This window comes from Cryptomeria japonica, chromosome 9 (assembly GCF_030272615.1).
Source record: "Cryptomeria japonica chromosome 9, Sugi_1.0, whole genome shotgun sequence".
NCBI lineage: Eukaryota > Viridiplantae > Streptophyta > Pinopsida > Cupressales > Cupressaceae > Cryptomeria > Cryptomeria japonica.
In genome coordinates, this window is record NC_081413.1 from 660,615,744 (window position 1) to 660,687,832 (window position 72,089).

The following is a 72,089-nucleotide window of genomic DNA, read 5'->3' on the forward strand; positions in this document are numbered from 1 at the left end:
AGGTGTGTGGCTGGGACAAGCCCAACTCCATGCCATGTAACCCGAAAAAATGAATTTAATTAAAAAAAATATTGTTTAGATTTTTTTTTTTAAAACTAAAAATAGTGAACTAACTACTCATAAATTTCATTTTTTTGCAAAAATCTTTGTGACAAAATAGAGAGCATAAAATCATTTTTTTAAAAATCTTTCTTTCATAAAACCAAATTCACTAAAGACGCAAGGGATTGACAAATCCCAATTCAAATTTTGAGCAAAATATTAATGGTAATGAACAGAGAAAGAGGAAAATTTAATTCAATTTCTTCATTTTTTTTTTTTTAAACACCCTAGAAGAATTTTCTTTGGAAACACAAAGAGGGCAAATTTGGTAAAATTTTGCCAGCATAACCCCGAAATTTGCACAAATCAAAACTTGAAAACAACTATGAAAATGAATTCCATCCATACTACACAAATGGAGGAAATTATTATAAACTAAATCTTAAGCATCAAATAGAAAACATACAGCCAAAAAGGAGATTGGAGAAGCTTTGAAAAACAATTTAAAACTGAAATTTCATTGAATCCCATAGCAACTACTCCAAATCCCAAATAAACTTCCAACAATATTTCAAAATTTCAAAACAAACACATAGGAAGAAGGAGAAGAAATCTAAAAAATTTATTAAAACAAAAGAAGAGACTATCCAAACTGCAAAGCAATCCAGGAAGTAATTTGTGGAAGAGCTTCAACCTTGCAACCAAATTTCTCAATCTCGGTTCCTTCTTCCAAATGGATTTTCAAATTTGCCTTCCAAAAAAAATTCCTTCCCTTCTCGTGAACTCACAGGCCATATATTCAAAAATATTTCAACCTAAACTTTTAGGTTGAAATTGTTTTCCCAACCAATCAGAATAAAGCTCTTAAAAAAATAGAGAAAACTGATTTACCTTTTCCCCATGAATAATTATTTTTCAACAAATAAACAAAACCAAAAGATAAATAGAAACGTAAAAAGGGAAAAGCTTTTTATTTATTTTTACATTTTCTATTTTGTATGAGACTTTAACTCAACATAGCATTTGCAATTTAAATAGTAAAGAATATACTTGCTTCTTTATCCAATATTTTAATACAACTTAACACAATATATTAAGAAAATTTAACCTTTTAATTCTAGCAACTTCCTCTATTTAATTAAATCAATAACTCAAGGGCATATTAAACAACTAATTACGTCAACATGAAAAATAGCATCATTCCCTTAATTTAGAAAACATTCAAAAAAAATGAAAGCATGCAAAATGAGAAATGATCAAATGATGAGTCACAAAGCAAAAAAACTAAAGCACTATGACTCGCATACCGGTCAAACGGGAAAAATGAAGGACTGAGAACACTCACATGAATGTGACTGCAGGTCAAGTTAGGGTCCAGCTACTATCTCCTCCACTCCCATCAGACAAATAAGGAATGCTCAGACTTGTGAAATTAGGTGGAGTCGATACCGTGTACCTACCTAGTACTTGTACCTGCAATGTCCTACATCAATGAACCACACATAAATATAGAAAAATATATAATCAGACACGACACGTACACCAATGAAGGAGAATCGTAACGTTCCTTATCTCACCTAAGTGAGTGAAGGAAAATCATCCCCTCACATCACATACACTTACAAACACGTAACATATAAATAACACATCAGACATATAAGGTAAAAGTATCAGTCCATGATAGTAATCCATAAAAATAACATTAATCATAAGTACTGAAATACCATATTAAAGCATAAACCACATATCCAGTTAAAGCATAAAATAACATTGTATAAAGTCTGAATAAAATATAGTAGTAATGTATCCACTGAATAGACAAGTAAAGTCAAACATAAGTACAAAAAGAGTCTGATCAAGAAGGGGTACTACATTTTCCCCCCCAAAACTAGGGTTACTCCCAGAAGCCTAAAATAGATAAGAATAAATCTTCCTCATCTTCACTGCATCCTCCAATGTCATAGAGGTCTCATCATTTGGGTCCCATATGGCCCTTACTTGGTCAATGGTATAACCCTTGAGGGTCAAATCTTGACACTGAAGAATGTGCACAAGCTCCATGGAAAGCTTCCTGTCCTTGACCTATAAAGCATTCCAATCAAGAACTTGTGTCACATTAGGATGATAAGGTTGAAGAACAGAAACATGAAAGACATCATGGATGTGAGATAGACTCGATGGCAAGGTAAGACGGTGGGCAATAGGTCCTATCCTCTCAAGGATCTCAAAAGGGCCAAGAAAATGAGGCACCAACTGAGAACCCTTTCCATAACAGATTGGACTCTTCCGTGGCACACTCTCAAGAACACATGGTCGCCAACTGAAAACTGATGATCTACTCTATGAGCATCGGTATACTTCTTCTACCTATCCTGAGCAACAACCAAATACCCACAAATCGGCTCAACCTGTTGCTCCATCTCTCAAAGCATATCTGATACTAAACTCACCCTATCCTCTAACCAATCCCAATGTATAGGAGTACAACAAGGATGACCATACAATGCCTGGAAGGGAGACATGCCTATAGAGATGTGATATCCATGGTTATAAGAAAACTCTACAAGACAAAGATACTCCTCCTAGTGTGACTAATGATCCATAACATACATGCGAAGCATGTCCTCCAAGACTTGATTCACGCACTTAGTGTGACCGTTGGTCTCTGGGTGATGAGTTGAATTGAAGTTCAAATGGGTCCCCAAAGCATGCTGAAGTGAGGTCCACAATGCTGAAGTAAATATAAGATCTCTATCAAAAATGACCCACCTTGGAATCCCATGCAACCTCACCACATCTTCCAAGAAGACTCGTGCCACCATTGTTGTTGTGTAAGAAGATTGAATAGGAACAAAATGAGAAACTTTGGTCAATCTATAAACAATGACCATGATGGCATCATGCCAATGCGAACAAATAGGAAAACCCACTATAGAATCCATGGAAATTATATCCCATTTCCAATCCGGTACCAAATTAGGCTATAAAATCCCTTTAGGGTGCTCATGCTCCGCCTTCACCCATTGACATTCTAAACACTTCAACATAAAATCAGCAATGTCACATTTCATACCAGCCCAATGGTATATCTATCTAAGGTCTACATGCATCTTCTTGACACTAGGGTGTGCCGAATAAGGTGTATGATGGGCCTCAGTCATGATCAAAGTGTGAAGACCCTCCAAAGGAGGTACATAGATCAGTCCAAGATGTCAAAGAAGACCATCTCCCTCAAGACTATATCGAGCATGTCTACACTCTGATGGCCTTCCGGACTCCATCATGGCTATAACATCCTGATACCATTTGTCCTGAGGAAGAACTCCAAGAATTCTCTCTCTCAAGTCCACTCCAAGGGACAATGCTGCAACCTCATACCACCTATGACTCAAAGCATCTACAATTATATTCTCTTTCTCCTGAACATACTGAACCTCAAAATCATACTAGCAGAGCAATTCCATCCATCTTCCCCATCGAGCATTCAAGTTTGATTGCGTGAAAATATACTACAAACTACGGTGGTCGCTATGCAGCTCAAACCGATGCCCCAACAAAAAATGTCACCATCTAACCAATGCATGCACTACAACTACCAACTCCAAATCATTAACTAGATAGTTCAACTCATGGTCCTTGAATTTTTGAAACTCATAGGCAACCACACATCCATCATGCATAAGCACTACACCTATACCTTCTAAAGAGGCATCTGTGCATAGCATAAAATCTCTGGATGGATCAAGGACTGCCAAAATCCGAGCACTAACAAGGAGCTCCTTCAAAGTACAAAAAGCTGACTCACACTGCTCTGACCAAACAAACTTCTTCCCTTTCCTCTAAAGAGAAGTAATTGGATGACCTATCCAAGAAAATTTCTAAACAAAGCAACATTAATATCTAGCGAAACCCATAAAAATTTGAACCTTTGAAACATTGATTGATGCTGGCCAATCTACAATGGTGTGGATCTTAGAAGGATCCATGAACACACCTTCTCCCAAAACCACATGACCAAGATTGTTCACCTTTGAATAGAAGAAATCACACTTCGCCAAGTTGGCATAAAGTTGATTCTCCCTCAAGCATTGCAATACCTATTGCAAGTTGCAATCATGATCTTCCATAGATCTAGAATAAATCAATATGTCATCTAAGAACACAAGAATAAAATGATCAAGATAGGTACAAAAAAACCCATAGATGAGGCTCATTAAAACTGAAGGTGCGTTTGTCAACCCAAATGGAACCACTATGAACTCATAGTGTCCATAATGAGTACAAAATGTCATTCTATGAATGTCTCCATTATGAATGCGCAACTGATGATACCCAAATTTCATATCAATCTTAGAGAACACCTTGGATCCCTTTACCCAATCAAAAAGATCATCTATACGAGGCAATGGATATCGATTCCTGATGGTTACCCTATTCAGTTGTCGGTAATCAATGCATAACCAAAGAGAACCATCCTTCTTCTTAATGAAGATAAAAGGCATACCCCAAGGAGAAATACTAGGATGAATGAACCCCTTAGCCAACAATTCCTCCATCTACAACTTCAACTCGCTCAAATCCTGAGTAGTCATCTGATATGGAGCTCTCAAAATAGGTTCCACACCAATAACCAAGTCAATGTAAAAGTCTGTCTCGCTTCAGAGGAATATTGAGAATATCCAACAAAAACACATTTACATACTCTCAAAGAATAGGATGACCGTAAAGAGAGATTTCTTGACTCTCTTCCTCATCCACATCCTCAAGAGAAACTGCAAAAAGATGACACCCTCTACACATACACTGCTTAAGTTGCATAGCAGAAATCATACGTAAGGATATCGATCTTTGAACTCCAACGATCCTCACTTTCTTGCCGTGGTCATCTAAACACTCTACTGTCTTCTGATGATAGTCTACATGAGCACTATGAGATGATAGCCAATCCATCCCAAACACAACTCCATAAGACCCCAAAGGAATCAATCTAAGGTCAACTAAAGTAACAAAGGGTCCTACGTGCAACTCACAATTGGGAATAAAGGCATCTACAAATACATGCACACTGGTAGCCAACTCTACTTGCCACCTATCCATCTTCTTATTAGACACGAGCCCACATGGCTCCATAATGGAGAAAGAAATAAAAGAATCTAGAGCACCAAAGACAAAAAGTACAGAGATAGGGATACCACACACCACACCTGCAGCATCAATCAATGTACCCTGATGCCCACTGAAAGAAAAACTCCTGATCTGCACTCCAAACTAACTGCCATGTGCATGACCACAATTTTGCTCCACTAGCCTAGCTTTGGCCATGGCTACCTCTACTGAAGCAGGCTCAAACACTCTCACTCCTCCACTAACGCGATCATTTAGACCCCTCAAGAAGTGTTGAAATAGCATCACCTCATCATTACCAATACCAGAGTACTTATTGAGCTAATAGAACTTATTTTCAAACTGATCTACTAACATACCAAACTAGCGCAAAGCATAGAACTCGTCTGCCCGAGACTATCTCCACTAGGGTGAGAGAAATTGTGTCTTGTATCTCTCTAAAAAGATCTCCCATGATATAGTGTTAATGGTCACACCAATCCTCTCCTCCTCTAGCTGCCATGAGATAGATGAAAAACTCTCAAAATGCATGATAGTGAATCTTGCCTTGGTGTTTCTAGCATATGGATACATGGAAAAACACTAATCTGAACTAATAATCTAGGTCTCTGCCTCATGACCCATACCTTTACCATCAAATTAAGGAGGATGGGACCTTATCAAGTCCCTCGTGTGACCCATGGTAGCTGGGTCTTGTTCAGCTGGGACCTCTCTCCTTCTGGGAGACATCTCTCTCTCTCCTCTAGAATCTACTGATGCGACTCCCCAACTTGAACATGGATGGGCTGATCAACCTCAGGTCTGGGGCCTAGTCTAGCTAGAACCTCCTGAAACAATTGTCGTAACTCTTCCCTTTTGGGAACCTGCTCTCTTGAATGTTGTTCATTCTGATGAACACCCTGATCCTGATCCACACTCGCTTAAGTGGGTGGTGGCGAAGGACTATGGCGGCCCAAACTATGACCACATCCCCCACCTCTGCCTCTATTGTAGCCACCAACACAACCACCTCCCTTAGCTTTCGTAGCCTTGACCTAACACTAAAAAATAGAAAAATGTTTAGATTTATGACAAGGGTAATAACAAGAGAAACACAAACACTAAGACCTACACAAAAGGCCAAGCTGGATGGGCTCCATATAAACCAGAGTACCTAGTGTTGAAACATAGGTTTTGATACCAAATGTAATGCCCTGCCAGGAACCCCAAAGGAATAACCACACATATAGGAAACTAAGGGTGAAATAATTTCCTTTTAAAAGTATATATCACATTAAGTGAATTAATTAAAACATTGCACAATAATAATACAAGTGAAAGACTTACATCAGAATTCCTAAAGGTTTACCAATGAAGAATTAAACTAAAAGTTAAATTCCACAATTACGATTAATCCAATTAACCATCATTACTCATGAACAAAACTAACCATATATAAAAACAAGATTATACCATTTAAAGATTTAAAGAGTAACAATATAATTTTCTTTTAAATTAAGCATTTACACAAATCATATAGAAAGCTGATAAATAACATCCAAATCTCAGGATTACATTGACCATAAAAATACATTGCTTCTAATAATACAGTCAAAGTTAACATATAATCAAATACAAGGTTACATAAATTCCTTGATGCAATTGACCACATAGGTCTCCAAGAACAATAAACTCCAACATGAGATAGAGTATGAGTCATGAACCAAAGGAACACCTGTGAAGCCAATCCTTGCATGAAGGTATAGACAAGATTATATGATGGGAAGTGACACTAACAACCGACCATGTGATCCCAAAATGGAATCACTCACTGTGCTAGGAGATAGAAGAGGACCCTCAAACAAGCATAAACAAGACAAGGAATGATAGTACAATATGACTCCACAATACTCCATGTGACTCAACATCACAACACACTAGTGACCCTAAAGAGAGAGTGTCATCACATGGCTTATGATGGTTACCCTAGGTAGGCCTCCATAGGTCCTAACCCCTATCCTTGGTTATCTGGGTAACCTTTCCTGAACCCTTGGCTCCATCTAAGTCTCATGCGGACCCTACCAACCCTTCGTGAAGACAAGGTGGTCGGTTTTCCATTTCAGACCTTCCCACTATATCTTGAGCCTATACAAGAACTCAACCATGTGTGGGGTACAATATCTTAATTAATTTTAAAACTACCCACCCCCTAATCAATTATTAGGTTATCACTTATTAACTGATTTTCAAGGGGTTATGATGCCAACCACTTTGGGTGCGGCCCCCACTCGAAAGCCACTCTCTCATAGGAAACTAACAAACATGCTTACTCTACAAGAACTCTATGGAAAAATAGACAACCATAACACCACTATCCAAAAATAAGTGGCCAAAAAAAAAAATTCATACTAACCCCTAGTTAACCATAACGAATCAACCACTACATGGTTAAGATAGTGAGGTCCTAGTACATTACTTGGTAAAGAGAAAAAATAAGCCACTTCAGGCTAACTGACAAGAATGAGGGATAACAACCAATTAGACCCCTTGCAAGACAAGCTAAATTCAGTAAGTCCCAATACAGTCAATCTTTGAAAAGAACAACATTATATAAACTTGCAATTTTCATCGTTTAAATTAAACAAATCATCACCATGAAAACTATGAGAAAATCAAGTCATCATTGCACTAATAGGACTAGAAATCTAACTAATCATAATAATCAATTTAATACTTCTAATTTGAACCAGAGAAAAAATCACAATGAATAGTGAACACCCCCCATTTAAAATAAAACACATTTATTCTAACCATCATTTAATTTAAAAATTTAAACCATTTTATTAAAATATTAATAAATTAATAAAAACTACTATATATATAATATATATATATATATACTACTATATATATATATAATTATTAAAGATTAATAATTAATAAAATACTAACTTAATATTTAATATTTAATTATCTACAATATTTTTATTTTTTTTGATAAAAGTGGAGAATCCACTAAAACTTATATATTACTCATAAAAATGTTTACATCGGGTTCAAAAAAGGCATACCGATAGTAATTATCCACAAATATTACTTAATAAACAAATTTGTATTAATAATATTATTTTAGTTTTTCAATATTAAAAAAAAAACAAAAAAACTTTAATTATAAAATAATAAAAGTAAAAAGCAAGAAAACTTACCATCGCAATGGGGCCCACAGCTGCTACCATGTATATGTGGTAGTAGTAGCTCCACGTGCTACCACATATATGTGGTAGCAATGGTGAATTGCTATCACATTTATGTGGTAGCAGCAAAGCCTACTACCACATACATTTTATAGCAGCTCCAACTGCTAGTACATGTATGTGGTAATGTGCTAGCAGCTTTGACTACTGAGTGTGTAACTGGGTCGAGCCTAGCTCCTCTCCACGTGACCCAAAAAAAATTAATTTAATAACTTTTATTTTTGTTTATAATTTTTCTTTTAAAACTAAAAACAGTGAACTAACTACTAGTAAATTTCATTTTTTTGCAAAAGTCTCTGTGACAAAATAGAGAGCATAAAATCAATTTTTTTTTTTTAAATTCTTTCATAAAACCAATTTCACTGAAGACCCAAGGAATTGGCAAATCTCAATTAAAATTCTGAGCAAAATATTAATGGTAATGAATAGAGAAAGAGGAAAATTTAATTCAATTTCTTCATTCATTTTTTTTAAATCACCTAGGAAGAATTTTCTTTGGAAACACAAAGAGGGCAAATTTGGTAAAATTTTGCTAAGATAACCCCCAAATTTGGACAAATCAAAATATGAAAATAACTCAGAAAATAAATTCCATCCCTACTACACAAATGGAGAAAATCATTAGAAACTAAATCTTAAGCATAAAATAGAAAACATATAGCCAAAATGGAGATTGGAGAAGCTTTCAAAAACAATTTAAAACTGAAATTACATTAAATCCCATTACAACTATTCCAAATCCCAAATCAACTTCCAACAATATTTCAAAATTTCAAAACAAACACACATGAAGAAGGAGAAGCATTCTAAACTTTTTATTGAAACAAAAGAAGACACTATCCAACCTACAAAACAATCCAGGAAGTAATTTGTGGAAGTGCTTCAACCATGCAACCAAATTTCTCAATCCTAGTTCCTTCTTCCAAATGGATTTTCCAATTTGCCTTCCAAAAAAAATTCCTTCCCTTCCCGTGAACTCATAGGCCATATATTTAAAAATATTTCAACCTAAACTTTTAGGTTTAAAATTTTTTCCCAACCAATCAGAATAAAGCTATAAAAAAAATATAGAAATCTGATTTACTTTTTTCCCATGAATAATTCTTTTTCAACAAATAAGCAAAACCAAAAGTTAAATATAAAGGTAAAAAGGGAAAAGATTTTTTATTTATTTTTACATTTTCTATTTTCCATGAGACTTTAACTCAACATGGCATTTGTAATTTAAATAGTAATGAATATACTTGCGTCTTTCACCAATATTTTATTACAACTTAACACAATATATTAAACAAATTTAACCATTTAATTCTACCAATTTCCTCTATTTAATTAAATCAATAACTCAAGGGCATATTCAACAACTAATTACACCAACACCAAAAATAGCATCATTCCCTCAATTTAGCAACCATTCAAAAAATTGAAAGCACAGAAAATGAGGAATGATCAAATGATGACTCACAAAGCGAAAAAACTAAAGCACTATGACTCAAATACCGGTCAAATGGGAAAGACGATTGACTGACAACACTCACATGAGTATGACTGTGGGTCAAGTTAGGGTCCAACCACTATCTCCTCTAGTCCCATTGTACAAATAAGGTATGCTCAGACTTGTGAAACTAGGTGGAGTTGATACCCAGTACCTACCTGGTACTTGTACCTACAATGTCTTGCTTCAATGAACCACACATGCATATAGACAGATATATAATCAGATATGGCATGCATGCCGATGAAGGAGAATCATGACATTGCCTGTCTCAAAGGAGTGAGTGAAGGAAAATCATCCCCTCTTATCTCATACACTTTTAAACATGCAACATATAATTAACACATCACACATATAAGGTAAAAGTGTCAGTCCATGATAATAATCCATAAAAATAACATTAATCATAAGTACTAAAATACAGCATGGAAGCATAAACCACATATCCAGTTAAAGCATGAAATAACATTGCATAAAGTCTGAATAAAGTATAGTAGTAATGTATCTACTGAACAGTCAATTGAAGTCAAACATAAGTAAAAAGAGAGTGTGATCGAGAAGGGGTACTACATTTATTTTGTAACTACCTTGTCATAAAAATGAAATGAATAGAGATATTCTTGTCATAGAATTAATTCGTATCTCCCATGTCATAGTATTTGCTAAAATATAATTCATTTTGTCCAAAATAAATAAATATTATATTCTCCACTTGCCATCGAATATGCTAATAATAAATTTCCTCTTCTAGAATGCGATGTGTCTTAGCCTTGCTCTTTTCTCCTGCATCATATGTGTAAATAAAAACATATGCATTAAAATAAGGATAAGTATTTATCTACTATTTTAAGTTTTAAAATTAATTTCATGCATCTAGTTAATATTATACTGAAATAGTATTATCATTGGAAATCCGATGATCGGATCTAATGCTATGGTCAGTGGACTTTGTAGTGGCGGTGCTAGTGGTTCTTTTAGGATCCTTTTAGTTTTTATTGTTGTCTTGATGGGCCTAAGGCCTGTTCTTTGTATTTATGTGATTTCTGAATAAATCTTTATGCCTTTTAAAAAAAAATAATTTGTCTATTCAAAGATGATGCAATTACTTTCATGGAAAAAACAACGAACTGACAATCAGATAAAAAAAAAGTTTAAAAACCAAAATATAAAGCTTCTAAATAGTCATTACTTTTTTGAAGGTACTATTTCTAATCATATCTCTTTATTAAGTCTTTTAAAAGAAAAATTGTAGAATTGGAGGAAATGAATAAACCACATTCAAATTGATTTTTTTTTTATCTTATTGCTTTTCTCTTAAAATTAGATTTACTTTCTATTTCTTTTAATTTATCACTAAATATTTTATAAGGCAAAATCTTCCAACCAATAATTCATCAACTAAGTTTCTTTACTCGAACCACATAAATATTAATTATTATTTTTCCTTGATAATAAATAATTAAATTATTAAATTTACTAATTTATTAAAAAGTCAATTCAAGTAATACTAATTATTTGCATGTTCAATTTTAAACAATATATTTTAATTAAATTTGCAACCTAGAAAAAATCAACCCTTTTGTTTCTTTTATCTAAATTTGCTCTATATATCAAATAATATTAAATACTCTAATTATAAATATTTCAATTTAATTATTTTCTGTAATAAATCTAGCTTTATTATTATTTTTTTAAAGTACAATAATTATAATTTTAATATATACATATATTGAATTCAAAATATTGGGCATGCAGAATAAAACAATATTAATTATTGTTTATAATATTCATAAATGTTGATATTTAAATTATTATAGCTTAAAATATATTTATATACATATTTTTTCATTTTAAATACTAATATTTATTTGGTACTATAATATTTCATTTATTTGCTTATCTTTATATGGAACTAACCAAACTACCATTTTGATTTATGTACAATAAAATAAAATAAAATTAAATTTATAATAAATAGAATTGGAAGAATAATATAAGTTTAAATATCTTTTTGTTATGTTTTCTTGATTTTTGTATCATTTTATTTTATAAAGCATATTTTTAATTAAAAAGAAAAATAGGAAATATTATATAGCAAGATATCATTACTATTTTTATTATTATTATTGTAATGTTAGAAAAAAAAAATTTGCTCAAATAAATTTCTAATTCTTACACAAAAATATTAAAATTTAATGTCGACAGAAATTTCTACAAACAAATATACTAATAGATTTATTCAGGCACTTCAGTTTTAATTTTTTCCCAGGTTAATATTTTTTGTAACATTTAATATTCTCTTCTAGTTTCTAAATGTATTTGCATTAATTAATCCTACTCAAAATACCCGAAATAAAATTTACATACATTCATATCTAACTCAACATGTAATGGATTCAAATAATCTACTTAAAAATACCAAAGGAAACTCCATGCATTCAAAGAAAATTTAATTGCATTCATATTTTATTCAAATAAATACACATATTTATTTCAACACTTTTAACAAAATGATAATACTGGCATTTGAAAATATACAAAAGAAAGAATTTGGATTCACAAAAGAGATTAAATCCTTATCTATTGAACCATGCTCCTTCTTCCAACTCCCTTTCTTCAAATTTATTCCTACAACAATTCTGATAGCAATCTCTCCTGCTCAAACATAGCACCTATATTCTATATAAATGCCATCAAAGAATCTACATCCAATATTCAACCAATATTCCATGCTCACAAAACTTCTTCTAAACTATAACTATTCATAAAAATGAAACTCTATAACATCTCTCAGAAAGGATTCTTAAAATACACCTAACATCCTCCTAGTTTCTTCAATTAATATTTGTAAAAGAATATGCTAGAAATAAAATTGTAACTCCCTTGTTGTCAATTTATTTATTTATTCCATTTTATCAAGAATTATTTTCTAACTCCCTTGTCATAAAAATGCCATGAATAGAGATATTCTTGTCATAGATTTAATTCGTAGCTCCCATGTCATAGTATTTGCTAAAATAAAATGTATTCCCTCCAAAATAAATAAATATTATATTTTCTCTAGTTGTCATAGAATATGCTAATAATAATTTTCCTCTTCTAGCATGCCATGTGTCTTGGTCTTCCTCTTCCTACACCATGTTCTTAAATAAACATATATGCATTAAAATAAGTATAAGTATTTATCTATTTTTTTAAATTTTAAAATTAAGCACTTGCATCTAGTTAATATTATAATAGAATGGTATTATCATTGGAAATATGACAGTCGGATCTAATGCTATGGCCACTAGACTTTGTAGTGGTGGTACTAGTGGTTCTTTTAGGATCCTTTTAGTTGTCGTTATTGTCTTGGTGGGCCTAAGGCCTATTCTTTGTATTTTTGTATAAATCTTTACCACTTTTTTCAAAACAAATTAATTTGTCCATTCAAAGATGATGTAATTACTTTCATGCAAAAATCAAGCAACTAGACAATCAGATAAAAAAAAATGTTTAAAACTAAAATATAAAGTTTCTAAATAGTCATTACTTTTTTGAAGGTCCTATTTCTAATCATATTGCTTTATTAAGTCTTTTAAAAGAAAATTTTTAGATTTGTATGAAATGAATAAACCACATTCATCTTATAGCTTTTCTCTTAAAATCAGATTTACTTTCTATTTCTTTTAATTTATTAGTGGATATTTCATAAATATAACTCTTCAAACCAATATTTTATCGGCTAGGTTTTCTTTACTGGAACCACATAAATATTAATTATCATATTTAATATTTTTTTTTTTAATAAAAGTGGAGAACCACTAATTTTATTAATATTTATAATTTTTATACAACCTGGTTCAAAGAGCACAGGTAGGAAAGAACCAAGCTGTGTAGGGGAAAAAGTGAGACTAGGTTAACATGTCCTAATCCTACCTTTTGACACACATTGTGGAATACGAAAGAGCCTAGAGGTATCACACAATTCGCTACTTCTTTTTGTGAAAGAGAGAGCCACGGGCTACCTATTAGGGTTTCTACTCCTTTGTTGTAATTGAAAGATAAAATGATGCAAGTTCAATTCCTAACCTTAGAGTGCAAGTATGAACTAATAACCAAACTTGCAGAATTGAAGTTAAACAATGGAAAGCTACAAAGACAAGGACAAGACAAGAATATAGATGCATACCCAGAGTTAAAATCTGAGCAAAAATGTTTGGGATGGGGGCACGAGTACCACTATCCTGATTCTGCTCTTGAAACTGCACCTGAAACTGCTATTTTGCAACCTAGAAAACTGTCGAAAATGTTGTCTGACAGAAGGACCAAGGCGCCCAGCGCCCTTGTACTAGGGACCAGGGCACCCAGCGCCCTTGTCCCAGGGACCAAGGCACCTAGCGCCCCTATCCTGGTAGGACCAGGGTGCCCCACGCCCCTGTCCTGGTCTTTTGCTTTAAAATTTGGTGTGAAGTTCTGTCTCGGTCTGCTTCTGTCGGATCTGCAACTTACGGCATTGTCCAAATCCTGAAACCTGCACTTATATCTGAAAAGGTATGGTGGGTGGCTATATAGGGTTTTGCCTTAGTCAAACCCCCGCTTTGGTGATTTCCACCTCCATGAATAGCCAAGTTGTATTGTAAAAGTAATGTGTGTGCAGACCTTGTGTGTGTGCAAGATCCTAAAATGCAAGTAGGCAAACTAGAGCAACCTAGAAAGTAAACCCTAATTGCTTGTAAATGATAATGTAAATTCTCCAAATCAAGATGTAAAGAGATCTAAAGCATGAATACAAGTGATATAATGAGGCTTATGCAAAGACATGAAAACAACATGAAATCATACCCAACCCCAAGGGAGGGGTACAAACCAATCTTCAGTCGGTGATCCCTTATTGCTCTTCAATGCCTTCAAAGCCCTAAATGGATGAATGAGATTAATGAATGCCTGATGGATGGATGTTGAATGTTGTTGAAGTCTTCAAAGATCTTCTCTTTTGGTGCATAGAAGGTCCTCTGAAACCAAAATTTGGATCCTTTCAAATGAAGAAAGAGAGCTCTTATATATGAAACCCTAGGTCTTAATTTCAACTTTTGGCTGACCTAGAGATTGAATCTCCCTCCAATTTCTTGGGGTTAAGCTTTATTTTATGATTGGATTGTGCTCCTAAAATTTCAGGAAAAATGTTCGGGACCGTGTGCACTCCGAGCGCCATGGTCCCGATAACTTTTCACCAAATTTTCAGGGCCATCGGATATGATGATTTTAGAGAGAATCCCGAAGTTACCGGTGATTTCGAGATGTTTTGACCCTCGAAATGAAGCCCCCAAGTTCTAAATAGGACCTAATTAAGGTTTTTGATTAAATGATGTATTGGAAGAATAAAATGAAAGGGGCACACTTTAATGAAAGGGCCCGACTTTATGATGTGGAAGATGGTGAAATAGAACCTTAGACCTAATTAATTTGATTAATTAAGTGCTAAAGGGGAAATGCAATGCAAAATGCAAAATGTGCCAAGGCGGGTGCTAAGCTAGCTATGAAATTGTACTGCTTTAGCAAGTGCATACAATTTACAACGTTACATTTAGCCCCCACTTTAGTATTCATATGAGTACTACGTGCATATGCAAGCTAAAGTACAGGAAAGTAAACATTATTTGAAAAAGGATATATCCATAAGTCCGTCGAACGAAGCCCCCAGTGGTATCTGTAGTACATAGTTAGGAACCATACCCTACAAAACACACGTTAGATCACAAAATCACCTAATGCTTACTAAGGAAAGTGATGAAATTTGCAAGTAGCTATATGCCCCCCCCCCTGTTTCGGCTTTCTTATTAGGGAGGTGAAACAGGGTAGCATGTTTACTTACGATAAATTGTGTGAGAGATTATTGATGATAGATGTTCACTAAAGAGGCTTCATCAGAGCACATTTTGGAACATCAAGGGAGTAAGGGAATGAAAATATGATTCCTATGCAATAAATGGTTTGAAAATCGCATCTCCCAAACTCAAGTTATGATGAAATGAGTGATAGAGGAAAATTAGGGTTTTGAAAGTAAAGGTAAAGGAATGAAAGTATATACCTCAAAAGTGACTATTGCATTTGTCACTTTGTTGATTTCTGAGTATTGTTCATTGTAGCAGAGCCCACATAGCCATCATCATGCCTTCACGATGACCGGAGTGTCCCATGAGGATGGAGATCATGCGATAGGCCATGATCAGCGATGAGCCATTGGACGAGGTAAGTTGACTGAACTTTGACTTTGACTCTCTACATTTCTATTGACTTTGAGTTTCTGTGATCGAATGCGGGCCTGGAATCTGACCCTGGGTCCCACCCAGGGCACCATGGTCCTATCAGGTTGCCATGGTCCTGAAGGGCGCCATGGTCCTTTCAGGGCGCCATGGTCCTTGTGGGGCGCCATGGTCCTTGAAGGGTGCCATAGTCCCCTCAAGGCACCATGGTCCTCTCAGGGTGCCATGGTCCCAATCAGGACTTGGCAAGGGTTAGCTTTCGATATTCGACACTTTGCATTTTTGGCATAGATGATTTTGATGATTGAGTATTGATTACACTGATGTTTTTGTATTGTAGGGTCTCCCATACATGAGAGAGCACACGGCGGGGCAGATTCTTCATAGTTTGCGAGATCAGATTCCCTGGCTGACTAAGGTAGAGAGAGATACATTATCTATAGTAGGTTTGTGGTATATGATCCTTATGCCAGCCATTTGATTCCATCTTGTGATGCTGATGGCACTTATGGAGCGATGGGATCCTGATGCATGTACATTCCAGCTTCCAGTAGGAGAGATGATGGTTACACTTGAGGATGTGTACCACATACTTTGCCTACTGATCAGAGGAGCTACCGTGACATACGCGACCGATCGGTCAGCAAAGGATCATCAGAGGGAGCAGGTATACTGCATAGGGAGAGTCATGCCGAGTGAGACGAGAGGTCACATCATTGTCAGTTGGCTCTTACATCCTACAGGAGAGGTGCCCCTCATGAGACATCTTATGATTTCCATCATTGCACTAGCCGTCTGCCCTAATGGGTGAGGTACACACATGCATGGGGGTCTCACATGGTGCATCAAGGCTATGGAGAGACATAGGAGAGTATATGGCTGGGGTCGGAGTATTCTTGAACATCTCTATCATGACCTCGAGGAGTATGTTTTTGGATAGGGTTGTAGCTTGATGACATGCACACTTCTGCAGGTGTGGATATTTGAGCACTTTACATGCACCAGGCCTGTCAGCTATCCGATGAGTGTGGCTAGCGAGCGACCTAGGGTGTTTTCTTATCTGCGAATGCACAGATGGGATGGAATGGAGAGGTAGCTAGCATGCTTACAGAGGAACCGCCTACTGAGAGGATGATACCCACATATCATAGTCCCATTCTACCTTGACCGAGTACGGAGGTAGTTTGGGCTAGAGCAGTGTGTTCCAGCCGATGTACCCAACTACACTCGACACTCACGAGTCCTTCCCAGACCCAGAGCTATAGCGAGACCTACGATAGATGATATCGAGATCACAGATATAGAGGGGTCCAATCAGGATGTGGTCACTGATTATGCCGCAGATCCCGGAGCACAGTGCAGGTATCTCTCATGGTTTGTGAGGACATACCTGGGGCCTATCTTTCCACCAGATCACCTGATAGGCCATCCAGGTCCATGGAGACATGGAGACCGAGATGAGGATCAGGGATCTAGATCGAAGGAGCCAGAGGAGGGAGAGGGTCATGAGGAGGCAGGAGATCCTGATCCACCCATAGGAGATCAGCCTAGTGCTGAGGAGGAGGGGGAAGGAGAGGAGGATGACACAGATAGAGATGATGATGAGGAGAATGAGGATGCGGATGAGGATGAGGATGATGAGGAGGAGGAGGATAGAGATGATGAGGAGGGGTCAGATGTAGCTCCCCACCATTTAGGAGATGATACCATAGCCTTGGATCCTCCTCTTATTCCCCAAAAGGCTGAACATGAGGTGATATGGAGACCTGTACCCATCGTGCACAGATCATTCGAGCGTGGAGAGCCTAGTAGTTCTCAGTCACTGATGCTACCATATCACGATCCCTACTGGCGTGAGGGAGATCCAAGTATAGTAGTTTTATATTAATTTATTAATGTTTTGATGATATAGAATGGTACTAATACAAAATCTGTTCTACTGCTATAGCTAATGTGTAGGAGTGGCATTCCTTGATCTAGCAAGTAGTGACAGATATTTCCATGACAGCATAGATCCCTAGTTCCTCATAGGTTGCTTATAGGCCTCAAGGGAACGCGGGTCGACATGATGACTTGTTTTCCCCATTTCAAGTACAGGTGGAAATATGGAGGGAGAGAGAGAGAGTTCTATTAGAGGACCTTCAGCGGGCACATCGTGATCTAGCAGCAGCTCAGGTCGAGGCTACCTCATATCGCGTGATCCTTATGGATAGGGATTGTAGGAGTTCCTCTCAAAGTCATTCACAGTCTATATCACGCTATACACCTATGGGTCCACCTTCATGGCCGGATCCGGAGGGAGCGTCTAGTCGTCACTCTCCAGCCACTAGCCCTAGGGATAGGAGATGATCTTATGATGTAGGATAGATCACATTTTGGATGTATAGTGACCTATTTTTGTATATTGATCCACATATATATATATATATATATATATATACATGCTTCTCTTTGTCTCAAACGTGTTATCTTTAATGCCTAAAATAATGTATATTTTGATTAAAGCTAATACATTTGGTAGATGTACATGTATGTTCTGAATTTTAATTTCCATGTGATTGATTTTTCAATGCTCCATGATTAAATTGATACCAGTGTGACTTAATTAAAAAAAAATTTAATCAAGTACTACATTGATGATAGAGAAGAAATATGTGTTAAGCCTAAGAATCATATAAGTAATGTGATTTAATTTAAACACAACATGATATATTTCCACTTAACACATAAAGACATTGTATAATATGCCAACATAATGGAAATGTAGAATCTTTTGCAATTTACATAGATGAATTCAAGACAAACCATAGAGTAAAGAAACACGCTTGTCAGGAACAAAGCAATATAGATTAAACAAAACATTATTTAATTCTATTTGCTCTAACAAAGATATGCTAACATATTATCCAATTTTGAAGAAGTGATAAAAAGATAAGGAATGAGGAATTAAGTATAGTATCTACGCAAGTGCATAGCATTTATAGGGTCTTTAAGAGGCGTACCGTCTACACCTACTATTTTGTAAGCACCTGATCCATAATCTTCAATAACAATATATGGTCCAAGCCAATTAGGACTAAATTTTCCCTTTTCTTTAGGTAAGGCATTCACATTGCGCTGATTCTCATAGAAAACTAAGTCACCCACTAAGAAGGAATGTTGAATAACCTTATCATTATAGCTTCGTTGTAGAGCTTTGTGATACGCTTGAATATGCTCAAGAGCATTTATACGCTATTCATCAAGCATCTCAAGCTATTGAAGTCTTTGTTCTCTATAAGAGTCATCATCTACTATACCTTTGAGAGAAACTCTAAGTGATGGAATCTCTAACTCTAAAGGCATAATAGCATCAGCACCATAAACAAGATTATAAGGGGTGGTTCCTGTAGCAATTCGTACACTCATTCGGTAAGCCCAAAGAGCATAAATTAGCTACGTACTCCAATCTTTACCATGCTTATTCATGGTTTTGCGAAGAATTTGTTCAATTATCTTATTAGATGATTCGGCTGGACCATTTGATTGAGGATAGTATGGTGTAGAAAATCAATGTTTGATATGATATTTCTCGAGGAATTTCTTCACATCCTTATTCTTAAATGATGTCCCATTATCTGAGATTATAGTGGAAGGTATCCTGAATCGAGAAATAATGTTTTCTAGAAGAAATTGACAAATCACTTCAGCAGTAGTAGAGCGAAGGGGAACAACTTCTACCCACTTTGTAAAGTAATCTGTTGCGGTTATAATGAAAGTATGTGCTTGAGATGAAGGAGGAGAGATTTTACCGATGAGATCCAACCCCCATGTAGAGAAAGGCCAAGAAGCTACATGAGAACACAGTTCTTGGGCAGGAGCATGAATCAGATTATTGTGTTGTTGACATTGATGACATTTCTTAACAAATGAAAAAGAATCCTACTGCATAGTTTGCCAATAATATCCCATACGAAGCAACCTTTGAACCAAGGATTTGCCTCCAAAATGCCCCCCACAGGCACCTGAATGTGCCTCTTCAAGAGCAATAGGGATTTCTGATTTGTTAAGACAACAAAGGAGAAGACCGTTATAACCCCTTCGGTAAAGAACATTAGAAAGAATGATATATCTAGCAGACAACTTGCAAATTATAGCCCTAGTATTCCTATTGGCGGAATCAGGAAAGGTACCATCGGTCAGGTATCTTATAATATGCGAATACCATTCATCTGAGTCTATAAAGTCACAACATGTCACCAAGCTAGAATCATCTACAATAGCTGGAGATATAAGGTTGTGAATAACAAATTTAAGATCAACCACGGGGTCCTATAAAGATACAAGAGAAGCCACACATGCCATTGCGTCCGCATGTCGATTATCTTTTCGAGGAACAGGTTCCATGGTATAAGAATCAAATTTTTGTAACAAAGGGATAGCGAGGTCTTTATATTGTGATAATTTGCCTTGTTTTGCTTGATACAGTCCTGTTACTTGTCTTATAATCAATTGAGAATCTCCATAAATATGTATGTGCTTTACATTCAGAGCCAAGGCTACCTTTATTCCTTCTATAAGAGACTAATACTCAGCAATGTTATTGGTGCATAGGAAATTGAGACGATAAGATAAGGGAATGGATTTCTTTGTAGGAGAAATTAGAACAACACCTGCCCCCGATCCCGTACGACACTTAGAGCCATCAAAGTACAACTCCCAAGTTTCATCTTTCTCTGTACAATGAATGAAGTCATCAGGAAAAGACTCAGGGTTAGGGAAGGTGAAGGGGCCTCAACTAAGTGATCAGTCAACGCTTGCCCTTTAATTGCTCTTTGTGAAACAAATTTAAGGTCAAATTTAGTTAACATCATAACCCACTTAGCTAGGTGCCCTAATAAATCAATTTTAGAGAAAAGATGCTTCAAAGGATCAAACTTTACCATGATTTGGACTTCTGAATTTAAAAGATAATGTCTCAATTTTTGAGTCGCAAACACCAAGGCCAAGCATTGTCTTTCTATCGCAGAATATTGGGTCTCATAATCAAGTAAGGTTCAACTTATGTAATAAACTGGACACTCCTTACCATCTTTATCATGTTGTGCCAATAATGCAGCAAGAGCATGAGAGGAAGTAGCTGTATAAAGAAGAAAGGGCTTAGACGGTTCGGCAAGTTGAAGGATAGGAGGATTAGCCAAATATACTTTTAAATCTTCAAATGCTTGCTAACAATCTTCGTTCCATTGAAAAGTGATATTATTTTTGAGAAGTTGAGTAAAAGGAAAAGTATGATCCGCAAGTTGAGATACAAACCTACGAATAGCTTGAATCTTTCCTTGTAAGCTTTTGAGTTGAGACACATTTCTAGGAGGTGGCATGCTGACAATAGCATCTATTTTCTTAGTGTCCACCTCAATCCCACGATGCGAAACTATGAATCCTAATAGTTTTCCACTATCCACACCAAAAACACATTTTCGGGGATTCAAGCGCATGTGATATTTATGAATTCTTTCAAAGATTTGACGAAGGATCTTAATATGATCTATACGGAGAATGGATTTGGCTAAAATATCATCAACATAATCTTCTAAAATCTTGTGCATATAATCATGAAAGATAAGGGTCATCGCTCGTTGATAAGTTGTGCCGGTGTTTTTAAGCCCAAAAGGCATCATCACCCAATAGAACGTACCCCAAGGAGTGGTGAAAGCAGTTTTGAATTGATCTTGAGGATTAATAAAGATTTGATTGTATCCTGAAAACCCGTCCATGAAGGATAACAATGCATGTCCTGTTGTAGAATCAACTATCATGTCAATGTTTGGGAGAGGGAAATCATCTTTCAAAGAAACCTTATTTAAATCTCGAAAGTCAGTACACATTCTTATTTTATTATCTAATTTAGCCACAGTGACAATATTTGAAATCCATGGGGAATAATCAATAGGGCGGATAAATCCAGCCTCCAATAATTTTTCAATCTCAGCTTTAACAAGCAAAGCTACCTTAGGATTCATTTTTTGAATCTTTTGTTTCACAGGCTTAGCATCGGGAACTAAGACAATATTATGAGTAACAATCTTAGGATCTATAATAGGCATGTCAGAATATGTCCAAGCAAAGATCTCAGGGAATTCATGCAATAAATCTGCATATTGTTTTTGTTCCTCTTCATTAAAACATTTCCCAGTTCTAATAACTTTTTCTTCATTGCAAGGATCCATCTTAACATCAATGGTGTCACTTATAAGAAGATTACTTTGTTGAGGAGTATCCTTTAACTGAGGGAATTCTTTCACAATCTCATCATTATCAATCTCTTTTCCAAAATAAGCTTCAGTGTTCAAATAATAAGGAAATCCCCTATTGTGATGATAATGAGGAAGAGTATCATATGCTCCTAAAAACTCAGCTAAAGCATCATCCATAGGAAAGACATCCAAAGCATAGGCACACGAAGGATCCCCATCAATATACTCAGGGTGTCTCATTGGTAGAGATATAGAAATAACATTAACACTAATACATGGTCTCTTAGAAGCTTTAGTGCGCTTGCAGGGATTATACCCAAGTCCAAAGGTCACATCATAAAGATTATTCTCTAGAGGAACCTTTATTCCTTGTTCATGAGCACCACAACCATTTCCATGATACCCATTCTTAGCTAGAATATGAAAACCACGACCATAATGATCAGCCATTTCAGAAAGAGAAGGTGGTTTTTCATAAGACAAAGAATCAAATCCTTCAGAATTAGAGGTGTGAGGAGAAGAAGTTTGAGAAGCGGCCACAAAATTATTGCTCATAGGTTCAGGTAAGATTGATTGATTTTTAGCCTCCTCCTTCTTTTCAACTTTAAGCTCTCTAGAAGGGACCCTATACTCACCTACAAAGGTGGGATTAAAATCAAGAGATCCCTAATCATCTTCTATGAGAACCTTCTCAGGATCAAAAACCTTCTCATGTGTAGATTCAAGTCGAGAAGAATCTTCTTCTAGAGCTTTAGACTCATCCAAAGAATTTTGATCATCAGAGAGTGAAGATTCATCGATAGGTATCTTGTTTAAAGAGTCATCACTAGAAGAGGAAGGCCTAGAAGAACCCCCTTTGGAAGTAGATGTTTGTAAACAAGCTTGAAAATTAGTATCACCTATCAAGGTATATGTCTTATTGTTATAAATAAATTTAAGTTGTCTATGTAATGTAGAGGGGACAACTTGCATATTGTGAATCCAAGGTCTCCCTAATAACAAGTTGTACGTTATATTTCCCAACATAACATGGATAGGAGTAGGCAAAGTAATAGGCCCCACTGTGAGGGGTAAGGTGATAATACCTAATGAAGACTTAGACACATTGTCAAAGCCTTGAATGGGATGAGATTCAGGCTCAATAAGGGATGTATCCACATTCATCTTATGCAATAGATTAATGCTACACACATTAAGGCTAGAGCCATTATCTACTAGTGTTCGTCTTATAGCTGTGTCATTTATGATAACCACAATCATCAAGGGATCATATTGATATTGAATTTCACTAGTAGGCAATTCATCTTGAGTAAACACAATTTGAGCTTTAGGATTCATCACAGAGTTAACCAAAGACACTATATTACTAGATGTATTTGGTGGAGGAAAATTCAAATCTTTCAAGGCATCTTGTAACATTCCATGATGAGCAGAAGAAGTTTGAATCAAATCCCAAAGGGATATCTTAGCAGGGGTAGCTTTAAGTTGTTCTATGAGATCATATTCCTTACCAAGAACTTGTGAAATACGTGGAGCTTGCGAAAGAATTGGTTGAGGATAAGGAAGAGAAACTGGAGTAACAGGAGGAGGATTAGGCTGCCTATTATTTCTAGTATGATAAGTATGGGCAACCGCATGATAACACTCTCTAGTTAATTGCTTGGCATAACTATAAGGACTCATAGGTTTTCTTCCTTGCACAGTGATGATAGGTTTATTCGGAGTAAGAAAGGAATGATGACCACACCCTCCTTGGACAGTAAGGAGAGGTGATTTAGGAACTTGAAAGGTGGGAGAAGGATAAGCACCTTGGACTTCAAAGAGAGGCTTACTATGCTCTTTTAGGTTTATCATGTTAACTAATTTAGAAGTTTTGTTCTTGTTTAAAGATTTCGACAAAGCCACAAAGTCATCAAGAGCATCATCCAACAAAGCATGATCATATCGATTAAAAGGTTTATCTTTTGACTCAAAAGGAGACATCTCTTCATAGAGGGGATCATTGAAAACAACCATGTTACTAGATTTAGTGGAAGAGTTGATAGGAATGTACCCTTGAGAGAAACCATTCGACTTATCTTTCTCATCACAATGAAATGGCATAGTAACAAGGTTTATGAGTCTTTGGTAAAATGAAGGTTTGGCATCTTTAGGATTCAAAAACTTATCTAAAGCTTCATCTGATTCATCTTGTCTATACTCATAATCGACATAATTGCATACATCATCATAAATATGAACATATTGCAACTAAAAATCGGACATTTTGAAATTAAAAATCGCATAAAACTTAAACACACAATGCAAAGAAACAAAGAAACACACTCTTTTTTTTTTTTTCCTTTTTTTTTTTCTTCTTTTTTTTTTTTTTCCTTTTTTTTTTTCTTCTTTTTTTTTTTTATGAAAATGAAACTTAAATGAAACACACTAAATCTAGATCTAGATCCAACAAATGTAATGCAAGAGAAAGCAATAATAAGATTCACGTCGGGTTCACCAAAATGTGTAGGGGAAAAAGCGAGACTAGGTTAACATGTCCTAATCCTACCTTTTAACACACATTGTGGAATACGAAAGAGCCTAGAGGTATCACAGAATTGGCTACTTCTTTTTGTGAAAGAGAGAGCCACGGGCTACCTATTAGGGTTTCTATTCCTTTGTTGTAATTGAAAGATAAAATGATGCAAGTTCAATTCCTAACCTTAGAGTGCAAGTATGAACTAATAACCAAATTTGCAAAATTGAAGTTAAACAATGGAAAGCTGCAAAGACAAGGACAAGACAAGAATATAGATGCGTACCCGGAGTTAAAATCTAAGTGAAAATGTTTGGGACGGGGGCGCGGGCGCCACTGTCCTGATTCTGCTCCTGAAACTGCACCTGAAACTGCTATTTTGCAACCTAGAAAACTATCGGAAATGCTGTCTGATAGAAGGACCAGGGCACCCAACGCCCTTGTCCCAGGGACCAGGGCACCTAGCGCCCCTGTCCTGGCAAGACCAGGGCACCCCACACCCCTGTCCTAGTCTTTTGCTCTAAAATTTGGTGTGAAGTTCTGTCTCGGTCCGCTTCCATCAGATTTGCATCTTGCAGCGTCGTCTGAATCCCGAAACCTGCACTTATATCTGAAAAGGTATGGTGGGCGGCTATATAGGGTTTTGCCTTAGTCAAACCCCCACTTTGGTGATTTCCACCTCCATGAATAGCCAAGTTGTATTGTAAAAGTAATGTGTGTGCAGACCTTGTGTGTGTGCAAGATCCTAAAATGCAAGTAAGCAAACTAGAGCAACCTAGAAAGTAAACCCTAATTGCTTGTAAATGATAATGTAAATGCTCCAAATCAAGATGTAAAGAGATCTAAAGCATGAATACAAGTGATATAATGAGGCTTATGCAAAGACATGAAAACAACATGAAATCATACCCAACCCCAAGGGAGGGGTACAAGCCAATCTTCAGTCGGTGATCCCTTATTGCTCTTCATTGCCTTCAAAGCCCTAAATGGATGAATGAGATTAATGAATGCTTCATGGATGGATGTTGAATGTTGTTGAAGTATTCAAAGATTTGCTCTTTCGCTGCAGAGAAGGTCCCTTGAAACCAAAATTCGGATCCTTTCAAATGAAGAAAGAGAGCTCTTATATATGAAACCCTAAGTCTTAATTTCAACTTTTGGCCAACCTAGAGATTGAATCTCCCACCAATTTCTTGGGGTTAAGCTTTATTTTATGATTGGATTGCACTCCTAAAATTTTGAGAAAAATGTCCAGGACCGTGTGCACTCCGGGCGCCATGGTCCCGACAACTTTTCACCAAATTTTCAGGGCCATCGGATATGATGATTTTAGAGAGAATCCTGAAGTTACCAGTGATTTCGAGATGTTTTGACCCTCGAAATCAAGCCCCCAAGTTCAAAATAGGACCTAATTAAGGTTTTTGATTAAATGATGTATTGGAAGAATAAAATGAAAGGGGCACACTTTAATGAAAGGGCCCAACTTTATGATGTGGAAGATGGTGAAATAGAACCTTAGACCTAATTAATTTGATTAATTAAGTGCTAAAGGGGAAATGCAATGCAAAATGCAAAATGCGCCAAGGTGGGTGCTAAACTAGGTGTGAAATTGTACTGCTTTAGCAAGTGCGTACAATTTACAACGTTACACGAGCAAAGAAAACTTGTGGTCTGGATTATAAAATCCCAATGGGAAAATAGTATAGCCAGTTACAATTGAAGATGTGAAGAAAAAACCAACTAGCCCCAAAATATCCCCAATGAAACCATAAGGGCCAACAAAGTCATTTAAAAAAAATCCCAGCCCCTCACAATATGTGAAGCCAATACAAAGACTATAAGAAGGTGAGTCTAAAACATCATGAGTGCAGAAACCAAGTACTGGAACTCTCCTTAGGAGGGGACAAAGGCTGAGAAGTCCCCTTATTATGAACCTCTGGAACCACAACCTGAAGAGGCACAACTGCACTTGGGAAAGATATTACCATCTTCAACAAATTAGGAAGGAAGTAAATACCTAAAAGCACATTAACAGTTGTGGCCAAGATATATAGAGACATGATCTAAATAAGATACAAGAGAAAACATAGTGTCATAAAAAATATTAGAAATCAAAGAACCGCTTATAACTGAAAGTAACTCACAATATTTGTCACTAGATAATAAATCGTAATGAGGTATAAAACTCCCATAAGGAAAAGCACCAAGCTCAAAATGATAAAAAGATAGAGAATTATCCATATCAAAAATAGAATCAAGTGAGGGATGAATATGTGCTTCCCATAACACTCAAACCAAAGAAGTATCCAAGAGAATGTCCATGCAGATAGTAAAAAAATGAGAAGCAACTTCACCAAGAAAAGTATTTGCAATCTCCACTAACCATCGTCTGCCCACCACCTTGCAAAAAGAAAAAGAGAATTTCAAAGAACAAACTTTAAACAGTCAACCAAGTTTCTCATCATCAAAAATGTGAGGATCATAAAATATCAAACTACTTAATAGGCAATAAAACTCTATAACCAACAACCTCCATCACCAGAAAACCATGAGAGAAAATAAAGCATTGAACAGAAGGAGAAAGCTTATAAAGAATAAATAAGCCATTTAATTAAGAAGGCCATCCTCCAAACTAAAAAATATATTAGATAAAAGGTCAACATGAGCTAATTCACAACAAACCATACCAACAAGCTTCCACAGGCCGCCACCTCCTAGAATAATAGACAAAACTTCCACATTAAATCACAAGCATAACTTGCACATAATGTCTCATAATAAAAGCATGATATTCACAGAAACTAAATCCTCAGAGTCGTATTAATAAGCATACCCAAATAGCCACCTCAAATTGCAAGCAATAAATAGAATAATTAATCATATATGCGAGCCACCACTGCAAGTACGGAGGATAATCATTTAAAGATCACAAAAAAAGAGAAACTGTGTAAACAACCAATCTCAATCAATCAGAACAACATAGAGAAAAATGCAATCAAGAGCAGTACAATGACCCAAGCCACCACAATGTGTTAAATTAATAAGCAAAAATGTAGAAACTAAATGATAACGTAACATGGGAAAGAAGGCCCCTTACACCCTCATAAAATGTTGCATAAACAATCAAGATCAACATGATAACCCAAAAGATAGGCAATGGCCAGCACCATGGCTAAGATAAAAAGAAAGCATGCAGAAATAATGTTGTGATATAAACAAGACCCAGAATGCCCCATACACCATCTCACTAAGCTGCATATATGCTAGAAATCCCAAACAAGATGCGAGGTCAAGGCGAAGAAAAAGAGTTTGGAACCAAAACAGAAAAAATTAACTTTAAAGGATGAGGGGGCAGGCAACTCTCTTCAATATCAACTAAAGATTGAATATTTTCATTTAAGGCCTTATTTGCCAAGAAATCTGCAACAATATTAGCTTCTCTATAACAATGAGAAATAGAGAAAGAATTAAAAAACTAAAGCTGCAATAGAATCTTGTCCAACCAATATTTTAAATGCCAAGAGTTAGAAGAGAGATTTGTGATCGCATAAATGACAACTAATGAGTCGCCTTCTACTACCACATTTGAAACGTGTAATGAAAGAAGCAAATCAAGCCCAATAGATAGAGCATGCAACTCTGCCACATTATTTGTCCCATCGGGAATACACTGACACTGAGCTTTGATGATTCTAGACTTATCATCAGAAACCACCACTCCAATGGTAGACTTCCCTGAATTATCTCAAGAAGCCCCATCAAAGTTTAATTTATATTTCGAAAGAGGAGGAGGCAACAAGAATACTTCTTTTCTGTTAATTGGGGTAGACCTTTTCTTAGAAAAAGATGAGCAACTAACTCTAGAGACTCCCCACACATGACACATGGGAAAACAACAATGATACCAAGCCTATCCAGCCTCATGCCCATGCAAATTCTATCTTGAAAAGCTAGCCAAGCAAAAGCTCTTGCCTTTGGAAGACATGCAACATGCCAAAACAACTAATAGGGAAAAATTTCTCCCTTGTAGTCAGCAGATAAATAATTATATCTGTCCTTAATTGAATACTCCCAAGATTTAGAATGAACCCAAATAAGCTCATCGTCAGCCTCAGAGTAAAGCGATTGACACTTACTCAATTCCTCAACAAAAGAAAATTTGAGCTCTTTATCAACTGCAAGAGATTCAACTGATTTCCATCTAGCAACACGAACAAGCCCCGAGGAATCCACAAAAAAATAATCATCCACAAATAAACCCCAAGAAGATTTGAAAAGAGACATAAGAGGCGACCAATCTCTCAGACTAGTCAGAGCCGAGACAACATTCCAAACTTCCTCCTATAATCTAACTTTTTGACCATTATGAACAAGCCAAGATAAACTAGGAAGAATAATAGACCTACAACCATCCATGAAGTTCTAGATTACAGACCCCTTAGGGAGCGAGGAGGTAGTAAAAATCACTTCCCTAGGACAATTTCTTAAGTATTTTGCAAATAAAATAGATTCCCATTTAGAGGAGGGCTACTTATATAACTTCCAAACTAACTTAGCACCTAAAGACAAATTTTGTTTACTTAGGTCCCTAATCCCTACACCACCCTTGTCTTTAAAAAAAAAACCTTATCCCAAGCTAACAAAGGCATTCGAGCCCTGTTATTAACATGATCATTCCACAAGAAAGACCTCAGAATTGACTATAAGTCAGCCATTGATTTCTTGGGGGGATTTAAAACAGACTGTAAGTAAATAGGAACCACATTTAAAACATCCTTAATAAGCACAATCTTTCCTGAAAAGGAGAGCCATTTATGAGACCAAGAGAGAACACTTGAAGATATAGAAGCAAAAATTCATTCTGAAAAATTATGTTTCTCATACCCAGTGAAAAATGGAATCCCCAAATACTTACAAGGGAATTGACCAACAAAAAAACCCCAAACATGTGACAATCTAGATTGCACCAAAGGGGAAACATTAAGAGAGAAGATCTTAGATTTATCTATATTTACCTTTTGACCAGAGAAGATAGAGTAATCCCTGATGATCCTATTAATAACCTTTGCTTCCCCCATCATGGTCTGACCAAAAAATAATGTATCATTAGCAAATAAACAATGAGAATGATTAGCAGCCATATGCGGGATGCTAATACCCTTCCAAAGACTGCTCTCCTTAGCACCCAAAATAGCTCTGATAAGATATTCTCCTAGAATAATAAAAAAGAAAGGAGATAAAGGGTCCCCTTGCCTAAGACCTCTAGAAGAAGCAAAAAACCCACACGGGGAACCATTCAAAATTACCAAAAACCTAGCAGTAGAAATACATGCATAAATCCATTTCACCCACTTCACCCCAAACCCATTTATTTTAAGAACAAAAGAGAGAGCCTACCAACTAACCCTATCATATGCCTTCATCATATCCAATTTAAGAATCAAAGTAGGAATAGAAAGATGGGAGATAGAATGTAGAATCTCCTGAGCCACAATAGCAGCTTCCGCTGTTTCCCTACCTAGGACAAAACCACCCTACTCACCCGAAATGATCTTAGCAATAAGCTTGGCAAGCCATATAGAAATTACTTTAGTGATAATCTTATATAAAGTATTACATAACATAATTCAACGGAAATCAACAAAAGACTTAGGATTCTCTGACTTAGGAATGATGGCAATAAGTGTTGTATTTAACTCCTTCAAAATGGATCTATTACACTTTGCCTCCTCTAAAAGAAGATGAAGTTTTTACCCAAGAAAAGACCAACACTTTTGAAAAAAGAGAGCAGTAAAACCATCAGGCCTAGGGGCCTTATCAGGTGTTATGAAAAAGCCAACCTCATTAACTTCTTGAATAGAAAAAGGAGACATTAGCATGTTATTATTCTCATCATATATAAGTTGAGGGATAGTAGAAGCAAATCTATCATTAAAAACAAAAGACTCCTTAATTAGCAAATATTTGAAGAAATGAATAGCTTTAGAGGCAATATCTTTCTCCTCCGAAAGGAAAACACCAACATAATCTTGAATACAAGAGATCCTATTCTATTGTCATTTTAATTTATTAGATGAATTAAAAAATTAAGTATTCATATCTCCATGACTCAACCATAGATCATATCCTTCTCAGAAAAAATGTTTTTAAAATGCAATACATTCCAGGTCTTAATCTTTTCTTTAACAAAGGATAGTTTCTTGAGAAATCGAAACATTCTCGTTCTAGTGATAAAAGGGGTCGAGTTCCACGAAGATTGTAAGAGCATTAAGAAAGATGGATCTCTAAACCACATAGGCTCAAATTTAAACAAATATTTCCCAAGAGCTCTATCATCCAAAATAGACAACATAATGGGAAAATGATCAGAACCGGAATTTGACAAAAACATAGCAACAACATCCACATCTAAAGAAATCTAATTAGCAGAAATAAAAAAATGATCAAGCCTTTCAGCGATCTGTGAAAAATCTTTCCTCCTATTTGTCCAAGTGAAAGGACCATTCAAGGTTTTACAATCCATCAAACCATTCTTCTGAATGAATGTAGTAAAGTCAACCATAATATGCTTATTCGGTAGAATACCCCCAAGTTTATCATCATCAAAAGAAATGGCATTAAAATATCCACCAAAAACCATAAACTGGTCTTGCAAAGGAGAGGAGGCAATAAATAGAGAGTCCTAGAGAACATTCTTCCCCACTATAGACATTGGACCATAAGCATTAAAAATCTAGAACTTGACATTTGAAACCCGACTCTTTACCAAGACCAACATCCATAAAGGAGCAGAAACAGCTAGAGATAACTCCATAGAAACATCATTCCAAAGAAAACCCAAACCTCCCTAAGCCCCCACAGAAGGGGAAGCACAAAATTTACACAACTTTCATCTTGAAAACAAAAAATTAGAACCCTGCATACTTAACTTAGTCTCCTGCAACATTAACACATCACACTTCATTAAGTCTAATATTGACTTAATGATGCATCTTTTGTTATGGGCATTTAAGCCCCTAACATTCCAAGAAATGACCTTCATTTATCTCAAGGGGAGACAATCTCCCCCCTCTTCTCAACTGCACTGTCGGAACCAACAATGCCTGCCTCAAATGAAACTTGAAGGCTACGTTTGGAGGCAATTGACCTAGTAAAAGCACGGATAAATTTTGTTTTCCTCTTTACCGAACCAAAACCTAAGGTCAAATGCATAGACTAGATACCAGCATCTATTTCTAGCTGTGTATAAAATGCCTTCAGCTTCCTCCCTCACTTAGCAAGTGAAGGAGTAGGAGAGGAAGGAGACAATGGAATCTGTACCAATTTTTTATTAATTACAGGGTCAAAATCCATATTATTGGACACACACAAAGAATTCTCACAATCTTGAACTTTGTTTGATGAAATAATTTCAAAGGGATTACTAGTTGAGGGGATAACCAAAGAGGAATCTGACTTGACTAAATCCTGGTCAGTCGTATCTACCACCCTATCAGTAACATCAAAAATTAGAGCAATGTTATGTTTAGAAACCAACTTTTGAACTTTGGAGATTAAACCCTCATCAAGAAGAAATGAAGTGTCAAAACCATTAACCAAAGGAAGATCATCTTGCTGAGGAAGACTGGAAGAGTTTCTAGCCAACTTCCCCTCTAAGGGGGATCCTAAGGGAGATCCTAAACCTACCATCCCTTCAACATTCTGCTCATCTAGCAAAGGGATAACTACATCCCCATCAAGGACATAAGTTAGAATAGAAACGCCTTGAGGATTAGGTGATTTTGATAAACACCTGGGATGAGAATTAATAGGAACTTGATCTTCATTCCCAACATTAGAATCAAAATTTTCAAGATTTGGATTAGCCAATTTTCAAGGCTGAACCACCTTATCTCCAAATGAAAAACCCTTGAGGGAAGAAAATAAAGCAGAATCCATAACCATAGAAGACCTAACAAACCAATCAGAATCCCAAACAATGCTCTGACACCAAATCCCATCAATAGATTTTAAATTACAATTACAAGGAACCACTGAGGATGAAGGAAGAAAAACACAAATCTTAACCCTAAAAACAACATCCCTAAAAAACCGAATGCAAATGAATAGATTTCCCAAAACAATCCCCAATTTTTTGCAATATATCAGGGTCCAAAAATTCATAGGGAAGCCTAGGCAATGAGAACCAAGTGGGAATAGATTTCACAACATCTTACGAAGAAGAAAATAAAGGTTTCAAATTTTCCACAAAAGATAAATTACGACCAAGAAAAAGAATGGTTTTACCAGACCCTGTTGTTTAGCATCCACAAAATCAAAGATAACAATGAAGGAACTTGAAGAAAAAACCTGAAAGTAAAGTGTGCCATACCAAAGAGAATGAATCTTAAGATGAAGCTTGGAAAGAAAATTTTTGTCACCCCAAACCTAAATTAATACCGCCAAAGAGTGCAGATCCCTATCTTTTTTATCAAACGATGCTTCAACCACAAAAATGCAAGGTATCAACGGCCAAATCTTATCTTTCAAAGGCTCCTTACCCAAGGCCTTGGCCTTGTTCATAACGGGAGGCAAAGTAATATTTGGCCATGAAACCCCTGCAGGATAATGTATCGCTACCATAGCAAAACTAGACTTGCCTGTAGGGTCACTTCCAGACCCGCCAATTCTTCAAGACTTAACAGGAACAACCCGAGAGGGCAAGGGCATCCTCTCCCAATCTCACATTGCATTGCGAAAGCCTAACTTGAAAAATTTGCCCATTGCGACTCACTAATAGATCCTTTTTAAAAAAATATATTAATTATTATGATACACTTAATTTTTCTATATCATATTTAATATTTTCATAACTAATTAAATTATTAAATTTATTAATTTATTAAAAAGTAAATTAAATTAATACTAATCATTTGTATGTTCAATTTTAAACAATATGTTTTAATTAAATTCTCAACTTATAAAAAATCAACCCTTTTCTTTCTTTCATCTAAATACTGCTATATATATCAAATAATATTAAATACTTGAATTATAAATATTTCTATTTAATTATTTTTTGTATTAAATCTAGCTTTATTATTATTTTAATAATTATAATTTTAATATATACATATATTGAATTGAAAATATTGGGCATGTGAAATAAAATAATATTAATTATTATTTATAATATCAATAAATGTTGATATTTTATGTATATTTTAGAAAATATAGCAAAAAAGAAGCGAGAGAGCCAAGAAAATTTTTCATCAGGATTTCCTTCATGAAAATTTTTGGAGCTTGATCAATAGAGGTGGTTCATTGACCAAACCAAATATGCATCCTTGGCCTACAACCCAGGGAATAGGGCTCCCCTACCTCAGGCTAATTCGAAATGGCAAGTGGTGAAACCCAAGACATTTCGCAAGGGAGTTGTGAATAACCCTTTGTTTGCTAAAATTGGCGAGCAGAGTAAAATGAACTATCGCTGCCAACAAGGCATTAAGTGGGTCATCTCCAATAGGTTTAACCATTTGCAAAATCTTGAGGAAGGTTTCATAAAATCAGCTCCCCAGGTTAGGCCTCACTCTGATAATGTTAGAGGTAGTGAAAATTAGGTTTACAGGAGGTTGGTTGGTACTCACACTAGACCTAGGGCTTCCGAGGATAAGGGCAAGAAATTTACGCCACCTCCCAAACCCTCGGTCGCTAATTCGTTCATAAATATGTGCCCTAATTTAGATATGGCAAATATTTTGGAGATTAATGACAATTTGGTTAAAAGGATTAAACAATCTTGCAAGGCTTTTGGTGTTTTCACTAGATGGAATGAACTTGGAATCCCATCATGGGCTATTGTAGACTGGTTCAAGTCTTCCTTCAAATGGATAGTAAGTATAGCTATCTTGACTGAGGGTTTTTTGTATATTGATGGTGGAAGTTCGAGGCATAAGGAGGATTTTTTAACAGGTAAATCTCCAACTTTCAAAGGTTTTGATTTTAATTTTTTAGAATGGCAACTGTATTTCAATCAAAATAAACTGAAATCTTTTAGGTTAGATAGACCGGTTATGATCCGCAACTTACAAGTAGAATTAATGGACATAGAATTATTAGGAAAATAGGTAATCACCTAGGTAAATTTGTAGAGATTAGTGATAAAAATAGGAAATATTCAAACTATGTAATGATAATTAACATGGACATTAGTGTTAAATCTCTAAGGCCCATTGAAATTAGAACTGGGGAGTCGCCTTTCCTTATTTACCTTGAATTTTATAAAGGGTTTCTAGATCTAGACCTAGCTCTCGATATGATCTCAGAAATTGCCTCTTCTCAATGCAACCCTAGAATGATTCCTAAGGTAGACATCAGTCTAATATGGAGCAAGGAGGGTTTGTGATCAGGTAAAACTCTTTGCCGAATAGGCAACCTGATGAGGTAGAAGAGGGGGAAATTATAGGAGACCAGAGTAGGAATGAAAGGATGAACCCCTACTCTCTTCATACCCTTGAGGATATGTCAATGGATAAGCTAGGAAGGACTTCTAATCTAGAGATATCTCTTGTGAAGAAGGGAGAACTTATTTCTGCTTCTAAGGATAGGAAGGGTGGGGAGAAGGAAGCCTTTCCTCTTACGCCTATTCTGGTTACTAGTTTGGATGTTTAGAGCAACTCTAATGGCTCCCCCCAAGTAGGAGAAGACCCCATTACATTAGATAGGGTTGATCAAGAGGATGATCAGGCCCGCAAAGAGGAAAAGGTAAATTGCATTATAAACTATTTATGTGACTTAGTTACAGAGAAAATTATAGAGAACCTATTGGATGAAATATTAGACAAGAATGAGCTCGACCTTCAGAAAAATTTACTTAGAAAAGAGATTTTGAGCTTTTCTCATCCCCTTGAGGTCTCAGATATGGAGAAACTTTTTTTAGATTTAGACAACAAGGAAAATGAAACCTTGGGAATTGAACTTTGGGCTTATGACAAATCTACTCTGGATTGTGCCAAGCTCTAGAAAAAGAGAGGTAAGAAATCCTTATCGAAGCTCAGAGCTAATGATTGTACTACAGAAGGTCAAGTTAAACTCACAGACATGTTTCATGTAGGGAAGGGGAAGTCCCTTCCCAATGCATCATGAAAGTAGTTTCATGGAATGTTAGGGGTTTAAATTCCCCTAATAAACAAAGGATAGTCAAATGTTGCCTATCCTCTTACAATCTAGAATTAGCTCGGTTACAGGAGACCAAATTAGGAAATGATGATTTATCCTCCTTTGGCAAGTGATTAGGCTTTAAACTGATTATAGGGGCTCCAACCAATGGGGCATCTAGAGGACTTGCCATAATTTGGGACCCACACAATATCATATTCTCACTTATTGAGTCACGTAGCAATTTGATGAGTGGGAGAGTCACGAGATTGAAAAATGATCTAGATTTCATCATTATTAATGTGTATGTGCCAATCCTTAATGAAGATAAAAATAGAGGCTGAGAGGAAATTGAGAATTTCATGAGCTCCCTTAATCAGTTATGCATTTTAGGAGGTGACTTTAATGAAATTTTCCATCAATAGGAGAAGTGAGGAGGCTTAGGAAAAAAATGTAGAGATTCTCTTGACTTTGTAGATTGGGTCCATCATTCTAGCAAGATAGAGATCAATATGGTAACAGATGCCTTTACCTAGAATAACAAAAGGTTATGTTTCAGTAACATTATAGAGAAACTTGATAGATTCTTTGTATTGGTTAGTCTCATCAATTTCCCCTATACCTTGGAAGCCTCTATTCTACCTTTCTCAGGATCAAATCAGTTCCCAATCCAACTTGGCATTCTGGGTGATGTAGGCCCAAAGAGATGCCTTTTCAAATTCAAGAATATGTGTCTTAAGAATGATAATATCCTTAAGCTCCTAAAGGATTGGTGGAGTGCAACTGAGGTTTCCAGGTCTAGGATCTACAAGGTTGTCAACAAACTTAAGATTATTAAGTAAAAACTCATCCATTGGAATAAGGAGCACTTTGGAAATATTTTTGACAAAAAGGCCCAAGTGGAAGCCGAGTTGGCAGTGGTTAATGAGAACATGATGAGACATGGGATGGATGAGGCCCTATTTCTAAGAGAAAAGAAACTCCTCTTGGACCAAGAATCTATTCTTGCTAAAGAAGAAGTCTTTTGGAAAAAAAATCTAGAGAGACATGGTTGGAGGAGGGTGACAAGAATACCAAATTATTCCACAATAGTATGAGGTTCAGAAGATTCATTAACTATATCTCGAAGATTAAGTTGAGTGATGGCTCTGAGGTGGCTAACCCTAAAATCATAGCGAAGGAGGTTATATATTTCTTTTCTCTTATTCTCAACTCTAACTGGAGCCCTCATGGATCCATCCAGGTTTAATTTATTAAGTGTATCCCAAAGCTTCTAAGTAAGGACCAAAACAATATTATCACTACTAAATTTTCTTTAGTAGAAGTAGAAGTATCTCTTATGCAGATGAGACCAGACAAATCCCCTAGGTTGGATGGCTTTCCGACTAGTTGCTTTCAAAAATTCTAGTCCTTCTTAGGTGAGGATATGATGACAACTCTTGAAGGTATGAGGAACTTAGGTAATATCCTCAAAGAAATTAGTAACACTTTTTTGGTGCTTATCCCAAAAAAGAAAAACCTGAGCATTTTGATGTGTTTTGACCCATAGCCCTGTGCAACACTATCTATAAGTTTTTTTTTAAAACTCTAGCTAATAGGCTTCAGAAACTCCTTCCCCTTTTGATTAGTGAGGAACAAATAGGTTTTGTTTTAGGAAGGTCTATTTATGATGGGGTTATTATAGCTCAGGAGGAAATCCACTATGTCCAGAAGAATGGAACTCCCAGTATGCTCTTAAAGTTAGACATTAGGAAAGCATATGACAAGGTGAATTGGAGATTTTTATGTAGATGCTTAGAAGGCTTTTGGATTCCCCTCTGCTTGGACTGACTTAATTTTTGAATGTATCTCTATGCCTAAATTCATAGTGCTAGTTAATGGTACCCCTGATGGTTTTTTTAGCTCCTCTAAGGGTTTAAGGAAAGGAGATCCCTTATCCCCTTTTCTCTTCATCTTTATGGGACTATCCTGAGGGAGAGAAATCTCTAGTGCCAGGGAAAATAGTTAGATCGCAAGAATCAGAATTTTCTAGAACCTTGACCCCATAATGCACCAACAATTTATGGATGACACAATGTTATATGGGCTTAGTGATTTAGGTGAGGCTCGAGCCTTTAAGAAGATCCTGGAATCTTACTCTAGGGCTTCAGGTTAGGAAATCAATCCATCTAAATCTAAAGTCTTCTTTTTTAAGACTAAATTAAGCTTACAAAATGACATCTATAGATTTTTGAATTTCAATTTAGGAAGTCTCCCCTATAAGTATCTAGGTTTTCCCCTAGATAAGAGCTCTAGGTCATCAAATCTATGGGATGGAGTAGTCGATAAGATTAGAAGCAAGGTAGCAACCTGGAAGGGCAAGTGGCTATCCTCTGTGGGTAGAGACACTCTGGTCAGATCAATTTTGGCTTCTATGCCCATCTATCAGCCATCATGTATTAACTTGCCCCACTCCAAAAAGGAAATTCTAAATAGACATCTAAGATCTTTCTTTTGGCAAGAGGTGGAGGAGAAGAAGAGGATCTCCCTTATAGAAAGGGATAAGATCTATAAGCCTAAGTCAGCAGGGGGTATTGGAATTAAGAATATTAAGGATCAGAGCAGAGCATTGGTGGGTAAATTAGTATAGAGAATGTTTAGATCTCCTCATCTCAAGTGGGCTCAAATCCTTTACCATAAATATCTCCAAGGCAGGGACCATATGAGCCACTTTAGGGACTCCTCCCCTCTAAAAGGCTCGTGTATTTGGAACTTTATGTTGGATTGTAGGAAAATTATCTTAGACACATTATCATGGAATTTGGGCAAGGGTGATAAAGCCCTTTTCTGGACTAACTCTTGGGGAGGTTTCTTAGTCCTTCAGCAGAAAGCTAACCTGGAAACATCTAAAGTAGTGCTAGAATCTATTTGGAGTAGGTATGTTAAGGATTACATTACACCTACTAAGGGAGACCTAGTCAAGGGATGGTCTTGGAGATCCCTTGATGATAAGGTGGAGATCCCTACAAGGGAGAAATTGTTGCTTCAAGACATCCTTAAAAAGAGGATGGTCACTTTCAACTTAGGGTTGGGATGGGTCAAAATCTAGAGAATACACCTTAAAAGATGGCAATAATATCCTCCTAAGTCAGCATATCTCCTCTCCCACTTCTGTCCCTGTAGTCTTCTGTTGGGATAAGATGCGTTTACCAAAGGAAGGATTGTTTTCATGGTTTTCTCTCCAAAACAACATTTTAACAGCAGATAGATTCATAAAGGTTGGCTATGAAGGCCCTAGAAGATGTCCTTTATGTGAAGAGGTTGGAGAATATAAAGATCACATCCTTCTCAATTGTTATTATGCCTCAAATTTTTGGCTATGGTTGTGCAAAAAATTATGGTGATACTCAGCCTTTTGCAATACGATCCTTCAGATGTTTTAGGCATGGCCTACCCTTTTCAAGAGCTCCCTATATGGTGGGCTGTGGAAATTGGCCCCTTCTTTGGTTATCTAGGAATGCTAGAAGGAACACAATAGGAGACTCTTCAAGGAGAAGAAGATGGAGTGGACCCTACTAGTGAGTAAAATAGAAGCCTCAATTGTAGAGACTCTCAATAGTAGAACTTCTAAATTTCCTAGTACTCTCTCAGAGATAACCTACTAGGATGAGAAGATGAGGGAGCAGTGGTTTGGTTTGAAGATCCCTCCCATTGTTGGAGTTAGAAATTTTAACAAACAGGATTTGAGAAAGGCCTACTATGTGGGGGAAAAAGTGACACTAAGCAAACATGCCCTAATCTCACTTTCAATCACACATTTGTGGAATACGAAAGAGCCTAGAGGTATCACACAATTGGCTACTTCTTCTTGTGGAAGAGAGAGCCACGGGCTACCTATTAGGATTTCTATTCCTTTGTTGTAATTGAAAGATAAAATGATGCAAGTTCAATCCCAAACCCCAAAGTGCAAGTATGAACTAATAACAAGATTGCAGAATTGAACTTAAACAATGGAAAGCTGTAAAGACAGGGACAAGATAAGAATGTAAATGCATACCTGGTATTAAAATATGAATGAAAATGTTCGGGACGGGGGCGCGGGCGCCACTGTTCTGATTCTGCCCCTGAAATTGTTGTTCTGCAACCTGAAAAGCTGTTAGAAAGTTGCTGAAAGTTGCTGTCTAACAGAGGGACCAGGGTGCCCAGCGCCCCTATCCCAGGGACCAGAGCGCCCAGCGCCCCTATCCTGGCAGGACCAGGGCACCCCATGCCCCTGTCCTAGTCTTTTTCTCTGAAACTTGGTGTGGAGTGCTGTCTCGGCCTGGTTCTCCCGGATCTGCAACTTGCGGAGTCGTCCGAATTCCGAAAACTACACTTATATCTGAAAAGGTGTGGTGGGTAGCTATATAGGGTTTTGCCTTAGTCAAACCCTCATTTCGGTGATTTCCACCTCCATGAATAGCCAAGTTGTATTGTAAAAGCAATGTGTGTGCAGACCTTGTGTGTGTGCAAGATCTAAAATGCAAGTAAGCAAACTAGAGCAACCTAGAAAGTAAACCCTAACTGCTTGTAAATGATAATGTAAGTGCTCCAAATCAAGATGCAAAGTGATCTAAAGCATGAATACAAATGATGTAATGAAGCTTATGCAAAGACATGAAAACAACATGAAATCATACCCAACCCCAAGGGAGGGGTACAAGCCAATCTTCAGTCGGTAATCCCCTATTGCTCTTCAATGTCTTCAAAGCCCTAAATGGATGAATGAAATTGATAGATGCTTGATGGATGGATGTTGAATGTTGTTGAAGTCTTCAAAGATCTTCTCTTTCACTGCATAGAAGGTCCTTGAAACCAAAAATCCCCATCCTTTCAAATGAAGAAAGAGAGCTCTTACGTATGAAACCCTAGGTCTTAATTTCAACTTTTGGCCGACCTAGAGATTGAATCTCCCACCAATTTCTTGGGGTTAATCTTTATTTTATGATTGGATTGCGCTCCTAAAATTTTGGGAAAAATGTCCGGGACCATGTGCACGCCGGGCGCCATGGTCCTCTTCGGGTGCCATGGTCCTCTCCGGGCGCCATGGTCCTGACAACTTTTCACCAAATTTTTAGGGTCCTCGGATATGATAATTTTAGAGAGAATCCCGAAGTTACAACTAATTTCGAGATGTTTTGACCCCCGAAATCAAGCCCCCAAGTTCAAAATAGGACCTAATTAGGGTTTTTGATTAAATGGTGTATTGGAAGAATAAAATGAAAGGGGCACACTTTAATGAAAGGGCCCAACTTTATAATGTGGAAGATGATGAAATAGGACCTTAGACCTAATTAATTTGATTAATTAAGTGCTAAAGGGGAAATGCAATGCAAAATGCAAAATGCGCCAAGGCGGGTGCTAAACTAGGTGTGAAATTGTACCACCCTAGCAAAATGCATAATGCGCCAAGGCGGGTGCTAAACTTTAGCGGTCATATGAACACTACGTGCATATGCAAGCTAAAGTACAGAAAAGTAAACATTATTTGAAAAAGGATATATCCATAAGTCTGTCGAACGAAGCTCCCAGCGGTATCTGCAGTACACAGTTAGGAACCGCACCCTACAAAACACACGTTAGATCACAAAATCACCTAATGCTTACTAAGGAAGGTGATGAAAATTCGAGGGTAGCTATATGCCCCCCCTGTTTTGGCTTGCTAATTTTAGCGAGTTGAAACAGGGTATCATGTTTACCACTTCGAATTATTAACGAATATTGATGAAAAATGCTCACAAGAAGATTTGATATGAGATCAAAAACTAATGGAGAATCATTTGGTAAGAAAGAGGACTAAATCTCAATTCCAACACAACAAAGAGTGTGAGGATTTGAGAGTTCTCTAACACAAGATGAAGGATGTAAATGGAAACAAAATGCAAAGAGAAGAAAAGAAAGGAAAAAGCATGAATACACACATTGGTGATCCATGAGAAGAATAGTGAGAGAGAAAACATGGACTTCTCGCCCCTAGATCTTGTCTAGGTGATCCATGGGACAAAGGACATGGAAAACTAGCCCCTAGAGTCTGTCTAGGTGATCCATGTAAGGGAGGAGAGTGAGAAAATCTAGCCTTATGCCGCTAGTTCCACTCAACCTCGTGCATGTGTGTGTAAGTGAGGTTAGAAGCACCTCATAGGAGTCTATGCCCGAGTATGCTACAACCTGTATATGTATAGTACAAAAGCGTGACATCTCACTCTAAGAGTCTGTGCTCTAGTTCCGAGAATAATCACCTTGCATAAAAGAAAAATGGAGACATCTCGCTCTAAGAGTCTGTGCTCTGGTTCCGAGAATGACCCACTGCTCAAAAAGTGTAATGTTTATGTCATAAGTAAAGTAGAACAAGGATACCTACCTTCATCACAAAAGAAGATACCCCAAAAATGCAACAATGTCATAGATCCAAGCAAGAGAGTTTTACACTCTTTAAGCAAGGATAAGATAGTTGAAAAGGGATATCTTGTAGTATGTCTAAAGGAGATCCTTAGAGGAGAAGAGATATTTGTACAAAAGACACCTATCCCCAAGAGGAATTATGTTAGACAAATATAACATCTTCTAGAATAAGACAAAGAAGAGAATAAGAATGCAATACTTCCTTCTTTTGTGAGGTGAAAGTGATTCTTAATGAGGGATGACGCTCTTTTTAACCCAATTGGGAGAGTGAATTCATTATGGATGTATTTTACCAAATGCAAAAGAGGTTGTAGTCAAGGACTTACACCTCTTGTAAGAGAGAACCCTTGAACAAACAACAACAAATGCATACAAGGAATAACATCAAGTAATAAAGTTCACACCATCCATGAAATAGGAAAAAGTGGATCCTTAGATAAAAATAAGAAAAGATCATTGCCTCCCAAGGATAAGGTCAATGAGAAGGACTTACACAATCTTTCAGGGAGAGATTTAGACATAAACAAAATGTACTACATACTCACATGAGTTCATGCAAGCAAGATATTAGTTTATGTAAAATGCTCCTCACAAGAAGTGGGTAGGATAAGAAAGAGAATACACATCTTCTCCCATATCTAGGAAAAGAGAATTCTAAAGCAAAGATGATCAAAATTTCCACATTATTACCCCATAGGAACAAGAGATAACATAGAAAAATTAGGCTATTATGTTGCTTCAAAAATATGATTGCACTTGAAATTGTACCATCATGAATGACAATGAGCCCCTAGTAAATGAGCTACAAATGTCACATAATGATGAGCAACATAATAGCCATTAATGTTATTGCCATGCCACGTGACGACGTGATGCGGGGTGATGTCGAGGTGCACACCGCCATGCCATGTGGATAGTGTGACTATGTCGCACCACATGATGAGCTACTGCAATAGCTAGTCAGTTGTTCCTTCCTTCCTCGTTGGTGGCTAGATGCTAGTCACACAGTGCTGTTATGTGCAGTTGTGATATTCTTTATATTTCTTTAGGGATCAGCAGTTTATTTTACCTTGACTTTGAAGGTTTGGCCACGATCTTGTGATCTTTTGCACTTTGATTTGGTGTTGAAATTCCGGATTATTTTCTTGCCTTACTGTTGGAATTGGTGATTTATTATCTTTATTCATCTGTACTTTGGTGGCTGAACTGGTTTATTCTTATTGTTTTCGGATGCTGGTCTTGTGTCGAGATGTGAAATTCTTCTCCAAGGATGTATGATACGGAATTGGTAGAGTGTGTGCGAGGAAGTTGTTGTAGGGAACCGTGAGGATGGGGGTATGTGAGGCTGTGATGCAGCTAGTATCCACTACCTACCTATGTGTGGTGACTATCTCTTGGAGGCTAACCACCTTGTATAACAAGGGATATTCACAAAGGTCTTGTATGGAAGGTAGCACCGTTATGGTGTGCCTAGCACCATCGAGCCTTTGAGTGAGATATTGGATATTTATGATCATATTGTTGTTATGAGATCAGGCATAGAGATGCTGATCGTGCATGTTATCATTGACCGAGCATTAGACATGCTCACATGTGGCCTTTTCTGTTATGCATTCCAGTCATGTGGATGGTTATTATTTGTATCATGGAGTAAATTGTGTTAGCTTGTCGCTATGTTATGGGACATAGTCTTTGAAAAGGTTTTCTTATGCCTGGCAAGTGTAACCATTGAGTTATTTATGTTGCTCTTATTTCATGAAAGTTAATTTGGTTGTAGAAATTGATATTTTGAGTTAGTTCCATTTGATAAAATTTTATGATAAAGATGGATTGGTAAAGGAAATTGATCATTATGGCATGTTTTTCTGTCATTTTTGATCGATGATTATGGTAATTGTTGGTTACCTCTTTGTAATGCTTTAATTTGGTGTAATGAAAGGAAGAAAATTCTTATTTCTCTGCTATGACTGTGGATAATTCCTAGAATATTGTAAGGAATGTATAGTTTTGGATGTATCTTGCCAATGGATAATGGCGTTTGTAAAGGATTTTGCAATTATATTTCATTTATTTATGGAAAGTTTTCTATGTGCAATTCGATCTTTGTTGAATGAGTTTCAGGGCTGATGCGTACGACATGTTCTCCATCTAGCCTTACGACTTCCAGGAGTAAGTCGGAACCTAGGGGGGGAGAATGTAGTACCCCTACCGTAATCGATCTCTAACCTTGGTTTAATCTTGATCAGTTTATCGTGATATTATGATTAGTGTCAGATGTTGGATTTAACGCATAGCTATTGATGTGGTTCTCACACTAGTTGTATGCAGGTTATTCAGTGTACCTATTTCGTGATTTTAGTATCGGACTAACGCTTTCATAAGATTTTCTAAATGTATGCATGTATGATCTTTTGTTGCAGGAGATTTCAGGTGCGAAGTCGCATGAGTGCGAGGTTCGTCGTCACCTGGTTTTGCAGGTTTGAGTGTACCCCTTTTAAGCCTTAGAGTTGGTCTAGGTGGTCGTTAGACCCTAGTCGACCTTAGTCGTGCTCAAGTGAGCATCGCCAGTCGTCGTCGGTAATCCCTGTTTGTTTGGGTTTGCGAGTCGTCTGTTTGGTTGACCTTCTCGATTTGCGTGCCTGGTGTGTTTGGTTAATTGATGAATTAGTCCGTAGCATTATTTTGAGTATTTATGCATTTGTGCAGTGAAGATTAATGGATTAAATTGATTGAGAATTCGTTATGCGTTTTTCGTTGTTAATGAATTGCTCGTTTTAGATTGGAAGTAAATTTGAATTTAATGGCTGATTTCGATTATTAAATGCATTATATATATATGCTGTTGAAAAGGAAGTTTTATATGTTATCGCCATAGAGTTAATTGTATTTCGTGAGATTATTGATTTGAAAGGTTAAATTGATCTGATATGAGAAATCGATTGTAAAACTGAAAAGCAAGTTGTATTGTTGAAAAGAATTAAATTATGAGTATTTTTTTTTAATAAAAGATTTTATTCCAAAAATGGAATTTTTGGGTCAACTCCTCCATATTACCCAAACTTTGGGAAATTGGAAGGATGGACAATTTTGCAGGAGATTTGGGGAATCTGACAGGTGGGCTCTCCCTCAGCCATACCAGGATTGCGAATTGAGGTAGGATTCTGAATTGGTTATTGAAAATCAATTTGATTGTTCATATGAATTTTGCTGGAAAATTTGGTTTTGAGTTTTGGTTTGAGATGCTGGTTAATCCTCTTTGTTTTTGAGTGTTTTGAAACCCTTGGGTGCTGTTATGGTGGAGAAAACCACCAAGAAAATCTGACATCAAACCTTGTTCGTTAAACTGAACTCACAGCAAATCGAAATGTATAATCTTTACCAATTTTATGATGGACGTTTGATGAAGTTCGGTCTGTGTTTTTTTTTATTAGCAAAATGTTTATGCTGCGTTTCGAACTGGGCATTTTTATCCTTTTAAATCGGACTGTGTGTTCCATTTAAAAATCTTATCGTATTATGTTTGGAGCTGGGCGTGTGTTTTGCGTATGGTTCGGACTGTGTATTGGGGATGGGAGGCGGGGAGCAGAGCTCCACCCTCTCCCTCCCCTCTCCACCGCCCGCGCCCCCGCGTGTGCCTCCCCCGCGCGTCCCCTATCGCCCCGCTCATCCCCCGTTCACCTCCATTCGCTGATGCAGAGCCTGCGGCTCACGGCGGTGGCCGCAGGGGCTGCGGTGGCCGCAGGGCGCCGCGGCACCTGCGGGCACCACCGTGGGCGCCGCTCGTGCTCCCCGCGTGTGCCCTAACCCTAGCCTGCGCTTTTAGTGCGCTGTTTTGTTAAAAATAAATAAAAATAAATAAATAAAGAACATGGTTTGGTTTAATTGCGTTTTGTTATTCGTAGTTTATAAATGGGGTCTTTCATTAATGTTTTTTTTTTTTTCCATTCAAAAAAAAAGGAATATAGTATTATAATGGTGTTGTTGAATGTATTTCCTTTTAGCATAAAAAAAAAAAAAGGGATGCATATGATATTCTATATCATGTTATGAATATTATATTATTGATTAAGTTAACTAGATCTTAATTTTGATTAAGGAGGCATGATAGTGGCCGATGTTAGTTAACGTTGATTAACTTTATAATGGAGTTATAGGCTAATTGTTATTCAACTTCATTTCGTGACTTTGCCCCTTTCTAATTAAGTTTTACAACTGTTATTTCGCAATTGAATATTGTGTTTTTATTCTTATCATTTGAGTAATTGAAAAGTGGTGAAACCTTTATTGTTGGGTGTTTGAATTGAACGATGTGCTTTTGGGAATGATTAGCTTCTTTAGTTTCTCCTTCTACATTTTTATTCCCGTTATTTGCATAATGCATCTGGAAGTGAAATTATGAATCTGTAGAGATTGATTTTTAGTCCAGTATGTTTATGACGTTTTGGGATGGAGATTAAATATCTTATTTTAATCGTTTAAACGGTTGTCTGAATTTTAATAATATGATTTGGTTAAAACTCATTATGGCTTAAACGGCCTGTTCGATGCTTTGAACCTTAGGAGTTAGAAAACCAAGAGCAACTTATCCCTTGACAAGGTAGATAACTGTAATATGTTTTTAGATCATGTAGAAAACTTGATCGTTTTTAATGTTTAAATCAACTTGAGGGAATAATGTCTTTTCTGATTATTGCATTGCGAGTTTAATTACTGTATTCGCTTTAATTATAAAATGGCATGTTTTGCTTTGTAAGTAGGACCCTGTCGTATGGATGATTTGGTGTTCCTGTATCAGTCCTTGAATTCCGAGTTGATTGTTGTATTGTGATGTTGACTTAGTTGGTTATATCCTCTTGGAGTGAGTCGAATAATGATTCGTGGTTAACCTTAGTTGTCAGGTCTCTAGTTAGAGTACCGTCAGTAAGTGATTACCCTTGAGTCGTGTTTGACCTGATGATTGTATCTTCTTGAACTCCGTTCGTCTTACCATGTGTATTCCGTGGTTTGAGTTCGTCTGAGTTAGTCTAGTGTCGTATGGGAAAGTGGCTTTCGATTGGGGGCCGCGCCCAAAGTGGCTGCTGGATAACCCGTCGAAAGTGAGTCTAATAAGTGATAACCTAAGTAGATTAGAAAATAATCTCTAAATAAGATAATTGTGCCTCACACATGGGACGAATGCTATCATAGATTCGGCATGCTGTGAGAAGGCCTGAAATGGCAAACTACCTTCCTTGTCTTCACGAGAGGATGTGTGGGTCCACATGAGGCTTGGATGGGCCGGAAGTTCGGATTAGGTTGCCAGGGTTACCAGTGTATGGGCCGGGACCTATGAAGACTTGCCATGGTATCCATACTAGGTTGTGTGATGACACTTGTCCCTACGTTCGCTAGTGTGTTGTTGTTTTGTCCTGTTTTGAGTACCTTTGTGAGTCGTCCTTTGTCGCTGCCCTTGTGAGTGTCGGTTTCATGCTAGACCTTGGGTGGTGATGGTTCAGTTTTATGGATGCTCTCTTGGACCTCTTGTTTTAGCTTTGATTATGTTCAGCTGGATCCTATTCTTTGTAAGGATCGTTTATGTATTGTGGACCGATGTGGTCATCTGTATATTATTTATGTATCGCCTTGATGGCTGGATTGTATGGTGTAACCTTTTGTACTCTTAACCTTATTATTTATCCGAGGGGGTCTTGCAGTTGCGCAGACTCGGAGATGTAGCCCTTTAGGGGTGAACTCCGAGATCATTATGGTGTTATGTGATGCGTTCTTTTACGTCTCTTATTTCAGCTTTATCATGTATGATTAATTTATGTAAAATGGTTAAGTGGATAATGGAATTAACTTTAAATGCTTATATTCAGTTCTATCTTGAATGCCATGTGGATCGAATGCATAATTGGTTGAGATGCGATTTATCGTAATGCATGTGTGAAATCGTCATTTTAATGCAATAAGCTAGAATATGAATGAATGTAACTTAGAGTAATGAATTATACTCAGTTGTTGCTAAGAAATTTAGATATGCTTGGAAAAGATCTCTTATGTTTATGGTGAAATTCCTAGTGTATTAGAATGTTAGATGTTGGTTTGCAATTTTAATTGAAAAGCTTGAATGAGTATTAGGAATGGATCTTAATGATGAATCCTTGTTGTGATTTATATTTCCGTCCTTTGAAAGAAATTATCCTAATTGTGAATTATCCCGTTATTAAGATTGTTCAGCTTTTGGTTTAATTGTGTGAGTAAAGTGTATTGTGTTCATTAAGTAATCTCGTTGGGAAACTCTATAGGTAATAGTTGTTGAAGTCTTCTGCTATGTAATCTGAATCTTGATATCTTGTTGCTTCTTTGTGTTGTAAAAAAAAATTTTGCACTCTATTCTTGTAAGTTTGGCTTATCCCTTCGGGGTTTCCTGGCGGGGCATTACACTTCTCTTGCACTAAAATCTTATCACGGATTAAATCAATTTTAGGAGAGAGACAAGGGGTAGGCATTGATGTTCCAGTAGGAAGAGTAATACTAGGAAAGGTCATATCATCCTCTATCACCAAAGGATCTACATGGGGAATAAACTCTCTAGGAGAAGGATCAACATTACCCTCTAAAGTCACACTTTTGAGAGGGAGATCTTTGAAAGAGATGTTAACCATCTTGCTTTGAACTAGGGTATCCTTATGAGTAGAACCAAGTTGAGGAGAGGGAGATGATTTATTTTTAGAGGGAGAATTATTAAGATTCAAGGAAGGTGAGAAAATATCAAGGAAGTTTTCAATCTTGATTTCATCCTCTTTGGCTAGGGGTAGAGAATAATCTACACCTTCTTCTAATGGTTCATCCCAAATAGTGAAGTGGTTGAAAGGAATGTTTGAAGTATTGTCAATTTCGGGAGAGGAGATAACATTGTTTATTAATTCCTCATCCTCTTTCCTCAAAATATGTTCAATATGATCTTTAGGGGAGAGAGAATTAAGGAAATTGCTTATTATTTCATCTTCTTTCTCTAAGGGATGCTTATGGGTAAGACAAACTTTAGGAGAAGGGTAAGCATTTATCATTAATTCATCATCTCTAGTGGGAACTTTGTTGGAAAAGGAAATGCCATCACTAGGAAATGTAGGGATAATGTCATCTTCTTGCACAAAAGGATCCTCATGAAGGGAGTGTTTTTTGGGAGGAACATGAACATATTTCTCCAAAGATTCATGCGTAGGAAGGAGATCTTTGAAAGAAGTGTTCATAACCTCTTGTTGCACTAACATGCCCCCATTGGAAGGACCAACTTTAGGAGAAAATAAGTCAATTTCCATCAATACATTTTCACTTAGAGAGGCATCATGTAGGGAAGGTGAAGTAACATTAAGAAAGGTGTTTATGATATCATTCTCTTCCTCTAGGATAGCTAAATAGGAAGGGCACATTTTAGGAGAATTGTCAAGATCACTCTTAAAGTCTTCATCCTTAGAGCATGGGAGAGTCTCAAAGGGATTGGTAGCAACTCTTTTAGGCACTAAAATGTTGTTATAGATGGGGGGAGGTTCTTTAGGAGAAGGAAAAATTGAAACAAGGGAAGCTAACCCATTATCATATCTATGAAATGAATGCATCATGACAACAATTTTCCTTTTTCAAATGATAACACATGCAAGATAGAAGGAAATGTTTAATTTTAACCAATGAAAGCACTTAGACTGTAGATTTAGAAAATAAAATTTATGATTCAAATGAGTTCCTAAATCAGATTTGAAATTAGTGATCCCAATTAAGCTATCCACAAGTTCAACTTTGAATTGAAAAAATTAGCAAAAATTTCCTCTAAATTTTTGAATCTTGCAAGAAATTGAAACTTGTAAATACAAATTTGAATTTGAAATAGCATAAACACTCAAATTTGAAAACATAAATTGGAATTTGAGAAGATTGGAGTTCACGTCGGGTTCACCAAAAATGTGTGGGGGAAAAAGTGACACTAAGCAAACATGCCCTAATCTCACTTTCAATCACACATTTGTGGAATACGAAAGAACCTAGAGGTATCACACAATTGGCTACTTCTTCTTGTGGAAGAGAGAGCCACAGGCTACCTATTAGGATTTCTATTCCTTTGTTGTAATTGAAAGATAAAATGATGCAAGTTCAATCCCAAACCCCAAAGTGCAAGTATGAACTAATAACAAGATTGCAGAATTGAACTTAAACAATGAAAAGTTGTAAACACAAGGACAAGATAAGAATGTAAATGCGTACCCGGTGTTAAAATATGAATGAAAATGTTCGGGATGGGGGCGCGAGCGCCACTGTCCTGATTCTGCCCCTGAAATTGCTATTTTGCAACCTGAAAAGCTATGAGAAAGTTGCTGAAAGTTGCTGTCTGACAGAAGGACTAGGGCATCCAGTGCCCCTGTCCTGGCAGGACTAGGGTGCCCCACACCCCTGTCCTGGTCTTTTTCTTTGAAACTTGGTGTGGAGTGCTGTCTCGGCCTGCTTCTCCCAGATCTGCAACTTGCGGCGTCGTCCGAATTCCGAAACCTACACTTATATCTGAAAAGGTGTGGTGGGTGGCTATATAGGGTTTTGCCTTAGTCAAACCCCCGCTTCGGTGATTTCCACCTCCACGAATAGCCAAGTTGTATTGTAAAAGTAATGTGTGTGCAGACCTTGTGTGTGTGCAAGATCTAAAATGCAAGTAAGCAAACTAGAGCAACCTAGAAAGTAAACCCTAACTGCTTGTAAATGATAATGTAAGTGCTCCAAATAAAGATGCAAAGTGATCTAAAGCATGAATACAAATGATGTAATGAAGCTTATGCAAAGACATGAAAACAACATGAAATCATACCCAACCCCAAGGGAGGGGTACAAGCCAATCTTCAGTCGGTAATCCCCTATTGCTCTTCAATGTCTTCAAAGCCCTAAATGGATGAATGAAATTGATAGATGCTTGATGGATGGATGTTGAATGTTGTTGAAGTCTTCAAAGATCTGCTCTTTCACTGCATAGAAGGTCCTTGAAACCAAAAATCCCCATCCTTTCAAATGAAGAAAGAGAGCTCTTATGTATGAAACCCTAGGTCTTAATTTCAACTTTTGGCCGACCTAGAGATTGAATCTCCCACCAATTTCTTGGGGTTAAGCTTTATTTTATGATTGGATTGCGCTCCTAAAATTTTGGGAAAAATGTCCAGGACCATGTGAACGCCGAGCACCATGGTCCTCTCCGGGCGCCATGGTCCTGACAACTTTTCACCAAATTTTCAGGGTCATCGGATATGATGATCTTAGAGAGAATCCCAAAGTTACAGCTGATTTCGAGATGTTTTGACCCCCGAAATCAAGCCCCCAAGTTCAAAATAGGACCTAATTAGGGTTTTTGATTAAATGGTGTATTGGAAGAATAAAATGAAAGGGGCACACTTTAATGATAGGGCCCAACTTTATAATGTGGAAGATGCTGAAATAGGACCTTAGACCTAATTAATTTGATTAATTAAGTGCTAAAGGGGAAATGCAATGCAAAATGCAAAATGTGCCAAGGCGGGTGCTAAACTAGGTGTGAAATTGTACCACCCTAGCAAGTGCGTACAATTTACGACGCTACACCTACAAATGGAGGGCCCCAAAAAGGGGCTGGGTCAATCTTAACTTTGATGAATCCTCTCATGGGAAGCCAGGACCTGCAGGTATTGGATGTTGTCTACATGATGAGGGTGGTAGGGAACTAGCTAAGCTAGCCAAACCTATAGGGTTTAAATCCAATAACAAAAATGAAATATTAGCCATAATTGAACGTCTCCTTCTATGTCATAATAGGGGTATTCACAAACTCACCATTGAAGGAGACTTGACCATTATTATCAATGACCTAAGAAAAGGTTCTCTGCCTGATTGAAAGTTGAATGCGCTCTTGTCTAGAGATCTCTATCTCCTTAGAGATTTAAAAAAAATGACCTTCAACCATATCTATAGAGAAGCTAACTCTAGGGCAGATAAATTAGCTAATGTAGGAGGTGATGGGCTATTCATTAGTTAGGAGGGAGATGTATCCTCCTTTATTTTAGCTGATGGGTTGTTTATCTTAGGCTTCTCGTTTTTAAACTATTCTCTCCTAGTTTCTAAATGTATTTGCATTAAATAATCCTACTCAAAATAAACAAAATAAAATATACATGCATTCAGATCTAACTTAACATGTAATGGATTCAAATAATACCCTCAAAAAGACCAAAGGAAACTGCATGCATTCAAATAAATTTTACTTGCATTTAGATTTTATTCAAATAAACATAGATTAATTTTAACACTTTTAACAAAATCATAATACTGGCATTTCAAAATATACAAAAGAAAGAACCTGGATTCACAAAATAGATCACATCCTTCTCTATTGATCCATGCTCCTTCCAACTTCCTTTCTTCAAATTTATTCTTGCAACAATTTTGATGGCAATCTTCCCCCCCCCTCAAAAGTAGCACCTATATTCTAAATGAATTTCATCAAAGAATATACTTTTGATATTCAACCCATATTCCATGCTCACAAAACTTCTTTTAAACTATAACTATTCATAAAAGTGAAACTCAATAACATCTCTCAGAAAGGAGTCTGTAAAATATACCCAACATCCTCGTAATTTATAGATTTTGAAGATGTAAATAATTTTCACATCTGTAAAAATAATTTTCAAAATAGGGAGATTCTCCAATTAATATCTGTAAGAGAATATACCAAATATAAAATTGTAACTCCTTTGTTATCAATTTATTTATTTCTTCCATTTTATCATGAATTATTTTGTAACTCCCTTGTAATAAAAATGCCATGAATAGAGATAATCTTGTCATAGAATTAATTTGTATCTCCCATGTCATTGTATTTGCTAAAATAAAATTCATTCCTTCTAAAATAAATAAATATTATATTCTCCACTTGCCATAGAATATGCTAATAATAAATTTGCTCTTCTAACTTGCCATTTGTCTTGCCCTTGCTCTTTTCTCCTACACCATATCCTTAACTAAAAATATATGCATTAAAATAAGTATAAGTATTTATCTATTGTTTTAAATTTTAAACATAATTACTTGCATCTAGTTAATATTATAATGAAATGGTATTATCATTAGAAATCCAATGGTTGGATCTAATGCTATGGTCACTAGACATTGTAGTGATGGTTGTAGTGGTTCTTTTAGGATCCTTTTTGTTTTTGTCATTGTCTTGGCGAGCCTAAGGCCTGTTATTTATATTTATGTGATTTTTGAATAAATCTTTACCCCTTTTTTCAATATAAATTAATTTGTCTATTCAAAGATGATGTAATTACTTTCATGCAAAAATCAAGCAACTAGACAATCAGATAAAAAAAACAAGGTTAAAAAGCAAAATATAAAGTTTCTAAATAGTCATTACATTTTTGAAGGTCCTACTTCTAATCATATTGGTTTATTAAGTCCTTTCCAAGAACAAATTTTGAGTTGTAGGAAATGAGTACACCACATTCAAATTGATTTTTTTTTACTTTATAGCTTTTCTCTTAAAATCATATTTACTTCTTTTAATTTATCAATGGATATTTCATAAATAGAATTCTTCAAACAAAAAAGTCATCACCTAAGTTTCTTTAAAAATTAATGGATATTTCATAAATAGAATTCTTCAAACAAATAAGTCATCACCTAAGTTTCTTTACTGGAACCACATAAATATTAATTATCATTTTTCTGTGTTAATAACTAATTAAATTATTTATTTCAAAATTGGTTGCTCAAATTGATTTCAAAATGAAAAATTGGGGTTGCCCGTTCACAATAAAATTTTGTTAAAACTCTGAATGAATGCATTCAGATTCAAGGTTTAGATTGTAAAATTAGTTTGTGTTTGGCAAGATTAGTTGGATAAATGTGTTTAAATTAATTCTATTTGCTCAAATATGGTATTTGGTTAGAGGAATTTGCCTAGTTTTATCTTTCTGGGATTGGTTATTCAGAAAATTCTAATATTTTGGGAGCCATTGTTATTCTAGAAATTTATTTCTTTTTTTGGGTCTTTGTCTGAGGCTCTGCAGAAATTGGGTATTTTTATGTTTTAAAAAAAAAAATATTAAAAACACTTATATATTAAAAAAAATATTAATTTACCACCACGTGGCTAGGTATACCCCACTACGTGGGATGGAAGCAGTGCTACCCAAGGTAGTGACCTACTACAATTTGGTAGCAGCACTACCAATGGTAGCATCTATCGCCAAAGCATTCCCCTGGGGAAAGGGAGGACCACGTGGGACTACCCCATTATTTTTTTTTCAACAAAATAAATATATATTTTAAAATAAGGTTTTTAATATTATTTAATTTATTAATGTATATAATTAAATATATGTTAATTAATATTTAAGTTTTTTTTTTTAAATTTTTATGCAAGGAAATTTTATTTCTTTGGGAAAAAGATTGTCAATTTTAGTTTCCTTTTAAATGTATATTTCCATTTTTGGAAAGTATATATTTGCTTTGCAAAATGAGAATAGTTCATTTATTTCAAAAAAAAATAATGGGAATGATGTTTTATTTTGAAAAGTAAATATCATATTTTAGTTGATTAATGAATATTTGATTTATATTTGTATGTTCTTCATATAACTATAATTATATTAACGTGATTTTAGTTTGAGAACTCATGATGAAGTATTTAGGTTATTTTATGATGTAAAATGAATTGTAGTGAGTTAGTAAACCATGAGCGACATGTACCTAGACAAGGTAGACAAATCACAATCAAATTTAGATCTATTAGAAAATTGGATCGATTGAATTATTTTAAATGATATGAAAGAAGACTGTCATTTTTGATTTATGTATATGCATGTTTAATTCTATGTATTTGTATTTGATTAAGAAATGGAAAGTCCTTGATTGTGATTGGTGGATATTGTCATATGTTTATTTTGGTATCTGCTTGGGTCCTTGATCTTGAGTTTTGGACTATTTTCTTGTGATTGTTTGTATCTAGTCATGTCCTTTATGCAAGTGTTGGGTGTTGTTATGTGGTTGACTATAGCTGGCCATTTCTCTAGTCAAAGTATTGTCAATCAATGCACCTCGTATGAAGACTTGTTTGTCCAAGTGGGTATTCCCACCATATTGAACATCATATGCTTATCTTAGTGTATTCTTTGGTTTAGGAATTCATATGATTATGGTCTAGTGGCATATGGGAGAGTGGCTTTCAAGTGGGAGCCATGTCTAAAGTGGTTATAGGGTAACCCATCGAAAGTGTGTCTAAATAAGTGATAACCTAATAAAATATTAGAGAGTTTAGTTAATGAAAACACTAAGTAAGATAATTGTGCCTCACGCAAGGGATGAGTGCTAGTATAGACTTGGAATGCAGTGAGAAGGCCTAAAATGGCAAACCAACAACCTTGTCTTAACGAAAGGATGTGTTGGGTCCACATGAGACTTGGATGGGCTGGAGGTTCAGGGAAGGTTACCAGGGTAACCTAGTAGATGGGGCTGAAACCTATGGAGGCCTGCCAAGGTAACCATACCAAGTTATGTGATAACACTTGTCCCTTATGTTCACTAGTGTACAGTTTGTGTTTTCTTTGCTAGGAGCACTGTTGTGGAGTCATATTTGAGCTTTTTATGTCCTTGTGAGAACCTAATATTCATGTTAGACCATGGGTTTCTTATAACGGGTTGCAAGGACTTAGTTTCACGGGTGCTCTAATTATTCTTTTGAGATTGCTTCTTATCATGTTTGAGATGGATCATTTCAATTTTTGGGGATCATTCATGTATCTATTGGACCGATGTGGTAATATGTATTATTTATTTATGTACGTCATTTTTCTAGGCTATAATTGATATGAACCTTATGTATTCTTCATCCTATTATTTATTAGAGCGGTCTTGTAGTTGAGCAGACCCGAAGATGTAGCCCACTAGGGGTGAACTCCGATATCATTGTCTTATGTGGTGTTTGTGTTCTTTTGTTTCCTCTTTATTTAGCATGTATGGATGGCATTTTTGTTAAACTGTATAATGTGGATTAGATGATGTTAATCTTAAATGCATCTATGTAGTTATCTTATTAAATATAGTAATATGGATCATGAAGAATGTAGGTTGGTGTAATGGGAAGTATTCATTATTTTTTAATGCAATTAAAGTATGTAATGAAATTAGATGCATGACATATGTTTTAAATGGAAGATTGGACATAATGTATGGTTAAATTATAATGTATAAACTTAATCATGTTATCTATATTTTTAACTTAGCAAACAAATTTATCCTTGTTTAAATTATTAGCATGTCATTAAGTTAATCAACTTAATTGGATTAATTAGTGTGAGTTGAGTTAAGTGTTGAGTCAAGTAATCACATTGAGAAACTCTTCAGTTGTTGGTTAAGTCTTCCATTGTGTAATCTGAAGTTAATGTTAACTCAATGTATCTTTGATTTTATTTTAACTTAAAAAATATATATTTGTGCTCTATTCTTGTGTTTTAGCTTTATCCCTTCCAAGATTCCTGGTAGGGAGTTACATTTGGTATAAGAGCCAATGTCTCAAACACTGGGATCTCTGGTGTCACTTGTGCCCTTAGTTGGTGTGAGGTGTATAGACCCTATGTTGTATGCTTTTCCTCATATTGTATGTGTGTGATTGAGGCATATGATCTTGAAGATCTTAAGGAATAGTGCTTTGTTCTTTTTGCGTATTCTTTTGAGAAAACCTTAATTGTGTGTAACATGTGTGTTCACACCTTGCTTTCACCTTCCTGATGTTGGTACTTCTAAGTGATTATATGTGATTTGATTTCTTATTTAATTTAGTAATTTATTAAAAATTCAATTCAATTAATACTAATTATTTGCATGTTCAATTTTAAACAATATATTTTGATTAAATTCTCAACTTAGAAAAAATTAACCCTTTTCCTTCTTTCATCTAAATACTACTATATATATCAAATAATACTAAATACTCAAATTATAAATATTTCTATTTAATTTTTTTCTCTAATAAATATAGCTTTATTATTATTATTTCTAAAGTACAATAATTATAATTTTAAGATATACATATATTGAATTGAAAATATTAGGACTGGGAAATAAAATAATATTAATTATTGTTTATAATATCAATAAATGTTGATGTTTAAAATTATGTTAATGAAAAATATATTTAAATACATATTTTTCATTTTAAATACTAATATTTATTTGCTACTATAATATTTGATTTATTTTCTTATCTGTATATTGAACTAAATAAAATACCATTTTGATTTATGTACCATAAAAAAAATTCTTTTTAAATTGATAATAAATAGAATTGGAAGAGTAATATAAGTGTAAATATCTTTTTCTTATCTTTTCTTGATTTTTCTATTGTTTTTTTTTATAATGCATATTTTTAATTAAAAAAAATAAGAAATGCTATATAACAAGATATCACTAGTATTTTTATTATTATTATTTTAATATCAGAAGATTTTTTTTTTTGTTGGAAGAAATTTCTACAACAACACATTCACAAATTTAAAGTTGGAAGAAATTTCTAAAAAGTAATGTATTCCCAAATGCTAAAGGAAATTCTTAATGGAAACATATTGAAATTTAATGTCGAAAGAAATTTCTACAAAGAAATATACTGACAAATTTATTTAGGCAATTCATTTTTTTTGTTTTTTCTGAGTTAATATTTTTTGTAACATTTAATATTTACCCAAGTAAAGCTAAACTATTCTCTCCTAGATTCTAAATGTATTTGTTTTAAATAAAGCTGCTCAAAATACCCAAAATAAAATTTACATGCATTCATATCTAACTTAACATGTGAAGGATTTAAATAATCCCCTCAAAAATACCAAAGGAAACTGCATGCATTGAAAGAAAATTTACTTGCATTTAGATTTTACTCAAACAAATAAACATATTTATTTTAATGCTTTTAACAAAATGATAATACAGGCATTTGAAAATATACAAAATAAAGAACCTCGATTTCAAAAAGAGATAAAATCCTTATCTCTTGAACCATGCTCCTACTTCCAACTCCCTTTCTTCAAATTTACTCCTACAACAATTCTGATAGCAATCCCCCCCCCCCTCCCCCCACTCAAATGTAACACCTATATTCTATAAAAAATTTATCAAAGAATCTACTTCCAATATTCAACCCATATTCCATGCTCACAAAAATTCTTCTAAATTATTTAACTATTCATAAAAATGAAACTCAATAACATGTCTCAGAAAGGATTTTGTAAAAGACACCCAACATCCTCCTAATTTATAGATTTTATAGATGTAACTAACATTTACCATCTGTAAAAATAATTTTTAAAATAGGGAGATTCTTCAATTAATATTTGTAAGAGAATATGCCATAAATAAAATTGTAACTCCCTTGTTATCAATTTATTTATTTCTTCCATTTAATCAAGAATTATTTGGTAACTCCCTTGTCATAAAAATGCCATGAATAGAGATATTCTTGTCATAGAATTAATTCATATCTCCCATGTCATAGGATTTGCTAAAATAAAACTCATTCCTTCCAAAATAAATAAATATTATATTCTCCACTTGTCATAGAATATACTAATAATAAAATCCATCTTCTAGCATGCCATGTGTCTTGGCCTTACTCTTTTCTCCTACACCATGTTCTTAAATACAAATATATGCATTAAAATAGATATAAGTATTTATCTATAATTTTAGATTTTAAAATTAATTACTTGCATCTAGCTAATATTATAATGAAATGGTATTATCATTGGAAGTCCGTTGGTCGGATCTAATGCTATGGTCAATGGACTTTGTAGTGGTGGTGCTAGTGGATCTTTTAGGATCCTTTAAGTTTTTGTTGTTGTCTTGGTGGGCCTAAGTCCTGTTCTTTGCATTTTTTTGATTTCTGAAGAAATCTTTGCCCCTTTTTTCCAAATAAAATAGTTTGTTTATTCAAAGATGATGTAATTACTTTCATGCAAAAATCAGGCAACTCGACAATCAGATAAAAAAAAAGTAAAAAAACAAAAATATAAAGTTTCTTAATAGTCATTACTTTTTTTACGGTCCTATTTCTAATCATATCACTTTATTAAGTCTTTTAAAAGAAAAATTTTAGAGTTAGAGAAAATGAATAAACTACATTCAAAATTGAAATTTTATCTTATATCTTTTCTCTTAAAATCAGATTTACTTTCTATTTCTTTTAATTTATCAATGAATATTTCATAAATAGAACTCTTCAAACCAATAATTCATCAACTAAGTTTCTTTTCGAACCATATAAATATTAATTATCATTATAAATATTTTCATAGTTAATTAAATTATTAAAGTTACTAATTTATTAAAAATTCAATTCAATTAATACTAATTATTTGCATGTTCAATTTTAAACAATATGTTTTAATTAAATTCTAAAATTAGAAAAAATCAACCCTTTTCTTTCTTTCATCTAAATACTTCTATATATATCAAATAATATTAAATACTCAAATTATAAATATTTCTATTTAATTATTTTCTGTAATAAATATATTTTATTATTATTTTTTTAAGATATAATAATTATAACTTTAATATATACATATATTGAATTGAAAATATAGGGCATGCCAAATAAAATATTATTAATTATTGTTTATAATATCAATAAATATTGATATTTTAAATTATGTATAACTTCAAATATATTTATATACATATTTTTCCATTTTAAATACTAATATTTATTTGGTACTATAATATTTCATTTATTTGCTTATCTTTATATGGAACTAAACAAACTACCTTTTTGATTTATGTACAATAAAAAAATAAATTTAAAATATATAATAAATAGAATTGGAAGAGTAATATAAGTGTAAATATATTTTTGTTATCTTTTCTTCATTTTTGTATTGTTTTATTTTATAAAGTATATTTTTAATTAAAAAGGAAAATAAGAAATATTATATAAAAAGATATCATTACTATTTTTATTATTATTATTTTAATAATAGAAGATTTTTTTTATTGTTGGAAGAAATTTCTATACTAACACATTCACAAATTTAAAGTTGGAAGAAATTTCTAAAAAGAAATGTATTCACAAATGTTAAAGGAAACTCTTATAGAGAAATATATTGAAATATAATGTCGAAAGAAATTTCTACAAAGAAATATACTTACAGATTTATTGAGGCACTTCATTTTTTTTCATTTTTCCCATGTTAATATTTTTTGTAACATTTAATATTTACCCAAGTAAATCTAAACTATTATCTTCTAGTTTCTAAATTTATTTGCATTAAATAATCCTACTCAAAAAACCGAAAATAAAATTTACATGAATTGAAGGAAAATTTACTTACATTCCAATTTTATTCAAACATACACAGATTTATTTTAACACTTATACAAAAGAAAGAACTTGGATTTCCAAAAGAGATCAAATCCTTATCCGTTAAACAATGCTTCTACTTCCAACTCCCTTTCTTCAAATTTATTCCTACAACAATTCTGATAGCATTCTATAGCACCCCTACCATAATTAGATCTTAAAACCCAGTCTAACCTTGGTTGATTTGCCGTGTTGTAATGTTAAGTCAGATATTATGATTATTGTGCGTACCTGTAAATGTTATTTTCGCATCGATTCTTATGTAAGATTATTTGTTCTTTTGATTCATGTTATTAATCTTGAGCTAACACTTTCATTCAATATATGTGTATGCATGTGTGGTTCTTGGTTGTAGGAGACTGTAGGTATAGTACTACATAGGTATGAGGTTCATCTCCACCTAGATTTACAAGTTTGAGTGTACTTCATCAGCCCTAAGGAATTGGATTAGGTATTCATAAGACCCTCATTCTACCCTAATCATGCTCAAGTGAGCATTGTCAGTCATTTGTCAGTTTCCCCTTTTGTTTGGTATGCGAGTTGTTGTGTTTGTTTGTCTCTCTTGGGTTGTGTGTTGTGCATGTGGTAAAAATAGAGTATTTAATCCTAACTATTTAATTTGATTAAATGTGTTCTTTTATGTATTAGTAAATTAGGAGACTAAATTAAATAGGACCCCTTTGTGTGATTAAACATTAACCAGATTGCTAAATTAATGTATGTAGCAAGTTTGATTAAATGCTCATTTTTAAATGATGAATTAATTAAGTATATGCATTTTGAAAGGAAAGGTTAAATAGTATTTTAAAATATAAATATTTTACCGTCTTTGGATTTTTGAAATAGAAATGTTCATTTTAATTAAATTAAGAAAATCAATTTTAGAAGAAAAAGAAAGTTTTGCATATTTGAATTGTTTGGGAAAAATGATTTTCATTTTTATTTGGAGGAAAATATTTTAAATCCAAAAAAAAGATTTTTGGTCAAACAATTGAACTTTTAACCTAGGTTTAGAAAAATATTTTGGAAGAGTTATTTTTGGAATGGAAATTTTGGGCATTTCTGGGAGAAGGATTTTTGTGAGCTTGCAAGTTGGGCTCTTCATCAAATCATTCCCAGGATTGCTGAATAAGGTTGGATTCTTGTTTATCTCTTTCATTTTATTTTTTAAAAGAGATTATTTAGATTTAGAATAAATTTGGTTTTTCTTGTTGAAAATCTTATACATTTTGTAGAACAAGGAAGAGTTGTAGTTAAATCTCAAAATTAAACCCTCCTTGCTTTCTTTCCCAACCTCCAGATCAAATTTTGGTTGCTCAAATTGATTTCAAAATGAAAAAATGAGGTTGTCTGTTCACATTAAAATTTTGTTAATTCTCTAAATGAATGCATTCAGATTCAACGTTTAGATTGTAAAATTAGTTTGTGTTTGGCAAGATTGGTTGGATACATGTGTTTAAATTAATTCTATTTACTCAAATATGGTATTTGGTTGGAGGAATTTGCCCAGTTTTATCCTTCTGGGACTGGTTATTCAGAAAATTTTAATATTTTGGGAGCCATTGTTATTCTAGAAATTCATTTCTTTTTTTGGTCTCTATCTGAGACTACAAAAAATTGGGCATTTTTTTATTTTAAAGAAATAAATATGAAAAACTCATATATAAAAGAAATATTAATTTACCACCACATGGCTGGGTATACCCCACCACGTGGGATGGTAGTAGTGCTACCCAAGGTAGCAACCTACTACAATTTGGTAGCAACACTACCAATGGTAGCATCTGCCGCCAAAGCATTCCCCTCGAGAAAGGGAGGCCCACGTGGGTCTACCCCATTATTTTTTTGCTTTTTGTTTTTTTTTCAACAAAATAATTATATATTTTAAAATAGGGTTTTTAATATTATTTAATTTACTAGTGTGTCTAATTAAATATATGTTAATTAATATTTAAGTTTTTTTTTTTTTTTTCAAGGAAATTTTATTTCTTTGGGAAAAAGATTGTCAATTTTAGTTTCCTTTTAAATGTATATTTCCTTTTATGGAAAGTATATATTTTCTTTGTGAAATTAGAATAGTTCATTTATTTCAAAAAAAAAGAATGGGAATGATGTTTTATTTTAAAAGTAAATATCATATTTTAGTTGATTAATGAATATTTGATTTATCTTTGTATGTTCTTCATATAATTATAATTATGTTAACCCGATTTTGGTTTGAGAACTCATGATGAAGTATTTATATTATTTTATGATGCAAAATGAATTATAGTGAGTTAGTAAACCATGAGCGACATGTACCTAAACAAGGTAGACATATAACAAACAAATTTAGATGTAATAAAAAACTGGATTGATTGTATTGTTTTAAACGATATGGAAGAAGACTGTCATTTCTAATTTATGTACATGAATGTTTAATTCTCTATATTCGCATTTGATTAAGAAATGGAAATTCCTTGATTGTGATTGGTGGATATTTTCATATGTTAATTTTGGTATCTGCTTAGGTCCTTGATCTCGAGTTTTGGACTATTTTCTTGTGATTGTTTGTATCTGGTCATGTCCTTTATGCGAGTGTTGGGTGTTGTTATGTGGTTGACTATAGCTGGCCATTTCTCTAGTCAAAGTACTATCAATCAGTGCACCTCATATGAAGACTTGTTTGTCCAAATGGGTATTCCCACCATATTAAACATCGTATGCTTGTCTTAGTGTATTCTTTGGTTTAGGAATTCGTATGATTATGGTCTAGTGTCATATGGGAGAGTGGCTTTTGAGTGGGGGCCATGTCTAAAGTGGTTGCCCATCGAAAGTGTATCTAAATAAGTGATAACCTAATAGCATATTAGAGAGTTTAGTTAATAAAAACACTAAGTAAGATAATTGTGCCTCACGCATGGGATGAGTGCTAGTATAGACTTGGAATGTAGTGAGAAGGCCTGAAATGGCAAACCAACAACATTGTCTTCACGAAAGGATGTGTTGGGTCCACAGGAGACTTGGATGGGCCGGAGGTTTGGGAAAGGTTACCAGGGTAACCCAGTAGATGGGGCCAAAACCTATGGAGGCCTGCTAAGGTAACCATACCAAGTCATGTGATAACACTTGTCCCTTATGTTCACTAGTGTGCAGTTTGTGTTTTCTTCACTAGGAGCACTATTGTGGAGTCATATCTAGTTGTTTATGCCCTTGTGAGAACCTGCTATTCATGTTAGACCATGGGTTTCTTATAACCAGTTACAAGGACTTAGTTTTGTGGGTGCTCCCATTGTTCTTTTGAGATTGCTTCTTATCATGTTTTAGATGGATCATTTCCTTTTTCTGGGATCATTCATTTATCTATTAGACCAATGTGGTCGTATGTATTATTTATTTATGTACGTCATTTTTCTAGGTTGTAATTGATGTGAACCTTATGTATTCTTCACCCTATTATTTATTAGAGAGCTCTTATAGTTGAGAAGACCCAAGGATTTAGCCCACTTGGGGTGAACTCTGATATCATTGTGTTATGTGGTGTTTGTGTTCTTTTGTTTCCCCTTTGTTTAGCATGTATTGATGGCATTATGGTTAAAATGTATAATGTGGATTATATGGTGTTAATCTTAAATGCATATATGCAATTATCTTATTAAATGTAGTAATATGGATCATGAAGAATGTAGGTTGGTGTAATGGGAAGTATTCATTAGTTTTTAATGCAATTAAAGTAGGTAAGGAAATTAGATGCATGACATATGTTTTAAATAGATTGGATGTAATGTATGGTTAAATTATAATGGATAAAATTAATCATGTTATCTATATTTTTAACTTACAAAACAAATTTATCCTTGTTTAAAGTATTAGCATGTCAATAAGTTAATCAAATTAATTGGATTAATTAGCATGAGTTGAGTTAAGTGTTGAATCAAGTAATCACGTTGGGAAACTCTTTAGTTGTTAGTTAAGTCTTTCATTGTGTAATCTGAACTTAATGTTAAATCAATGTATCTTTGATTTTGTTTTAACTTTAAAAATATATATTTGCGCTCTATTCTTGTGTTTTAGCTTTATTCCTTTGGGGTTTCCTAGTGGGGAGTTACATTTGGTATCAGAGACATTGTTGCAAACACTGGGATCTTTGGTGTCACTTGTGCCCTTAGTTGGTGTTAGGTATATAGACCCTATGTTGTATGCTTGCCCTCCTATTGTATGTGTGTGATTGAGGTATATGATCTTGAAGATCTGAAGGACTCGTGCTTTGTTCTTTTTGCGTATTCTTTAGAGAAAACCTTAATTATGTGTAGCATGTTTGTTCACACCTTGCTTTCACCTTCCTGATGTTGGTACTTTTGAGTGATTATAGGTGACTTGTTTTCTTATTAGATATCTTATTTTATGATTACTCTTATTCTGAGGGAGAGTCGTATGTACCTCCCTTTTTGATCATTGTACTCTTCAGACTAACCCATTGGTTTGGTCAGTGATTGTCTTAAACCTGAAAGTATGAAATGTGCTTCTATTATGATTATTGTAGACACCCAAAATTGTCTAGTCTAATTAAATAAATATTTTATTTATTTAATTATCTAAGCTTAATTCTTCTATTAATTAAATAAATCTTTATTTATTTAATTAATTCATTTATCTTCTTCTAGCCTTATTTCTCATTTAAATAAATACATTTATTTATTTAAATTATCCTTTTCCTAAATTAAATAAATATCTTATTTATTTAATTGATCTCACTTCTTCTATTAATTAAATAAATCTTTATTTAATTAATTAATTCATTAACCTTTTCTACCCATGACACATGTCATTCATCTCTTAATTCATACACTACCTACCCCTTTCATTATTTTATTATTTCTTTTACCTACCCTCTAATCATAGCCGACCTCCTTTTACACCTCTCAATCTTATCCCTCCATTTCATATAGTGTTTTCTATATAAGGAGATGCTTCCTTCATTATCAACCCTAATCAATCATTCTAATCAATCTATGCAAACCCCCCGTTGACTATTTGACTACACTATGCTTTTGAACATATGCGATCCTACTTGCAACCACATTCCGTTCTTTGTTGAGCTCTTGTGCACATAAAATCTGAGAGCAAATATATCAAGCAAGATCAATGGAGATAGGAAGAATGGAGATCCAAACCCTATTGGACATGTGATGGTATAATCTTTGTGATTTCATTTGATTTGCATTGTCTTAGGTAATCTTCATATGTTATGGTGGATTTTTGTTGTTGTTAGGCTAGGGTTTTGTGGTTGAATTCATTTAGCCTTTCAATATCGTTATTATTGTTATTCATTTTCACCATATACAATTATGATCTAGCTTAGTGTTGTGAACTTGAAGGACTTGTATGGTAGATGTTGAGTGCTTATGATTTATCAAATTGAATGGTTATCATCCTTCCTCCTCTTTCTCTCTAGAAATTTAAATGTTTGTTATATGTGTATTTATCACTTATGTAAGTTTTCAAATTATGAGAGAAAGGTTGTGACTTCTTGAACCCTTGTGTGATCCTAATGATTCTACTATGTATTTAGATAAGAAGAGGGCTATGGGTTTACAAGATCATAAAAGTTATTGGGAGGAAATTGTATGTTTTCATAAATAAATTCACCATGTATGTTGTAGGAGTAACATAATGAAACTCTATCTTAGGCAATGTGCGATAATGTGCAAATAGCGGATATGTGAAACTGCCTTGTTTGTAATAAGATGTGTAAAAAGGGAACATGTTATAGTGGCTAAGAGTGTGTTTATGTGTTCCATGAAAGATTTATTTATGTGTTTCATAATACCGACTCAATTGAAGACTTGTTTGAACAATGCTACATTGAACTTGCTTTTGGATATATATAATTAACTTCATAGGAATAGTAAGTGCAAATGAAAAGCTTGTTTGATGTGCATGCATAAGTATGTATTATTTAGTTGATAGCTCCTCGTTCACGTTCTTATCGTACTTGGATTTTGAATGAAAAGTTGTAGATTATGATATATTTAATATTAATTAAGAGTAGTGATTGTTCACAAGAGGTCTTACATGAATGAAAAGATTATTTGTCTTGATTAAGTTTTTTTTGGAAATTAGGACATTTAGTTGCAACCATAATATTTAGAAATGTCATGTTAGGCCAATTGACATTCTTCTAAATGGTACTAAAATGAAAACCGTAAAACTAAGATGATAGGCTTATAGTGAGAAATTTTATCCTATTGTGTGATCTTGTTAATTTTGTGCATATGTATGAAACAAGTTGACTATCAAGCTCTCTTCCCCTTCTCTTTACCTAGACTATAAGATTTTTAGAAATGCTATTAAAGAATGCATTGATTTAAATAGAATGTTTATAAAGCACATGAAATTGTCTTTTTTTTTGCATTATGGTTTCATATTGAAAGATGGAAGTCTTATGCTTTGGAAAGAAAATTTGTATGGTTAGTAATGTGAATATGAATGCTTAATGGAATTAGTGAAAGATATAGGAATGACATTACTTCCTTATGTAATTTTGAATTGTAAAGAATTCCAGTACTTGTACCTACGATAAATTCTACTCGGTTATTCATGTGGGAAGCATAATTAAAACCTTCCTTGAGTAGATGATAGTCTACTAAAAAGTACTCCCCATAAATGTGAATAAACCAGTATGGTGCTTTTGTTGTGTATTATGAGAAACCAGTGTTTGCTATATGTGCCCATGGGATGGTGAAGTAATTAACCATGGAGAATATGTTTACTTATGAGTATGGGAAACCATAATGTGTATGTGATGTTGCTTATTTTTTAACCTACTGAGTGCCAACCCATGAGTTGTTGGTAACTCAGTATGTAAAGGGGTAGTATTAGGAGTCACCATTCCTTGAATAGCATTTTTTTGGCGTATGAGTAATATTGGTGCAAAGTGACTTTAGCTTCTCTATTTTGAGGAAAAATATAGTTATATAATGAAACTATATTAAGGGTGTACTCAATAGTTTCCAATTTGATGAACCAATTTATAAGGTTTATGTGTGCCAGCCTATTCCTCTCTTTTATTTGAGCATTTTGATGGCAGTTCTTGAGCATAGTGATGGTGTATTTTGGAGGATCTTTTGCCTTGTCTTCATGAAAGGTATGTTATTTCCACATGAGCTACCAATTAGCAGGCGTTGTTATACATGTCAGTGGACCTTAGCCATGTGTACTGCTGGCTTACAACGAGTATCTTGAGAGGTATGCCACAATGCAGGGTGTGACCTACACATGCCTTTTTCCGCAAGGTACACTACCATGCAGGATATGTCCATTGCATGTCTTATCAGCTTGGAGTATTGCCATGCCGTGTGATGATGTGATGTAGGGTGATGTTGAGGTGCACACTGCCATGTCATGTGGATGTATGACTAGACCACACCACATGGTAAGCTACTGCAATAGCTTGATGATTGTTTTCTCCTTCCTCATTGGTGGCTAGATCCTAGTAACATAGTGATGTTATGTACAATTATGATATTCTTATTTATTTTTTTGTGGACCAGCAATTTATTCTTTTGAATTTGAAGGTTTAGCCATGATCTTGTGATCTTTTGCTTACATGCTTTGGTGTTGTAATTCCGAATTTTATTTTTTCTTGCCTTACTATTGGAATTGATGATTTATTATAGTTATTCATCTATATTTTGGTGGCTAAACTGATTTATCCTTATTGTTTTCGTATGTTGGTCTTTTTTTGAAATGTGAATTCCTCTCCAAGGACATTTGAGATAGTCTTGGTTTAGTGTATACGAGAAAGTAGACGTAGGGAACCTTGAGGATGGAGTTATGTGAGGCTATGATAGAGCTAGGATCCACTACCTACCTACATTTGGTAACTATCTCTTGGAGGCTAACCACCTTACTCAGCAAGGGATGGTCACGAGGGTCTTGTATGGAAGGTAACACCGCTATGGTGTGTCCTAGAACCATCAATCCATTGAGTGAGATGTTTGATATTTGTGATCGGGTTATTTGTTCTGAGATTAGGCATAGAGATGTTGATCATGCATATTATCTCTGACTAAGCATTAGACATGCTCACATGTGGCCTTTTGAGTTGTTCATTCCAGTTATGTGGATGGTTATTATGTGTAATAATGAAGTAAAATATGTTATTTTGTCACTATGTTATGGGACATAGTCATTGGAAAGGTTTTTATATGCCTAGCAAGTGTAATCAATTGTGTTCTTTATGTTGCTCTTATTTTATTAAAGTTAAACTAGTTGTAGAATTTAAAATTTGAAGCTAGTTCTATGCGATAAAATTTTATGAAGATGATGGATTGGTAAAAGAAATTGATCATGATGGTATGTTTTCTTGTCGTATTTGGTAGATGAGTATGGTAATTGTTGTTTACCTCTTTTAATAGATTAATTTGGTATGATTAAAGGAAGAAAAATCTTGTTTCACTCCTATGATTATAGATAGTTCCTAGAATATTATATGAAATGTATGGATTTAGATGTATCTTACCAATGGATAATGACATTCATAAAGGATTTAGTAGTAATGTTTCAATTATTTGTGAAAATATTCTTATGTACAATTTGATATATGTTAAATAATTTTCAGGGCTATTGTGAGCTGCATGTTTTCCTTCTAGCCTTAATACTTCTAGGAGTAAGTCTGAACCTAGGCGGGGAGGATGTACTACCCCTACCCTAATCAGATTTTAAAACCTGATCTAACCTTGGTTAATTTACCATGTTGTAATATTATAATCGGATACTATGATTATTGTACATACTTGTAAATTTTGTTTTCACATCGATTCTTATGTAAGATTATTTTTTCTTCTAATTTGTGTTATTAATCTCGGGTTAACACTTTCATTCAACATATATGTATGCATGTGTGGTTCATGGTTGCAAGAGATTGCACGTACAATACCACATAGGTACAAGGTTCATCTACACCTAGATTCATAGGTTTGAGTGTACCTCATTGGCCCTAAGGAATTGGATTAGGTAGTCATTAGACCCTCGTTGTACCCCAATCATGCTCAAATGAGCATTGTCAATCATCTGTCAGTTCCCCCTTTGGTTGGGTATGTGGGTCATGTGTTTGTTTGGCTTTCTTAGGTTGCATGTTGTGCGTGTAGTAAAAATTGAGTATTTAATCCTAAGTATTTCATTTGATTAAATGTGTTCTTTTATGCATTAGTAAATTAGGGGACTAAATTAATCAGATTGCTAAATTCATGTTTGTATCAAATTTGATTAAATGGTTATTTTTAAATGATGAATTAATAAGTATATGCATTTTCAAAGGAAAGGTTAAATAGTATTTGAGAATACAAATATTCTACCCTCTTTGACATTTTGAAATAGAAATGTTAGTTTTAATTAAATTAAGAAAATCAATTTTAGAAGAAAAAGCAAGTTTTGCATATTTGAATTGTTTGGAAAAAATGATTTTCATTTTTATATGGAGGAAAATATTTGAAGTCCAAAAAAATGATATTTGTTCAAACAATTTGCCTTTTAACCTAGGTTTTGAAAAATATTATAGAAGACTTATTTTTGGAATGGAAATTTTGGGCATTTGTGAGAGAAGGATTTTATTGAGCTTGCAGGTTGGGCTCTTCATCAAATCATTCCCAAGATTGCTGAATAAGGTTGGATTCTTGTTAATCTCTTTGGTTTTATTATTTAAAAGAGATTATTTAGATTTAGAAGAAATCTAGTTGTGCTTGTTGAAAATATCATACATTTTGTGGAATAAGGAAGAGTTGTAGTTAAATCTCAAATTTCAACCATCCTTGCTTTCTTTCCCAACCTCTAGATCAAATTTTGGTTGCTCAAATTGATTTCAAAATAAAAAATTGAGGTTGGTTGTTCACAATAAATTTTGTTAAAACTCCAAATTAATGCATCCAGATTCAAGTTTTAGATTGTAAAATTAGTTTGTGTTTGGCAAGATTGGTTGGATAAATGTGTGTAAACTAATTCTATTTGCCCAAATATGGTATTTGGTTGGAGGAATTTGCCCATTTTTATCTTTCTGGGATTCGTTATTCAGAAAATTTTAATATTTTGGGAGCCATTGTTATTGTAAAAATTTATTTCTTTTTTTTGCGCTCTGTCTGAGACTGTGCAGAAATTGGGGGTTTATCTATTTTAAAGAAATAAATATAAAAAAAAAATTATATAAAAAAATTAAAATATTAATTTACCACCCAAGTGGCAAGGTATACCCCACCACGTGGGATGGTAGAAGCGCTACCAAAGGTAGCATTTGCCGCCAAAGAATTCTCTTGGGGAAAGGGAGGCCCACATGGGTCCACCCCATTATTTATTTATTTTTTATTTTTATTTTTTAAAAAAAATAGTATACATTTTAAAATAAAGTTTTTAATATTATTTAATTCATAAATTATTAAGTAGTATTTGGTTTAATTTAATTATTAATTAATGTATATAACTAAATATATGTTAATTAATAGTTAAGTTTGTTTTTTTAATTTTTATGCAACGAAATTTTATTTCTTTGGGAAAAAGATTATCAATTTTAGTTTCCTTTTAAATGTATATTTCCATTTTTGGAAAGTATATATTGGGTTTGCGATTATGAGAATAGTTCATTTATTTCAAAAAAAAAAGAATGGGAATGTTTTTTAATCTTAAAAAATAAATATCATATTTTAGTTGATTAATGAATATTTGATTTATCTTTGTATGTTCTGCATATAATTATAATTATATTAATGTGATTTTAGTTTGAGAACTCATGATGAAGTATTTATTTTATTTTATGATGCAAAAGGAATTATAGTGAGTTAGTAAACCATAAGCGACATGTACCTAGACAAGGTAGACAAATTGCAATCAAATTTAGATCTATTAGAAAACTGGATCAATTGTAATGTTTTAATGATATGGAAGAAGACTATCATTTCCAATTCATGTCTATGCATGTTTAATTCTCTATATTTGCATTTGATAAAGAAATGGCAACTCCTTGATTGTGATTGGTGGATATTGTGATATGTTTATTTTGGTATCTAATTCAGTCCTTGATCTCGAGTTTTGGATTGTTTTCTTATGGATTTTTTTATCTAGTCATATCCTTTATGCAAGTGTTGGGTGTTGTTATGTGGTTGACTATAGCTAGTCATGTCTCTAGTTAGAGTATTGTTAGCCAGTGAACCTCGTATGAAGACTTGTTTGGCCAAGTGGATATTCCCACCGTATTTAACTCTGTATGCATGTCCTAG